Here is a 72,089-nt window from a genome sequence, read left to right as displayed (position 1 = left end):
CTCTTGCTGTCAGTCAGTCCCAAAGTGAGCAGAGCTGACAGATGTCGATTCTTTCAGATTTTCCCTTTCCTAAGGACCTTGACAGCTTCAGCTGCTGAACAACAAACTTACCCTTTTTTTTTTCCTCCTTACCTGTTTACTCCCACTGTAGCTGTCCTCTCTCTCATGAGGAGATGTAGATTCAGTTCACATCATGCAACATCAATACTTTGCACTCACTCTGCTGAAAAGGATCTAAGGACCAGTACAACAAACTACCTGTCCTTTTCTGTCTGCTGTTTATTGCAGTCACCATTGTCTGTGCTTTCATTTCAGAAGCAGTTAGGTATGACAGAAGCACTTTAGGACAGACACAGATACACAGTACTGTGCCAATCAAAAAAAAAAAAGCAGTTAAAAAAACCTGCAATATGCTTATCAGCAAAATAAAACAAATGGAAACAAAAAGTGTTGTAATTTCAGTAGTAATGAATAACCCAAATTGCAATATCTGTCTGCATCCTTGTTGCTACTACATTAACTGAAAGCAAAACAACAGTTGTATATCATGTTCTGTATGGTCACAGCTACTAATACACAGCTTTTTGAAGTGGGATTACACATTCTGGGTCAATATATGGAAAATATGGCATGTCTGGATAGTTCCAAAGTGTATGGGATTGGGAGCCAAGTAATTAAAACTCTTTGGTAATTTGATTTTGTACATGGGATCTCCCATAAAATAATATTGAGTTGTCTGTTATCTGCAGTCACTGAGGGTTAGTAGTTCACTAACTCACTGCCATTTTGTTTCTTCTTTCTGATTATTGTGTGGGTAAGAATTCTGCAGGTGAGCCTCTTTCTGTGTGACTTTTATGTATTTTTGTTTCAAATTCCATTCTAAAATCTGAGCAGGACAAGCAAAGATTTTTATTTTTTTAAATTAGACAAAAAGCTCTACTAGCTGACACCTTTTCCCAATTCTCAGAACTCCTTTTTTTTTTTTTACTGCAAATTGATAGATTTTAGTTCAAGTGTGTGATAAACAGCAGCAGAGCTCTTCCTGTAAAAGACAGTCCTGAGAAAATTAGTTTGCAGCCTGCTGTAATGAGGTAATTAATGGAGGGCCTGTCAGGAAAAGCAGCTTGCCATCTCTATGCCATTTTTGAACAATGTGTATTGTCTACTTTTTTTCCCTCCACTTTTTACAGAAATACTAAGCTTTCTCTGTATTACACTGAAGGATGGCAACAGAAATGGAGGGAAAAAAGAACTTTTCTTTTTAAACACAAACATTTTAATCAACCTGGGTAATGGATCCACCTCTCTGCTCCTGCTGCTGCTGATCCCCGTCCAGCTGGGTGCTTTGTAGCCTCCCTTGCACTGACATCGTGTGGCACCACTGGCTTTCCCAGCTGGTGGAGCAGCAGCAGAGCCCTACACAAGAGCACAGTGACTCACACTCCTGCCCCTCTGGGGGGAGTGCAAAGCCCAGTAATGCTGTCTGGTAGCAGAGGCTCCAGCAGTTAACCCAAAAGTCCATTGCAAACCCATCTATGCTACAATATTTTGTGCTAAATAAAACCTGAGAAAGTCAGGACTGGGGAGAAAACTGTTCATGATAGAAGAAGCCTGAATTTGTTGGGCACTGGTTTAAACCAGAGGAACTGTCTGGTTCAGCCTGATCTCTCCACTGTTAGGCCTTTTCCACAGCTATTTTCCAGCTCTTATTTCTTTAATATAGAATAAATGTTTTGTCTGTAATTACATTTAAGTTATTCCATGAGATTATAACATTCTGCTTGCCTGTCTGAGCAGTGTCTGCTCCATCTGAATTGCAAAATGGATATGAGATTGCAGTAGTTAGAGAAGGAAAAGCTGTATTAGACTGGAGTCCATCATACTGTAAGGGTGTGATATAACACTGTGACAGAGGCCATATCAGATATTAAACTGCTATAATACAGAAGTGTTTTACACTTTCTTAAATTATAATGAGAAAGAGCAGCCCAGGAGTGGATTTCTTATCAGTGCAAGAGCTGGGTTACCATAAGAGAAAGAGGCAATGTACAGACTATTAGAAGAAACAGTCTGCCAGGTTGGCTCACATGCTTAAACCTTCTCCAGCCTGAGCCCTGAACACTTGGGACCACAAGGCCCTGGGTGACCTGCTCTCATACTTCCAAGCAGAAGAGCCTGTTCTTGGCTCTTGAACTAAAACCTGTGAAAAGCCAGTGGGTCTTTGCCTGTTGGTTTGGAGCAAAGCAATTCCCTGCTCTGCACTTCCCAGAGACAAGAGGGACTCTGTGCCATGGTACATCCACTCTGTTCCAGGCAACCCTGTGCCCTCACAGGAGGTGCTGGGCAGCTGGAGGTGGTGGGTTTGTGCTTAGACACCTGAAGGCAACTTTGTCTTGCTGGGAGGATGAAAAATCCCATGCCATGTTTGCACAGGAAGAGATACAAACTTTTTGGCAAGCTGGCTGGTCCCAAAATTCAATGGCTCGATTCTGTTTGATTTCTCCTGCATTTTAATTGATGCAGCTGTAACTGGTGCCTTGTTTCACCCAGAGTGAAGCAGAATTTGAAATAGCACTTTAAATGTATGTACACTCCCCTCCACCCCCCCCCAAATGCCAAGTAAAACAGCCTTTTAACACATCTTGTTAACTGGTACTGCACATTAATGCAGTTGTGGAAACTGCCACTTTACAAATATCCTCTTTCATAACTATTTTCTGTATATTTCTTTTCAGCAGAGTATGAAATCATGAGATAGAAATGCTTTGATAGTTTTCTGCTTCTGGATGTATTATTGAGAAACAAGGAATATCTTTAGTGCAGAGCTTTAAACTCTCACAACAGGTTTTTTTTTTGTTGTTTTTTTTTCTCTCTCATAACACTTGTAACAGAAATACATTGAACCAGGTGCCCTGGTTTCATTTCTGCATGCTCCCTTCTCAGAGGTTTCACATAACTCAGAAATGGAAAGTCAAACTACACAGAGTGTATTTGCTGCTGATGGGCATATACACAGGGGCAGACTAATAAAAATACTGTATTTTTTCTCAACACAGTGTACATTTCCAGTGCTGAGTAAATACTAAATGCAATGGCTGAAAGATCCTGTTACTAAGGCAACCAACTCCCATGTTATCCTTAAATATATATACATAGTCTGTCTGTTACTAGCAAAGAAAGATTCTTGTCAAGATTTGCTGAACTGAATTCTTGATGAGGTTTTTCTTATAAGAGGCTAAATGTTGTGGGTGCCTCAGACTGGACTTTCAGGTTGATAATAAGAGCAAAAACAGAAGCTGATAGAGGGGATAATGATCCTCAAGTTGCAGAGTTATGACCAACTTGTACAAAATTGTGACAGAACAAAACTTTTCTAAGGCCTATGCATGCCAAAAGTGACTCCAGAGAATTAATGTGTGTAAATATTTCATAGCACCTTCTTCTGGGACAGCTCTTGTAACTTGCTGTGTTAGACACCCAATTTATTTCTATGGTAATTCCTGTAAGGAATGAGCCCAAGCAAAGCAATGCCCAGTGGCATGGAGGTGCTGTGCAGCCTGTACATTTTGCTGTTACTACTTATTTCCAAGTACAGATTTTTGATATTAGAGCACATCATATCCTACAGCTGGCAAGAGGTCATAATTCAGCACTGCTCCAAAAGACTGAAGAGTTTAGGTGAGGCACCACATGCACACTAGATCTTTCCCAGCTTTCTCAGCTATGAATGACTTTTTTTTTGCCATAAATGTTGATTTTGTGGGCCACTCAACTGTAGTTTTCACCCAATGTAAGAAAAAATAAAGAGTTCACTCACTGAAGGTTTAGTTCTTATGCAGGTGCAGTGTCAGTTTACTTCAGGACTGAAAATTAACACTGCAGCAACAGAGGAAGGCTGAAAGCCCAGAGCTTCATGACCTGACCTAAACCATCCTTGGAGGCAACCTTTGGTTTCATGGCAGGTGGCCTGTGGAGTACAAATATTTCAGTGGACCTTGGACAGGACAAGTTTGCAGCTTCTTGACCTCATCATGTTTTCAGTGAAGCACTACAGGTATTAATAAGTTCTGTATTCAGGCTTTAGGAGTTACCTTAAAAAAAAAATTAAATAGCTCTAGCTTAGTGCCTTATCCCAGTAGCTTGGGACACTAAATGAAGTTATCTATGATGGTGTTAATAACCCCATGTGTCTCTGAAGAGCAGATATTAAAGCAGATATAAAAGGGGTCACAGAATAAGCTTGAGGAATAGTGAAATGGTATGAGGTGAGATTTTCCACTCCTAGTGAAGCCTTAACCCCAGTCTGTCTCTCAGACAGAGACATAAGTAGTGAGGCAATTCAGAAATACTTTTTCCATATTCTGTGTTAAGTCTAAGAATTTTTGTCCAGAACAGGGGAAATTCACCTGTGGGGCACAAAGATCTCTCACTGCTTTGCTTTCCTTTTTTCAACACTGAGTGAAGTGTCTGTGCCTTCTCTCAAATCATGTAATAAGGCTAGGAGGTCCTTATCCATGTCCCTCAGCTGGGTTCCTCTCTCTCCGTGGCTTGAGTCCAAGTACTTTCAGCTCTTTTCAACATCTCAGAAGTGACACCATTCTGTTCCCATTTTTAGAAAATACCAGGGATACGCTGAGGCTGAGAAAAATCCTTGCTCCTAAATAAGCTGTTCTGGATAAAACTTTCCTTGTCTCGTTTCTGGGTCTATTTCAGAGGCTTCCCTCGTGTGGTCGTAAAGGCGGTGCTTGTAATTAGGGAAACTCATGGCTCTGAGCACAATTGGTACAGTGCTTTTGTCAGTTATCCCCCAATAGGGATAATGGTATTTTATCCTTAAATCCAGAGGTTAAACACGTTTTAACCAAAGTCCCTAAACCCGATGCTTAACTGCAACGTGTCTGAGCTCCGTCCCATACAGTCTTCCTGGCTCACCAGCAGATGCTCGAGGAATGCACCCCTCCCCTTGGAGACCTCCATCCATCTGGAGTTCCCAAGCAGCCCTTAGGCTGCACTTCTCCCTTTTCATCAACAATAAGCTCCTTGCTCTCAAAACCTTCAGGGAATGTGGATTACACAGGCATGGAAATGGGATTTTTAGTAACAAGTGACCAAATGTTCAGACATCTCCTCTAAAGACATTTGTGCTTCTAGTGAAAAAAAGAGCCTGATCCCAATAAGGAGTCTATTTCTAAATTAATAATATTTTTAAAACCCCCTCAAGTCTGAGATACATTAAAATACAAGGTGACATTTGAATATGTGCTGTGGGTCAGACTCTGATGCTCTAAGGCACGTTGAGTACTGTTTTACTTGCAAGTAGTTCCATTAATTTCAGTGACCCACTTATGGAGTAAGGCACCACTCAGCAAGAGAAGAGATGTTAAAAATCTGTCCACAATATTTGATGATAATTTGATTTCTCTGCTGCCTTCCAGACCCAGTTGCCCCATTCTGCTTTCACCATAGTGCAGCATCTCTTTCATAGATGCTGACATCTCTAGACGCCTGTCAGCCTTTGTGATGAAGAATATCAGAATAACATTGCAGCTGTGTCAATAAAGCAGATACGCATCCATTCATGAAGAGGATATTTTTGAGCAATCCTTGTAAAATTCCTTGGTTTTTTTCCTCTTCCAAGTTGATATTCAGGTTTCTGTGACTATGGTAACTTCTGTGCATTTGCATATTGTAGGCTGTGCAGCAGCAAAAGGAGATAATTGATTTTCTCCCCAAAGCAATTTGGTGCTCTTCACTTCAGAGATCATCCTTTGGATTATCGACTCCTTATTATTAGTCATTTGCAAAATTATTGCTATAGCTACGAGGTTCATAGCCCTGTTAGACTTTTGGCTTCTTTTCCTCTGGGTTTTCTTCCTGACCAGGAAGGTTTTAATCCTCTTGTACTTGAGAAAAAGAAAAAAAAAAAAAATAAAAAAGCCAGCCAGCTGTACTGGCACCTCCTCCCATAAGGCTGACATTTCAAATCAGTTCTTTATCAGCACATGCTTCTTGCTTGCCTTTACGATAGCCTCAAAAAAATGTTGCAAAGAGCTTGGTCAGTGGTGATAACCTCTCCAAAGCAGTGACCTACAGCAAGGAGAGCAGTGTTTCTGAGCAACCACGGTATAGTAGCAAATAAGCAGTTTGTACTTGGCTTCACTGTCACTCCTCTCAGGGTTCACATTTGGACTAACACTGTGCCGATGCCCACGTCTTTTTGGGGTTTTTTTCTGTTTCAAATATATTTATAAAAGTTCAGCATAAAGCCTCACTCCAGGTTAAATGGTACGTCAATATTAATCATATTATTTAGTCCAAAATTTTCAAAATTCTCAGATTAGATTTTGAAGACTCAGAATGGACCTAGTGTGGGAGTCTTTTTAGTTTGGGCTGGATATTCTTCTAATGACAAAAGGTGAAGTTAATGTTTTAGGGGAAAAAAAACCAAAGCAAAACAAATGTATTGATAGCGCAGTGCTTACTTGCAAAGTGTAATTTTCAAAGCATTTAGGACTTTACAGAAATGGTAGGGATAACATGAATTCAAGGTAATATTTGAGCTTCAGACACAGCAATTTCTCTGTTTGCACTCTATATTCATAGTGGCATTTCTCAGGCTTTGCACTGTTCTCAAACTGCAGGTAGCAGTGGGAGTGACTCAGTGCTTCCATTTCCATCTGTGGTTCCCCACCTGTGCCTTTGTTGATTTCTGGCTTGCAGTTAAGGTAACCATTGAGTACAAAGGGCCTGGTGTTGTGCAGTTGTATCTGAACTAGCACAGAGGTGGAATGATGGAGCTGTCACAGCAAGCCTCCATGGCACTGGCATGTTTGGCCATCCATGGCACTTGCACATTGTGTGTTTATTTTGGTTGTAAATCAAACTCTGTGAGCTTCCTGCCAAGATCACCATCCTGTGGGACAAATAATGTAGAACTGGAACCCAAATATGTATGTATGGTTTTACTGATGTCCCAGTCGTGACTTCCCTAGTGCTGGAGAAAGACTGATGTGGAGAGATGGTGTTTTGGGACAAAACATGGAATAACAATAAGGGCTGTGACTCCTGATAGCATTTCTTTTGTTGTACAGTGTTAATTACAGCAGTATTCATAAACACGTGCATTCATGTGCATATACACAAAGCCCTCATTTTCCTTCCTGTTTAGGAGCCATCCTTGTCTGCCTGTGAAGGGCTCAGGATCATCTCTGTGCAGTGGAGGAGAGCTCTGTATGTCCAATTCTTAGCCTAGCCCTGACAGACAGGTCTCTCATCTCAGCCTCATATTTCTCCAGTAAAGGTGATTCTGCAAACTTTACAGTAAACTTGTTCTATAACCTAACTTTTCCAATAGTTATAACATTTGCCTATTAGTTAATCTAAATTCCCCCTTGCTGCATCTTAAACCCATTGCTTCTTGTTCTGTTCTTGTTCTCTAATGAGAATAATTGGTCTATGTCATCTCTGGAACAGCCCTTTGCATATCTGCAGACAGTAATGCTTCCCCCCAGTCCTCTTTCCTCCAGACTGAGCAGCCCCTGCTCTCATAACCTTTTCTCAGAGGTCTTATTTACTAACTCTTAAATCATTTTTGTTGCTCTCATCTGAACTCTCTCCAGTGTCTCTGTCTGTTTTAAAATGCAGTGCCCCAAAATGAGCGTTGTTCTCCGAATGAGGCCTGGCTGGTGCTAAGTAGAGCAGAATAATTATCCTGCTTGTTTAACATGAGGTATTCCTCAGCATGGCTCTTGCCTCAGCTGCCAGGGCTCTGTCCCCTGGCCTCCCCACCCATTTGTTATCCTCTGCAACCCTGCAGAAAACAGGAGCTTTCTAAAGCAACGTTTTTAGGACAAAAATAAATTAATTAAATCCTGATGTCTTAATTATTCCCTGTTCCAAAGGGGAGGTGCTCCCCTCTTCATCTGCTCACAGCATGGAGGGGCTGGCAGTGTCTCTGCTGTCTCCCCACAGTTCCATGTTGGCTTTTGGATAAATCCAGCTGCAGGCCCTCACAGGGATGGCTCAGTGCTGCTGACCTGCAGGCACTGACTCAAAGCTCCCTTGCAGATAAATCTAAGAGGTTATTTCCAAATCTGTGCTGGCTCACACCTGTGGGGGCTGAGGTGCTGGTACTCTCAGAGGTACATCATCCAAGGAGAACATGGACAAACATGGGATATCACTCTCAATATCGGTCACCACCACTTTGTAGGAGCCTGTAGCAAAACTTGTGTCGCTTTATGTTACAATTTACACCCAAATCATAGGGACAGCGATACTTCCAATGAATGCTATGTGACAAAGTGTTTAACAGGCTTTGGAGCTGAATCCAGAGCCCTCTCTTTCAAACATCCCCTTTGACTTTGCAGAGCTTGGAGGTGACCCTAGAGACCCTCTGACTGGAAATGCTGCTGAAGATGATTACTTCTTTCAGAGAGCAAGACAACACCTGCTGACACATTGTTTTGCCTGCAAAGAATTAAAAACTCAGCGAGTGAATTCTGCATAAATGCTCCAGTCAGACTTCAAGAGAGAATGTGAGTGGTAAAAATACACCCACATCTCGGGCTCTGTGTTCAACAAAGGCGCTGGGCCAGGGCTTCAGCTTTGCTGAGTCCACGTTTGTTGAAGCAGAGTGAGGAGCTGGTTCTGACTTCCCAACTCTGTGTCTGGCTGCCAGCCCACACCAGGCGGGGGAAGCCGTGGATTTGCTCCTGTGTAGCATCTGACAGCTTGTCCAAGGCCTCAGTCCTGATGGATACAGATGGTATAACCTGGGCACATCCCCTTGCCCTTCCTTGTTTCTGCTGCCATGAGCCTTGGAGTGCAGGTGGCAAAGGAGCGGCAGCACAATTGAGGGAACATTTCAGTGCTGGCAATCCATCATGGATGCAGGTAGCACAGCTTTTCTCTTTTACCTCAGCCCCTCTCAGAGGATGCAGAGAATGTGCCCAGGATTTACGAGGCTGGTGCTCCATGCAGCCAGCATCACTGCCTGCTACATTTTTCCACCTCGGTGCACCAGTATGCTGCTTAATAGACCTCTGGCATAATGTGCAACAGTACCCAGCTCTGTACCTTAGAGCTAAAAATGAGGAGGCAGGAAGAGATGAACAGCATAGCTGTTTTTCATGCTGCACGAAGGGAAATTACACAGGAAGTAAGTCACCTCCTGAAGAGACTAGACACAAGAGGAGTTCTCTTTCTCTGTTAAATTAAAATGAATGATTAAATGCCAGATAGTTCAAGCACCTTGGGCAGATACTGCACAAGCACTTTTCTTGCTAAGAAAGTAACCACCTAAGTTACTGGCTGACTTTAAAACAACTGAGAAGCTGTACTTGTAAAAAATCACTATTGCTAATTTACCTTCTGGCAGGTGGAGGAACCAGTTTTGGCTCCGAGCAGCCCTTCATGCAGTACTGCAATGCTGCAGCTTGTGAAGAGTACCTGGACATGTGAGGAGGACATGGTGTCTGGGTTGCTCCAAGCTTGACTGCTGAACTTGAATGGCCCTCACAAAAGCATCACATATTGAGCAAAGAGCTGTGAAACCCAGCCCCAGCTGAGTGCATGGTCTGCTGTCTCTTTTGGCTCTGCTAAGGTATGCAACACTGGATTCACATGAACTGACTGAAGCTGGGGACACTGGAGCAAGGTATCCTCGGATCTCTTATCACATCCAGCATCTCTTTGGCATTTCTTGTTAGCTAGGTCAATACACCTGCCAGAGGAAATCCTTTTCTCCTGTTGTCTCAACACTAACCCTGTTCTGTCTCATTCACAGCAGGTGAACTAAACCAGGATGGTCCCTCCAAGGTGTCAGAGGGTTTTCAGCACAGACTACGTAGCAAAAATCTCCCTATCAAATCTTGTACCCAAGGAAACATTTTCTTTTTTTCATCTTTCTGTTTTTGTCCCTTTTACTTCTCACCAATGCACATTAGTCAAACTTAAAGGAAAAGTACAGTTCATTTTAAAGGCTGTCCTGTCCCAGTCTGTATAAAAACCTTCCCATTCATCTCAGCAGATGCTGGCAAGTTGTAAACCTGACTGCTAAAGGACAGACCCACAGGGAAAAGGATTCATCCCATCTCTAAGCTCTCTGATTCTGGGATTTAGCAATTTTCTTTTAGTGAAGATTTTTCTTTTAGTGAAGATTTGCCTCCACCAAGAAATATATGTAGCTGGGGTTTAATTGGAACTGATCTGTACAAAAACTTCCCCTAAAAGCCTAGTTTCCTCATAAAGAGGAAAGAATTGCTACAGCCGAATGAAATTGTCTGCACAGAGACCTGGCACAGTATTGCTACCCTACATTTGCCATTTCATGTTATCAAGATTTAGGTAACACCCACAGGCCTTTCAGCTCCCCAAGCAGCAGGAAAATTAGAGGAACTTCTCCTGCTCTTTCAGACTCCCAGCATCACCAAAAAAGTCTCTGAGTCAGTGGAATTGTAGTAAAGTAGTGGGGTGTGAACTTATCTCTCTGGTGTCCCAGGCTGGAGAGAGAAGTAGAAAAACTTTGTTATTCAGATCAGCTGCTTGTCTTGGGTTACTGCTCTGACTGCAGTCTGAGGGCAGTAGGGGAAGGAGAACAGCACAACCCATCATTTGCAGCTCTTATCAAAAGCTGACCACGTCAAAGAGGCCTCTTTCTCCCCCACTCTTATAAATGAGAGTGATAACTTTTATGGGATAGGATAGGAAGGGATCAAACTGTTGTTATTATACCTTGCTCCTTTGAAATATATACTTGTAGTTGCCCATATATACTTTGCTCCTCAGGTTCTAACAACATGATGGGCTATCTATAACCCTTTTTAAAAATAATCTTTGAAGCATGAGTGGGACAGAAAGCCCCCATATCTTTTAGAGACCAGCCCTAAAAGAAGATTCCTTCTAAATCCATCTATTCCAGTTAATAGGGCTTGGCACAGCCACTCTGTCTACTATTCCAGACCTTAAAAGATAATTTATAACAGAACTTTGAATGTTTCCTGGCTCAATGCATTTTTTAATATACTGGATCATTTGCATTAGTGTCTCTGTTCACCTTATATTTCATGAGTAAGTAAATTGTGAAAGGTTAACCTCTTCTATAAAAAAATAGGACTTTATGTGGAAGTCAATATTGGCACAGTCTGGAGAAGAACTCTGTCTCAGCTGTCAGGATGAATGTTTTGTCTGGTCTTCATTGCAATTCTTTTCGTTTTACTCAGTCTTTCTGTCATTTTACTTTTTATTTTTTTCCCCTAATGCTAAAAAAAGAAATTTAATAAACTAACATTAGGATCAAATTCTCTAAATTGCCAAGTCATACTCTGGCTAGCTTTCCCCCCATGCTGTGCACCACGGTGAACATTTATGCTTACACCACGTCCCCTCTTGAGTAATTTATAGCATTTAAAAGCTTAGTTGATCCTGTGGGCTGCTGGCTCCTTGGTGCCTAAGTGGACTCTTGGCTCTGAGGCAGCAGCTCCAGGTCTAGCAGGCAGCAGGGCCCCCTCAGTGTTTGATTGCTCCCCTACTCATCCAAGGACATAACTAGCAGCATGAAAGATTCCTCCCCAGACTGATGCACACAATTAACTGAATTACTTCAACAGAGTGTAGATAGGGGAGATTTAAAGTGGAACCTGTTACTGTGCCAGTGGCTGGATGAGGATCCTGCTGTGCCATCACAGGGAAGGAAAATCCTTCCCTGCCAGCTCTTGGTGAAAGAGTTCTTGCTGTGACAGCAGATCCAGCTCACACGCTTGATATAATGCCCTCAATTACCATATCTTTGTAATTATCATCCCTGTCTGATAAGTCTTGTGGAAACTATCAGATCTTGAGTAGAGGATCTAGGAGACTTGTAAGAATATAATGTCTTGAATTGATCTGTCTGTTTAATGTTTCATCACTCTGCCACCGATTGATCATTCTTTGAATAAAATGATAGCATAGCTGTATGCCAACACTTGTGATTCATTTTCACTTAGCTAATCAAAATGTTGTTTCACAAGACCCTGATGATGTTTAGGATGCCTTTTAGGAGGTATTACCTTACACCAAGCTGGCTGACTCAGATGGTCTTTTTCTTATACTGTTACTAGACCAGTCCCCATGATTTATGAGGCATGCTTTCCTCTAGCCAGTTCCTACAAGGGTGCCGAACAGTTTGATTTAAAAGTGTGTCAGCTAGAGAGAAATCATGGTAAATATGATTTTTTATTTTTTAGAGTTGAAGGAACTGCAACATCCCCACATATCCTGGATCAATAACTGAACATTTTCTATTTTTACATGAAACTTAAGGATTATCTGAAGCTTTCTGCCAGGTCTGTACAGATCACCCATTCATCTTTAGCTAGACAAGCCTAGCATCTGTTTTCAGTCTATCTCATGCTGAAACTGTACTGCTAAGATTCAGAAAGTAACTTGGTTTTAGGAGAGCTTCTTTTAGCAATGTGAAAAAATGCAAAGAAAACTTCTTGCTGCTTCTTTAGTCATGAACTGTGTTCATGTTTGTAGCTGAGCTTTGAAAGCCTGCACCCATCAGCCAGGGAAGTGATCTTACTTTTTTTATGAATGCTAGTTGTTCTTTTTACTGCTGTAATCCTGATGAGTTAAGCAGTGTAATGCAGTTTGATGTTTGCTGTAGCAATGGAGGGGTAAGTAAAAATCACCTCTAGCAAGAATTAAGCACTGAAGTAGAATGAAGCAGTGAGTCAGGATACTCTAAAGTAGTTAAGAGACTGTAGTTTTCAGACTACAATTGTAGGCAAGTATTGCATAGGCCTTAGGGACACAGGTGAATTTTACCCAGAAAACAAAGCCTTTTCCCACAGGTTTATGTCTGGTATAATTATGTCTTAAAGTTCTGCCTTTTTTTTTTTTAATATTCTGTGAGCCTCAGTAGCAGTAGCACTGGAAAAATTGCTCTGTAGCACTGAACACACTCTGCCTACAGCAAAGGCAAAGTTCATAAAGGACACAGAAAGCACAGAGCCCCTGTTAACCTACTGAGAAGGAAGGTGTGTTTGTGTGTGCCAAGAAAGCAATCTTTTTGTTGCCTTAGGTCTTTGTACAGTCTCCTATGATTTCCTTCTAAAGAGAGAAGACACCACTGTAGTCATTTTGTAGCTATCATCAGCTTTAAAAAGACTGTAGAAGCATCTGGAGGGGCCAGAACTGTGATTCATCATGCCAGCCACCACCTTGCCCATTATTTTTTAAGAATTGAGTTAAACAGCTTCTCAAACACTGACAGCTTGGATAGAAGCCTAACTCAATGGCTGGTGGCTGGAACAGCCACTGGACAATGTCCTGCAGAGTGATCAATAATCCAGAACAGTTTTTTGGGGTTTGGTTTGGGGTTTATTTTTGTGTGTGTTGTTTTTCAGGTTTGTTTGCTTTGGTGTTTTTTTTTGTTTTTTTGGGTTTTTTTTGTTTGTTTGTTTTTGGACTCACCTGCATTTTAATGCCTCTTTTACAGACCAATATGTCAGACTTCTAACCACTTGCCTTTGCTTTCTACAGCATTGATGGCCCTTTGAGTTAGTGATGCTTGTGCAATTCCAGATGAGAGCTCCCAGGCTCACGTGGTACCACTTCTTCCTGATTAAGCAGAACAAGTGAGCACCTGATTGACTTTTACCATAAATGCTGACATTCTGCAGCCAAAGGGGAGGGGTTGGGGGGAAAGAACCCTTTTGATAGTGTTTAAAGCACACAGGCCATTTTCAGCAAGGATTTCCATTTCAAGAGATTTGTTAGTGTAGTCTTGGATTAGTCTATGCATCGAAAGCTTTACTTAGGAAGATTTTCATCCTTTGAGGCACACACATACCAAAGCTCTTTGTTGTTCTGAATCCATGATTATGTGCTGAATAATGAATATTTTTAAAAGCCTTATGCAGCCACACTGTGATACCTTGACAATTTCAGCCAATCTCACTCTCTTTTTTTTTTTTTTTTGACATTTGCTAACAAAACTTTTTTGCAAAGACTTTTAGCAATTTAGAAGTTCTTCAGTGCCAGGCAACTGAATTGCTGAGATGCTGATTTAAAAAAAAATGAAAGGTATCTTATGTTGATTTTGTTTTAGAACAAGCTGACTAGCTGCAATTGAGGTTAATTGACCTTTATAATGGATACACAGGACAGTGCTAAAGCTGTACACATAAACTGCAAGTTTATTTGATAGCAAATTGTGTTAATTGACATTCATTGTGCATCTTTCTGTTGTTTATTGCTAGCTGCTCATGTGAATAGTTTGTTGATATTATAGATAGGACAAACATTTGTTTCAGATAAATAGGATTTTCAGTTGAATAGGTTTTAATTAAATGATCCCCTGTATTCAATTTTGAAACTATGAAGTACTGTACAGTATGTACCTAAACCTCTTATCTAGGATCTTATATTGTTGAATCATGTCTCACACAAATTTGTTTATTTTTTGTCAAATAATGCCTAATTTTTCTGCCACTTGGGCAAGATCTAGGTCTTATGCCAGAGGAAACAACAAAATTACAGTGTTGGAGAGACTGAATTTATGCAAGAATTATAGGTGACTGGTGTGCATAAACTCCTGTACAGCTCCTCTTTTGCTGGACACTCAGCCATTGTTTTCTGTTCACAGACCTCACTAAACAGCTGCAGTCTTTGTGCTTTTCACAACACACAAAGTTTCTCATACCTTAGCTATCTGTTAACTATATCTACAAATTCAGTCCAAACCAGTCAATTTTCCCAATGTTTTTTTCTAACAAAATGAAGCTGTGGCTGGCAGAGTCACTGGGCACACACCCCCTTCCAGGGATGAGGTTTTCCCTCCATGCTGCAAGCAAAATGAAAGAGCAGCCCCTCCAAAGCCTTTTCTAGGTCACAAAGCATGATTTTCTTGACCAGGTTAAAATAAGGAAAGACTGCTATTACATTTTGGCTGAAATCTGAAGCAGAACTAAGACAGGTAGATGTCCTGTGGGCATGTACATACAATTGAGTGGTGCACAGCTATTAGTTAGCTGTTATGATCTTTTAGCTCCTTCTGATACATCAGCACCCTCTTTAAATATCCTTGTAGCTCAAAACATCAATAAGGATGTATTTGCTGTATATTTTTACCAAAGATACATTTAAAGAGAAATAACTGTTCTTGAGTAAGTTACATTTTATTTTAATATGCTGGGGTAAATAATGATAGCCATTCACCTCTTATGTTGGAGATGAGAGCAAACTTAGGAGGCAAAGTAGTTAGGTAATAATGTACAGAGAGATTTCTTTAAAAGAGTGCAACTTCCTCGGGTTTGCTGTATTCATTTTTCTCTAAAGTGTTTTTTTCCCCACATGAGTGGCTTTCTATTTCCACTTCTTTTTCATTTGCACTCTCTAAAGTCTCAGGTTATTGCCAACAGTATTTTGAGAACTGCCTTCCCTGGAGGATTTTTTTTTTTTGATAGGCAGCAAGGGACTGCTCTCAAATACGATGGTGAACATTTTAGCAAGATTTGTGATATAATGTGCATCACAGGCATAAAGACCTTGTTTCTTTTCAAAGAAAAGTGGCAAAAGGCTGGGGCCTGATTTTCAGGCTCTGGCTGAGCTGCAGGAGCTGTCACTGAGACCTGCACTGGGTACTGGGTGTCAGAGCAAAGCAGGTCAGTGTCTGGATGAGCTGCTTCAGGAGATGGGAATAGCACAGGCTGCCTGTGCTGGTAGCAGAGGACACAATGCATGCAAACTCCACCCCAAATCACTGAGGAACCCTCAACACTTTTATGTCTGTTTGCATTCAGGGTATCTATTATTCACAGTTTGGTTCCTTCTGCAGCAAAGCTGAGGCTTGGGAATGATTCAGGTTGAAGCCCTCCCTCCCTCAGCCATATGGACATAACTGGTGGCCAAAGGGTGTCACCAGCTTGGCCACAGTCTGCCAAAATTCCCTGATAGCCCTGCACAGTCCTGACCTGTCTCCATGTCCTAATGCTGAGTTGCACAACATGGCTACACCTTTGATGTTCCATCCTAAAAACCTGTGTATGGCACACAGCACGAGAGGTCCTCCACAGAAATATTCTGGATTGGCATGGGGAAAGGGCCCTAGGATGTGAGGATGTGTGTGCTTTGCCCAAGAAACATGCACTCTGTGGGACACTGGCCAGGCTTAAATTAAGCAGCCAAGGTATGTGAACCGTTCAGGAGCACCACTTGCCCTCCAGCCCTCTTGTCCCTCATTTCTGTATGACTTCTTGGCACAGGCAGATTTTCTGTGCTCTTGCTACCAGCAGACAGTTCTCATGCCTAGCAGAGGTTTCTGAGCATGTCAGAGCTAATTCTGCCGAGCCACAAAAAATAAAAACGACCCTCTCAGACCCTCCAAGCCTATCATGGACCTCCTCCCACCTGTGTCCCCCTTCTAGAGAATACATATTTCCCTGAATACCTAGTTTATGCTCATTACAATCACTGCTGTTTCTACATACATGACACAACTCCATAGATTCAACAGCTCTGTGTGTTGTCATTATAATACAAGAGTTCTATTATCATTACATTGCAAGGGTTCCATATTGCTAGAGTTTCATACCTCCTTGATGTTTCTTGTAGGCATCTCCTCTAGGCTCTGACCCTTCCTTGTCCTCACAGCAGCCAGCTGACTCTGGTTCCCCTCAACCAAGCAATCCACTCTTTTATAGAACTCTTCTTATTGGCCATAGCTGTGGCCTGTTAAAGTCAGGCCTGCTCCTAATCTTTAATAATGAACCCAGCTGCAACTCTTTAGGGGGTAAGATTACTTTCTATACTACCTTTATTTACTTATGTTCTATCCCCCTACATGTGTGTCCCTGAATTTATTACTGTTCTCTAGCCCCTTTTGCCTATGTGTCTGTAGTGGCATTTCTTGGCCTTTCCTAGCCAGGAGAAAATAGAAGGTTTGAAACCACTTCTGTTGGTTTTGCAGTGAACAGACCAGCCCTTCCTCTAGGATCAGTTAATCATAGAATCACAGAATTATAGAGCCATAGAATTGCTCTATATCCAATTCTAATAATAGAATTATAGAGCTTTGAAAGTAACTTTACAGATCATGTGTTCCAAGCCCCTACCATGGGCAGGGAAACCTTTCAGAGGACCAGGTTTGTCAGAGCTCCATCCAACCTGGCTTTAAACACTTCCAGGGATAGGGCATCCTCAACTTCTCTGAGCAATCTGTTCCAGGGCCTCACCACCCTCACCGGCAAATAATTTTTTTTTCCTAATCTCTTATCTAAACCTGCTTTCTGTCAGTTTGAAGCCATTCACCCTTGCCCTGTCACTCCAGACCCTTGTAAATAGTCCCTCTCCATCTTTCCTGTGGGCTTCAGGTACTGAAAGGCCACAATTGGGTCACCCCAGAGCCTTCTCTTCTCTAGGCTGAAAATTCTCTCAGCCTTTCCCCATACCAGAGCTGCTCCATCCCTCTGATCATCTTGGTGCCTCTCTGGACTGGCTCCAGCAGGTCCTTCCTGTGCTGGGAACCCCAAAACTGGGTTCAGTTTAAGGGTTGTCAACCTGCAGCAAGGATTCCAGCCTGTGCCTGTAGCAAGGATTCCTGCCTGTGTCATTCCTGTGGCCAATCCTCAGGAAATCAGAGGCAGATGAGGAGCTGCAGGCTGGTGGGTTCATCAGGTAATGCTGGGTACAGACAAACTGAATGCTCCATACAGCCATATTATAGCCTGTTCCACGCTATCAGTTGTAGGCAAAAATCTGCTTATTGCCTCCCAGGAACTGGGGAACAGGGACACAGATGAACATCTCATGCAGGAACTCATAAACCAAAGGGATAAACTTGTGCCATCCTATGTCACCTGTTCCTGGACCAGCACAGAGTGTCATTGCACAAAGCAGTACCACAACATATGCAGCCAGCAGGCAGAGCATGATGCAAATAATGCATTCAAAAGCTAACATAGCCCAAAACCTCATCTGTGAGCTGTGAAAAAGGCAGAGCGTTTGCCATGCTGTTACTAGACATGTTGAGACTGCTTCTCCTGACTGACAAAAGGCTCAGGCATCTGTGACACTGTGACTCAGTTGCATGACTGCCATCAAATCTGTCTCAGGACAGATACCAAGGTGCCACTGTGACCCAAGGCACAGGGGCAGCCTGTGGCACATCTTCCCTTACGTGCTGCCCACAGATCTGTGCGTGTTTACGTGGGCAGAAAGAACTGTACTGGCCTTGACTTAATGGAAAAACTGATTTCCAGGCAAGGGGCAGGTTGTACTCATCCTGTGAACACTGTGACATCTACAAACTGGCCTGTCTGTTTCACAGCACCCATTTATTCTTTCAATATTGCCTTGTTATCTGTGCACCAGCCTTCTTTACAAATGGGTCTATCAGTGCGATGCAGCTCCATGGCAATGCCAGAAATTATTTCAATTGCCACTACGTGGGAGAAAGTGCTGTGGTACAAAGGGGCCCTTTCTATCACAGCTGATGAGCTGTGGGCTTCTGCACATCACAGACCAGACACTCAGGGGTAGAATTGGTGATCTGTGGGATGGAAAACTGAGTGGTAAGGTGGGTGGAAAATTGGCTGGGCCAATTGGCAGGGTTGTGTGAGTGCTGTGAAGTCCAGCTGGCAGCCTGCAGTTAGTCGAGTCCCTCAGAGATGAATCCTCTCCAGAATTTCCACAGAGCTGCCCAAATTCTTCTTTGCACTTCCTGTGCTCACGGGCACCTCAGCAAAATGAAAGCAAGCCCTTCCTTGCTGCTAGCCCCTAGGCTGCTGCACTCTGACTCTCAGAGGTGTGGTTACAGATCCTGGAGAGCAGGATGCTGCCTCCAGGGATCTGCAGGCTAGTCCACATGGATCATGCATGGCCTGGCACTCAGCTCCTCTTTTTGATGGCAGAGCAGCCCTCCTTTAATGTGATGCCAGCTGTGGATGGCAGTCACACGGGGCTGAGTACAGGGCAGCACTGTTAAACACTGCTAAATTTGACCAGAGATGTTTTGCTTTGGGAAGGAGGAGGCCTGCCACCACCTGAATTTTTGTGGGGGTCACCCAAATCTTTCTGAGTTGTGGCTTTCTGCTGTGGGCAGCAGCAGCAGCAGCAGCACATGTGTCAGTAGCCAGCTCTGGGGGAGTCTGCTGCACCTGCAGCACAGCCCTGGGCAGCCAGGAAATCCCCACTGCCTAAAGGCTGCAAGGGCTGCCCCTCATCAGCTTTGCCTCCGCTATTACTGACTGGCTTTGCATCTCTTTGTAACTGCAGGGAGCAGGTTCCAAATAAGAGACTTGCAAATGTGTTAGTCCTCCTTAAGTGTAGAGGAAGGTTGATAAAAACGAAAAGGGACATGACACTCTTGAGCAAGTGACAGAGAGGAACAAAACCTCTGCTGCTTTCTTCTCTTCCCTATCTCAGGGAAATTTTAAGAATTACTTGAAAGTCACTTAGATCTCCACCAGACTTTTTCCAAGAACTCTAGAATAAGATTTATTCAGATTACCCAGCACTTAAACCAGTTGGAGGAATGCTTCTGCTATTCCAAACATTTTAATCCATGATCAGCATGATCAATGAGACCACTAAGAGAGAAAAGCCAGTTGGGTCTGCTGCTTGTAGAAAACACAAATTTTTTTCTTTGTGGTACAAAATTTCCTCATTCTTTTTCTCAGAACAGTGTGAGAGAGCGGAAGTGTCTGAGTCTGAGATCTAATCTGCTCTGCCTTTGCAGGAAGCTACAAAAGTCTCAAACAAGCTTTCAGTTGATATCTTTTTCTAAATAAGAGGCCCTTTTGACAAAGCCTTGCTGATTGAAGATCAGAGCAGTTACAACTCGTGCCCTTCATTCCCAACTACTTCACCTTACACCTGTATCCCCTTGCCATCAGCCCAATAGGCAGAGTTTAATTCCTGTAAAATACAGCAGCTGTTGGGTATTTTGCTCTGTTGAAAGCTTTGCCTGTCTCACTGCAACTGTTTAGGGAGGCCTATTTTCATTTGCAAACCTGTGCAAATTAACATTTGTCAGAGTATTTGTATCAGGGCACAGCTCTGGTCTCTGTGGCTGGTAGTCCTTGACCCAGCTAACTTAACTGCTTCTTGACAGTCACAATCATATTTAAACTCACCTCAACATCCTTTTATAGGTTCAGCAATTTTGCAGATGTCCTCAGAACCTGAAGACTAAGTGCAATCTGCCACAAAAGCCACAAGATAAGTCCCTCTGAGAGAAATTCAAGCTGAATTTAGTCCTTCTCTAGAATGAGGAGATGATAGAAGCCAGTTCAAACCCATTATTTCAGAAGTTAAGTCATATTAAGTAATGTCAGTACTGCATGACACGATGCACTACTGGCTGGAAAAGCATTAAGAAACAAATACAGCTGCTTGATACAAGCTCTCAGATTCTGCATCCCACCAAGGTTTCTGCATCCCCTCCACACCTGGCAGTATGGGCTCATTGCTGCTAAATGATGACATTTGTTGCTGGTATCAAAAGTAAGTTAAAACCAGAAACAAATCATAGTAGTTGCCTTTCCAGTGTTTTGGTGGGGTTTTTTTGTTTGTTTGGTTGGGTTTTTTTTCCTAAACAGAGTTTATTTACTCCAAATCTTTGAAATCTTGTTAATGCAATTTTCTAAAATGGCAATTTTATACTACAGCCTTCAAAGCAGACTTGTGTGTCTGACAGCAGTAGTCTTTTGAGAAGTCATGAAAAGTACAGAAGACACTTGCATTGGGGAAAGGAAAAAGAAAGGGAGAAAAAGCTTTCCATTTGTTTATAGCTTCTTCAGAAGTACTCCTTTAGGGGTGGAACTTTTTGTGTTTCATCTCTTCTGAAGGTGATTTTCTTTCAAGCTGTCAGCAATATGTGGAAGCTCTTTAACATAAATGCAAAATTCCTTAAATTATGAAAATTTTGTGACTAATGACTGAGCAAAAAATCCCCCTATTGACTTGATACACAGATTCTTATGCATGCTAAAAATCCTCAGTGGAATTACTATTTACTGTGTTAGTCTTAGAAGAGAGCAGTCTTTGAAATGTAACGACCACATTAAAAACCAAGTATTTTTAAAGGGCTTAAACACATGGTTCTGTTTATTATTGAAAGAAGTACTCTAAAAGAAGACAGGCAGTTAAAATGTGTATTCGAGTGTGAAACATATTGGGAAAAGACAATAAAATCTCATATGAAAGACAGGTACAATAACCATGTTAGCTTCCAATTCTGTACACAAACACATACTCTATTAACAAACTTCACACCACACAAAAAAGGCAACACCTTCACAAAACATTATCATAAAAGCATAGCACTGATCCTGATGGCTTTTTGCTCTGAGTTTGAATTCTCTGTATAATGCTTGGGACAAATGAGAACAGGTGTGAAAAGAACCATAAAAAAATTGCCACTGCCATTTGCATGGCTCTGTTCTTCCACAACATAAGGACCACGGAGAACTGAATTCAGATTCACCCTACAGTTCTCTCATGCCTCCAGGAAAAAGTACAAGAAAAATGACAGTCTACTTTAGAGCTCATTTTGGAGAAAAGTGGTGTTAAACAGCTTCAATATTAGTGAGAATTGGCTTGGTACTTTTCAAAGTAGGGTGTGACTGTATCCACCTTTTTATTATGATGATATATCAATGAAAAGACATTCTGTATACAAATCAGCAAAACACAGCTGCAAATAGAGACAGTGTGATTAATCCATATATTTTTAAAATAAATATGTACAATATTTACATTTTGCACAGTTCCAGAAATTTACATCTCTGGATTATGAACCACTACCTAAAAAAAAATCTCTACTATTATAGAAAATGCATTTGCTGTACAAATATTTATAAATACTTTTGTATAAACTTTTTCAGGGAAAAACCTGTGGATTCACTGAAAAGAAAAACATGAGAAATTCTTATCATCAACTAATATTTAGCTATCAAGTGTCCACATATGAAACAGTTTAGAGCTGTTGAATCAGAAAAAGGTAGATTTTCAGTGTTGAGAATATTTTGTATTCTGCTTCTGTGCCACCATACTGACAAATGTGATTGTCTTTTCTGAGAATCTGCAGAAAAGCAGCAGGACCGAATCAGTTTGACTCACTGATTGTTATTGACTGCACCATGTCAGACAGGGCTTCTGGGTCTGCTTCTTCTTTACCATTATCTGAATTTTCTGATGAGATGTAACAGCCAGAATCTCTTGGACAGTCATTTAACTGTGATTTGTCAAAACTCTGGTGAGGGCTCAAGTTCTGCGTCTCCTGACCATCCTCACTTGTCTGCTGTTCTTCAACTAGAAAGAACAGAAAAAGAAAGAAAAAATTGTCAATACAAGTACCTTGGGAAAGAGCTGAGATAGCAGCATGACTGATCTTGAAGAACTCTGGAAACAGAGCTGGTAACCTACACATGACTACATCAATATATTTTGTCCATCAGAAGCAGAGAGAATTGAAAGTACGATTACACGAGTGTAGCAACACCTGAGTTGACAATGAGGTTGGTCTTTTTCCTTCTGGATCTTTCTCAGAGATGAATGCTGGGGGCTTTGGCCTGATCCTTTCTGCTGAGGTCCTTCAGGCAGTGCAGAGTGCAGCAGTCACTGTGTGTGGTCACCGTGCCCACAGCAGAGATGGAACCTTCCCTCTCCCGAGCTGGTGTATCACAGAGCGGGATACTGAATTAACGCCAGGGCCCACTGAGCCTTGTTTAAAACACATTTCTCCATATCTCTGTGTCTGTGGAGTGCAACCCCCACCACCTGATATGCTCTCTGCAGCAGAGAGAATGCACTGCCCTTCAGAAGTGCTTGGCACAAAGACGTGCCAACCAGCTTTTCTAAAGCACCCAGCTTTTCAGCAGGAGTGGGTGGCTGATGGAAACTTCCACCAAGCGCAGCTTGATATCCAGAAGGTTATTTTCCAAAACACAGAAACCTCAGAGGAAGCTAAGGTGCCTAATTTCTGCTGTATGGTTTTTGAACGCTGTTCCAAAACGAAGTAGAAGAAAATTATCTTGCAAATAATTTGCCCTTGTTTAGCTGCTGTACGACTGATCTGTTCAAATTCAAAAATCTGGAACTCACTGGCAGTATCAACAGAAAAGTTCAAGAGAGGACATACAAGTATCTAATGACTCTTATGTGTACTGGTTTTAAATTTCCTCTTTCTGTTCTCTAGCTGTGAAGTACATGTTTACTCACAGTAAATTTCTTAAGAAAATGAGCTATAAAATATAAATCTTTCCATTTCCTACTTTTTTTTTCTTGTGCTGTTACCAACCACCTGTAGCTGTAGTTTTACTTCAAACTGTATTTGGCTTTCTGAATAAAGTAAAGGAACACATCTCAGAGGAAACAGATGGTTTTGCTCCAGATTTTTATCCCCTCAGAAAAAAGGTACCTCTTTGCTTTTGCAAAGAAATTCCCTTCTTCCACTTGTTTTGTTACTCTTTGGTTAAACAGTCAGTTCTGATCTTAGTCATATCTAAACTGTCTCAATTCAAGTTCAGGCAGAATGGAAGTTCAAATATATGAAGGACTTAATGCTGTATCAAAATCTGTTTTAGTTCCTAGAATTTTAAAATTTCCACAAAGAGCATTCATATTGACTTTTATTTCAATTGTTTAAAATTTGGTAAAATGGGAAAGATTTTAAATTTGATTTTTTTTTCTATCTTGTATTGAATAACACAGAATAAATTAGAAATGAAAGACTGAAATTTTTCACTCCTTTACAGTGAAATGGAACAGTGGGAGAGTTTCTTTGGAGACCTTTTTCATTGTGTGAGATTTCAACAAGCTTCACAAAGCACTTGGATTTATTGAGAAGTATTTTGAGGTCTTGATGGAAGTTTTGTAGATATGTTTGGCCTGATTAAATTTGCTAAATATCCCCTAACTTCCAATTGCCTAATAAATTGAAAAACTTAGCTGATTTTTTTAAAGAATCCAAAGTCTCAACTAAGTTATTTTTTCAATAAAGTCCCAGGGTATAGGCATAAACATATGTATTTCAAAGAATAATGAAAAAAATTACTTTAAATATTTTTCAAGGAATAAAAGTGCCACCTTGTTCTCTAATAAATTAATTGTTAATTGCACTTGCATGCAAGAGCACACGTTGCAGCAGATTTAATTGATATCTGTAACTGTTTGATCTCCTTCTCACTTTACAGAGCACAGTTTGTCATGTCAAATGTTATCTCTCCCTTTGCAGGGAAAATATTTGATCATGTAGGGTCCGATTGATTTCTGATTGAAATCAGGAAGGAATCACAAAGGCATCGCACCGGTGAAGGTGTTCCCACTGCTGCTGGTAGCGATAGCACAAAATTCAGCACAAAAAGCAGCAATGCCCCAGCAAAGCCTGGTCCTGAGCGTGTCCCCAGCTCTCTGCAGCACCATCCCACCTTGGGGCACAGGGAACCAAGGCTTGTGCAGCACCAGGAGCCCTCCTGCCCTTTGCCTCCCCCTCATCTCCTCGGCCGCCTGACGCTGCTCACTGCCCTCTCATCTTCCCCTCCAGATCATCTGCTGCCATGGCAAGCACTGACCTGCAAAGTGTTAATCCTGTTTACATTGTCAAGGTCAGAGAGGAGCCCCCACCCACTTTGTTTGTTCTACAATGGGAAGAAGACTGAGTAGCCAGTGGATTAAAAGGAATATGTGGTCTTAGTCACTGTATTAGTGCCTTGTAACTAGTTGTCTATATAATCTAAGCAGTTCCCATGTGAACAACAGATCCTAATTTTTTTATCAATATCTCCCTAGTGTGTTTCAGGGAAAAATGCACAGACAAGCCTGGAACTGTGATTTCTTTCCTTTTTTTTTTTTTTTTAAATCTGAATTTAGGTCAATTAAGAAAATGAGAAATTTCTATTTAGAAAACATACATAAATGTAAAACTTTCTGTAAAATCAGTTGAATTTTCTTACATGAAAAACTGAAAACCAAAAATATTCAGGTGTTTGAGACACCTGAGTAAAAATATTCAGGTGTTTGAGACAGTAAAAATGTTATATTTTCTATTTTTCATTCTAAGCAGAAAAAGTTGGAAGAACACCCTTCCCCCTCCATTTTTATGAAGAAAAGACTGCAAGCAAACTTTGGTGCCTTTTTTTATCTTTGAAGCAGTCTTAAATATTATGCAGTAACTACTAAACCATTTGAACAGGATCCTGAGTATTATAAAAATACATATCATGCAATTTTAGAAGTTGCTTCATGAGAAGAGCAAAAGAACTTTTGCTCTTTTTCTTTTTTTTAAGCTTTTGGCTCTTCTATTCCATTCTACTTAAGTCCTTTCTCTAACGTGTACATGCTCAAGTTCTACACTAGGAAAGGTAGGTTTGCTGCCTTAATCTTTTGGACATCAGAAGAAAGCCACACTGCACAGAAAACAGGAATTGATAAAATTAAACTGCCGTTAGATGTTGCGGAATCATCAGAAATAACTATCTTATCAACAAATGGAAGTCCTATCATTTTTCTACAGTAAAGCAGTTTCACATAAGATAAATGGCTCTCAGTCACTGTTGTCTATGATATGGCCAGAAGAGCCCTAGATATGCATCATTTTGACACATATATTTCAGTACTCTTTTAGACAGTAGGATTATATTCAGACTTCTGAAAAAAAATGTGAGGCCTTTAGCCTTGGTGAGAGATGTGTGATGCATCCCTTATCTTCCTCACTACTTAGACCTTTAAAATGAGTTTTTGTTATTCAATGACTTAGATGTGCACGGACACGTGCAAGGGTAGATTTCTTTTTCCCTTCACCAGCGCTTTTCCCCTTTCTAATGAGGTTAAAGTCCTGATTAGGGAAGCACTTTAAGCTTGGCTTTAAGGGAATTCAACTCAAGAATGCACAGAGGTCACTCTGACTCCTGTGCAGTTATGTCAGTTTAACCCAGATGAGTGGCAGGAGGCTTGGATTTTGTCTTGGACAAAAAGAAGGTCACCAAAGAGCAAACCAAACTTCACAAGTGAGTTCTCTGAGAGTTTCCCTTTGTGAATTTTGTCAGCTGGGCTAGGAGCACTGGGCTCCTAAGTGCTTTAGGCTGAGTCACTCACCTGCCCTCCTGGGAGGTGCAGCAGTGCAGTACTGAGCAGCACCTTTCAGTAACTAAAGGCTCAAAATCACAGAATCACAGGATACTTGGAACAGACCTCTGGAGATCATCTGGTCCAACCTCCCTGCCAAGGCAGGGTCATCTGGAGCAGGTGACACAGGAATGTGTCCAAGCGGGTTTGGAGTGTCTCCAGAGAGGGAGACTCTGCTCCCTCTCTGGGCAGCTGCTCCAGTGCTCTGCCTCCCTCAGTGTAAAGTTCTTCATGTTGAGATGAAACTTCTTGTGCTTTAATTTATGGCCATTGCTCCTTGCCCTGTCACTGGGCCCCACTGAACAAAGTCAGTTTTGGAGGATGAAGCCAGATCTACGTATGTACAAGGCCATGTATCACCGGCACCTGTTAGACCATCTAAGTGTGAAAATGAAATGAGATCTCACAGTGCATCAAACTCTCAGAAAGGATCATTTGGGAGCAGTAAAGGGCAGTAATTCTTGGAAAAGATGCAGAGAAACCTGGAGTGGTTTGTGCAGTACTTTGGGCATTCAAAAGACTAAGTATTTTGTGGATATTTAGAGATACGCAACTTAAAATATTGCATCCACTGAAATCAGAGGCGCAGCTTTTGTGGAAGCAAAAAGTTATTGAACTGATGTGAGAACTTGTGGTGAAAACAGAAATGAGAAGCTTCCTTTTTTATTAAAATCTGGAAGCAAACAGATGTGCCTGAAAAAAAAAAAAAGTGAAAAATACTAATACTCATGCAAGGATGAACTTCCTTGGGAAATCTGGAAATATTATGTTCAGGCCAATGTGTTGTACCACAGTACAGAAGGGGAGATTGTCTTTGAGCACTATTTGACCTTGACAAGGTTCTGTATGATCCCATGTATTGAAAGGCACTGCCCAGTGTAAAATGGAATTCTTGGTCCCTGATTCTCACGTAAAGGATGTGACTGAGAACTGAAAGTCATGTCCTTATCTATCTCCTATCTTGCTGTCCAAGAACAATAAATAAAGAGTAAACCTTATTTGGTATTAGTAATGGAATTTAAAGTATGATCTGCACTTAAATATGAAAAGCAAGCTAAGGAAATGGATTTGGGGAGATAAATGTAAAATATTATCCCCCAAATTGCACATATTCACCTTTTGGGGTTTTTCCATAAAATTACCTGCATGCACATATCCAATGGAGTCTAATTTTTCTTTAGCTCAGAGTAGCTTTGGACTAGTGTAACCGAGTGGATTTCAGGGATGAACCTCTTGATTTAAATCATCTATGTGAGAAGAGAATCAAGCCTGTTTTGCACACACAGGAACGTGTGTCCTGGGAAGCGGTCAAGAAAAGAAGTTCCAAACTTCTTTTATTACTTTATTCATTAACAATCCAGCAACTGCTTCACTTTAAAAATAGCATCCTACAAAAGCACAGACATCCATCTCCTGTCTAGAAGCCATCTGGGAGAAGAATGGAAAGCTATTAAGAAATACTTTATGAAAAAGCTTTTTTTTTTTCTCCTCACAGCCTGAATTCATGGAAACCAAGACTTTTGCCCCAAATATATAGGTTTGACCAACTTATAGAAAATCTAAAAAAATGTCTGAGAAGGGGAGAAGGTCATGAGGAGCTTACAAATCCTTGCAGTTGTAGGATAGCCTTGCTACATGAAGTACTTCAAGATGATGAATTTGGGCCTGGACTCCCAGGAAAGGAAGAAAGAAGATAGTGCAGCAATAGAAAGAGAAATCTGCTTTAAAAATGCTGTGTGGTAGCAATTGCTAAATAAAACTTATTTTTAAAATTCATAGTATAAGATGGGTAAAATTTATTCTTTCAAACTCACTCACAGTCTAAATCAAATGTAAGTTTAAAAAAATGTGACTGCCAAAAATCCTGTATTTTGCATGGCTTTAAGTAGCATATGATGTAGAAACTACTGCTGCAGGTCTTTTGGTTAGCAAACTCAATAAATGTTTATTCTGCAAGATGAATTATACACCACGAGTATGTGTCCTGAAGAAATTATTTAGTCTAACATATAATAAATGTCAAGAAAAAGCCAAGGAATGACAAAGAAATTAAAAGCCTTGTAAAAACCTCTGGACATCTCACAAGATCAGATTTCACATTAAAGAAATATGAAACCTTGTTTAACTGCATTTCTAGGAGGGTCCAGTAAAATGAGGCTATGTTCCAGCACACTTGGTTGTTCTGAGTAATGGCAGTGTCACAAAAACTCAGAAACCCTTGTATTTCAACTCTGGGCCATACCTGCCTCTCCATCCATTAATCAAACATGGAAGCATGAATGGAATGCAGAGACATGGAAGTCTTCCAAGCTCTGTGAGAAAGATGGGCCTAGAACAGTAATTACAGTCCATGGCCTTAGCTTATGTTTTTATAAAGCTTATTTTTTAAAAGTGAACTTTTTACCTGGAAAGTGCTGAAATTCTATCTAGCATTCTCTTGGCCAATAAACAGATTACGTTGTAGCTGTGGGTAATTATGCAGCTCACTTCTAAGCAATGCACAAAATCAATTTTAATTAAAAAATCATTTATGCTGGACTGAGCCATACCCATTTAGGAAAAAAAAAATATTGACCCAGGAAAGTTCAGTCCAGATGCAGAATTCACTTTCAGAGTAGCACCCAGCTCTTTCAACCCAATTTTCCAATCTGATTGACAGAAGGACAAAGAGGTCAAATGATTCGTACAACGTCAGACTCATGTGGAGCTTATCCCCAAGATCATCTTGACACCCTGTCTTTTGTTATAACAACTTAACAGATAGCTACTCTCCATTTTGGTCTGTAGTATCCTCCTTTCTGGAACAGGTTGTTCAGTTCTGTCCCCACCAGTCATGTGACAAATGCTCTGATCCCTCTGAACCAGACTCGGTGAGGATTCAAGAATTAAACTAGGACAGTATTTACTCATGGCTTACCCTAAAATATACACGAATCTTGCCAAATTTAACTAGACTTAAATGAATGCTTATAGCTGGTATGACACAAAAGGATGTTGTGGTTCTAGTCCCTGTGAGCATTCATAAATTATGGGAAAATTATTTGATTGAATTTGAATACTGGAAAGATTTGCTGTACCTATCTAAAGTGCATGTGAAACAAATATTCATTTCATCTCTTGAAATAAGACTACAGTGTTGTCACTGATTCTGAAGCATGGACCCCTTTATAAGATTTAATGTTATTATTCCCAGAGCTGTTACAAGAATTTGAACTATTAAATCATGCAGATAACATCAGGGACACTGTTTTGCCTGGAGAAGTGACTAAATCCTATGCTGCCAACGTAGGAAGAACCCAATTTGGATAATAAGGGTGAATATATTCATTTTCAGAATATGGCAGACATAAGGACCTTGTTAGGTTTGGTTCTTGCACAGGTGCATGTGGAACATTAGGGGTTAAGACACATTCAGCATCGAAAGCTGCTTGCTCTGCTTTTTGTTACCCAGCAAATACAAATAGCAAACCATACTCTCACCACTACAGAGCAGTTCAGCACTCGTGTGGTCTGTTAGAAACCATTATTTTTCAGTTTGGCTTTCACACCTATGCAAAACTGCAAAATTACAATCTAGAATGTTTCTTTACTATTTTTCTGGTGTTAAATGTGGAAAAACATTCACAGTAATAGGTGCAGAAAGCACAGCAAGGCTGGCTCCCACAACAAACACACTATACTCAGCATGTACATTTTCAGTGCCTTCCTGGCAGATCCCTGCAATAAAACCTGTGCAAAATGTAACCCTTTTCTTTTCTGGATTCACTCTTTCAATCTTTGCTTCTACATAGACAGCCCTTCAAGAGTTCTTTTCGAACCTGTCATCTCACTGAGCTTTAGACCAGAAAGAACTTCTGAACCTGGAGGGCAAAGAAAACCTTTCTAATGGCACTCCAACATATTTGCAAGAGCCTTTAGCTGGAAGCTGAATAAGAACAGGAACAACTTAATGTACAAATGGGGTTCCAAAAAAAGCCCAAACATTCAGAAAAAAAAAATTGAAAGCTGTCTACATAGTGAGACAGATAATAAGTGGATGCCTGAAAAAATTGCTTTTAAACAATCCCAGGAAGACATTGTTTATCCTTCTCTCTCCTTTTTCTATGCATCTCAATTGGAAGTGGACGTTTGATGGCATGACTGCTCAGCATGGGGGGAGTATGCACAAATATTAATGAAGATGAAAACCCCTCCCTCCTGTTTTGGCTGAGTATCTAATTAAGTAGATGCTTAGGTGTAGTTTCTACAAAACTGACATAAATTATTTACAATTCAAAGTCAGACTGGAAATATCATTAAAATATCATAAGAAAAGTTTCCTGTTCCGTATCCTAGCTTTTCCACTCCCCACAAAAGGAACAAGTGAAGAAAACAACATGGTGATCACATGCATATACACACCCCATATGTTCAACTCTTGGAAACTCACCAGAAACAGAAGTTAGATTAATTTTGAGAGAAGAATGGAAACCAGCTATTATATATATATATATATATATATATATATGCTTGGTTGGTTGGTTGGGTTTTTTTGTTTTGTTTTGTTTTTTTTTTACAACACTTTCCTACCAAAAAAGCTAATTTGGATAAGGATTTAAGTGTGGGATGAAGTGAGGGAAGAAAAAAATTGTAATTATCTGCAGAATGTTGTTTAAAAAAATTAACAAAAATTCTTTATTGGAGCTATTTGACCTAAGCTCTCTTTTGCTTAAGATAGTAGTGCATATACTCTTGACAAATCTTAAACACTTACTGTCACAGTCCTGGAGATTTTCAATTGCTGATAACAATCTTGCCCTGTCTTCTGGGTTAGAAATATTTAATTCAATAAGGTGGCTTTCATGTAGATCCTTCAAGTCCTCTAGAGTTTCATAGCCATTCAGCAGGAGGGTTGAGGCATATTCCTACAAAAGGAAACAAGCAAATCCTCTCATGGAAACAAGCACTGTGTTTAGTAGAGGAATAGGCACGATTTCACTTTTTCTCTTTGGCCAGGTTGAAATGGACTCTGTTCTCCAGTCCAATTGACTTATCTTTGGTAGAGGTGAAGAACAAGAGGGAACAGAGGCAGAGATGCCTGGGAGCCCTCCTGGCCATGCCAGCATCTGTGCCTGAGCTCCCTAGCACAGCCCAGCAGCAAACAGCACCAGGGCAGAGCTCTGTCAGAAATTATTTAATTTGCTGAGGGTCTGGACTTTTGTGGATCACTCCATGAGTGTCCCCCATGCTGAGCCCAGGAGGGGCTCTGAGGTGAGGAGTGCTCTGCCTTTTCAGAGGAGGAACCCCTTAATCCAAGCAAGGGGAGAAGCAGAGGGAGCCCTGGGCCCTGCTGTGTCACACAAGGTCCCCCTTGAATTGTGTGTCAAGTCAGTACAAACCTCTGTGCATGCTCCAGGGAAAGGAGTGTTTGCATCAGCAGCAAAGCAATTACCCTTATTAAAAATGTTACTTGTAAATCACGACCTCATTACACTTTGACACTCAGTCAAGATCTAGGGTTGCAGAGAGGGAGAGAGGCACAACATGAGCCTGGTGCAAAAATACTATTGCTCCCTAAAGATGACAAGAAATGAGAAACACAAATTCTCAGTTTTGGCTCTGGAGTCAGACTGCAGCCCTGCCCCTGAAACATCCACAGCCACACATTTCCTGTACTTAAACACGCAGCTGCAGTCAGGCTGAGCTGACAAGTCACCAGTGTCCCTCTCTGAGTGAGACAGGGCTAAGAGTCTGTCTCTCCCAGCCCAGCCACACGATGAGGTAAAATGCAGTTCTATAAGCCACTCATGATGCCTTTCCTGGTCTTAAAAACTGAGAACCAAACACAGTTAAGGGATAAGGGGGTTTTACCTCAGTATTTAATAAGGATCCGTATTGGTGCACACTTCACCAGGGTGCAATGTGCTGCAATGCACACACACCATTGGTTGTGTAAATGATTTATAGACCTTATAAATCAGCATATCTAACAAGGATGCCTCAATGGGAGGCCTGGATGAATGGTGTGATATTCCTCCATCCATGGAATTCCCCCCTGGATGGGCCAAATCTCCAGTTTATAGGATATTTTCTAGAGAGCACCTTGGTTTCCCAAGACAGTGTCGGGTTTTCTGGCCTCCTACTATGAGGTCTTTAGGATGTTTGGTCTCCTGGCCTAACAAAATACTGGGGCTATGCTGTTATCAGACTTAAGGAATTACAAGTATGTATGCTAAGAATACTGAGGTTACATAGAAGTTATATAAGAGGTATATAAAGAAAAGGCAAAAAATCATCTTGGCATCACTCACATCAGATAAAAGACAGACACGAGTTTGCTTTGCTTTGCTGACATCAAAACTGCTGAAACCTGCCTTTCTCCTCCTGCCTGTAAATGACATTCAAACCCGAGCGCACAGAAAGGGAACGTTTCAAACAGAGCTGGGAAATGCCTTGGCTGACCTGCAGGTGGACACATTCCAGGAGCTCTTGCAATGTTTTAGGCTTGGTCCTTTTGCTTCCTCTGTGTGGGTTTATCTTTCTGGGTGCAGCTTCTTCTTCCAAGATAATATCCACATAAATGAACTTGAAATTTCCTACTTTGTTGTTCAGCATGCCTGTCCATATGCCCATGGGAGTTTTGCAGATGATATCTATGATGTCTCCTTTCTAGAACAATAAAAAAAGCACACCACAGCTTACACCTCTGGTTTGTTACATGGAGTTTTTCTCTATGGACCAAAACCAGCACTAGTCAGTGTGAAGTAACTTTTTTTAATTATCTAGATTTGGTGCCTTTGCTTTTATAAAATCCCAGGAAAATAATTACAGAAAGTGGAGCTAGTCCTTATCTCCAAACCTTTGTGAAGGAGAGGTGAGCACAAGCAGCCCCTCTCACTATTTTTGTTCTCCACTTGGTCCCTGAAAAGGGATAGGGTTACCTCAGCAATTAACTTTTGTCATGGGCAGTGGGCATAGTTTTGGCAAGAAGCAAGGGATGACTGTAATGTTATTTTCAAAATATGTGCCATAGCATTTACAGAACAATCTTATTATCTAGCCTCTCAAGGGTCTCCAAAAAAAGATAGCTGATCTATGTGAAAGGTGGACTCCTACCCATTTTACAGGAAAAAATCACTGTCTGCATTTCTCAAAGACAATAAAGAACATTTAACTCCCTTAACAAATATGAGTGCTTAAAAAGGTGACAACACAGCTATTTCAAGAAGGTTTTTTGGTGAAGGTGTTCACAGCCACACTGTGGGAACCAAGGTCTCAACTCAGGAAAACAGTCATTCTGAGTAATTCTCATAGTGAAAAGGCTCTTACAAAGTCATGCACCCTACACAATTTGCTTCCAAGGACCTCAAAAACAGGCCCTTTCTTCTTGGCATGTATCACAGAAAAAGGCTGAAAGCCTTTGAAGAATTATCCAACAAATGCCTGCTTCGTTTGGGATTCTGTTACAAAGTCAGACATCAAACTCAATTTGTTAAGATGTGTCCACAGGTCCAAGATTTACATCTTTTCTGGTCTGGTCAAGGAACAGCAAGTCAAGTGGTCACCCTAGTTTTTGTACAAACCCAAGTACAAAACTGACTGTGAGCTGGTGACCTGGTTTAGTTAGAACATGGGTCTCAGAGCTGTGAGAACATTTGAAATGGAAACTAAACAAACATTTATTTAAAGGCCTACAAGCACACGTTATTCTACAAACTCGTGCAGGCTCAGGAGCTTCAGATGTGGTTGCAGGTCAGGATTAGGCAGTGGCTCCAAGCCAAGCTGCAGATGTGTTTTGAGTTCAGATTCAGGGTACTGAAATTTTGTGTGATAAATACAGGGGATTTCAACCCTAAGTATCAGCTTATAATTCCAAAACACACCACCCTAATGAATAAAAAAAGAAACCTATATGAGCCAGCAGATATTTGCCATTTCATGACCAGTTAAATAGTTAAAATTGTTAAACTGTATTAAAAGAAATGCCCTAGATGTGGATGGAAGTGGAGGGCAAGTGCTGAAGACTGCAAGTACCAGCAGAGCAACAGCTCTCATGTAGGCCAGAGAGTAGGAGAGGGAGTCTGTGTGAGATACAGGATTTGACAAAATGAAGAAGCTGTGAAGAAGAAAAGAGTCTAAAGGGTTGGGCTTTTTAAGTAATGTTCAACTGGACCCCTGTTTGTTGCTCTTGTTCCTCACTCACACAACCCAGGCACCCCTTACCATGTCTGGACTGAAGAATGTTCACAGCTCAAACATAGGCTTAAAGAAAAGTTTAATGGAAAGGCAAACTGTTTTTATTAAAGGCAATGGGTGCCACTGAGCTTTGGATATATCCTAGTTGTGACTGGGAAAGCTTGGGGAGACAACTTCACATCCCATGAGACTTTACTCTTTCTTACTCCAGACCCTGCATCTGTGTTGTTGTATGCTTCCCACAGACAACATCCCAATTCTCCCGTTTTGTATGTGGGAAGCAACACATATTTTACTCTGAGGAAGGCTGGGGTAGGTAGGGAGATACCATGAAGGGGTTCCTGCCTGGAATTTGTGCCTTAAAAAGCCTTTAGCAGGACTTGGCTTTGCAGCCTGGTCTGAACTAAGTCCTTGTAGAAGCATTGTGAAACCAGACCAGCCTTGATTTTAGAGTGTTCCACATGCTTGGGCAGGTAAAAATTCATTATTAAATGTGTTATTTACATGTAAAATATGGTCCCCCTGGCATTGCTAGTGGGAGAGAAGGAGTCCTGGTGGCTGTCTTACCTTGATTTTCAGCGAGTCAGTGTCATAAGGGCTGGGTGTGAAGTCGGTGTGCACTTTGGCTCGGCCGCAGAAGGGGCCGTTGTAGGGCACCTCATCGTCCAAGCGGAGGCTGTCCCTGTTGCTGGTGCCATCCGAGCAGCTGGTCACCCCACCTGGGAGAGAGGCAGCTTGAGACACCCCTGCATGCACCAAATGCCCACACGTGCAACTCTGCACAGCAGCCCAAAGGAAGGGGGTCAATACCACAGAATCAGAGACAGAGCGTATCCTGTGTGGGTTTGACACCTTCCAGGATAACTACATTCAATAAAAATCATTCTACAAGAGACAGAACAAAATGGGTAGGAGATCTTTCATTAATATCTTCCCTAAAGTAATCTTTTTCTGGTGATGATACTATTAGACTACGCATTTTATTTACAGGCTTTTTGAAATATTACCTCTGCAGATTAATAAAATGTACCTTAAAAGTGCAATTTAAGGAATTAATTCTGCTGAACTTCTCCTGTTTATTCAGAGAAATGAAAACAAGTACTGTAGAAGTTATTTTATTTCATTCCAGAGCTAGCTGAAACATCAAAGGAAGCTGCATTGCAGAGGGAAATTTTAATCTTATCAACATTTCTGCCTGTCATTTTATCCAAGTTGAGCAATAAAATATCAGCAGAGTAATTCAAGCAAATTTGAGCAAGCTCTGCAATATCCCATCCAAATATGTTTTTAGATAAGAGCAGCAGTGTATTGGAAGTAAACTCCCATATACGATTTTCACAAATCACGTCACAGAAAATGATCATAAAAATGGTTTTGTTTGAGGTGATTGCTTAAGTGCACAGCTCCATCTCAGGGCCAGATAAACTCTAAGTGCAAATGGTCTGGACTGCAGCTCCAGTCTGCACTCAGGGCTCAGGCAGTGCCTGCAGGGTGCCACAGCAGTGTAACCAGGGACAGCTGTGGCCTGCCACCCAGCAAATATCCACAGCAGGGCAACACAGAGAGAGGTGGAGGCACATTTCTCATCAGAGACTCACCTGAGCAAGGCTACCCTGGTGGGGGAGGGTTTTCAGTGGGTTTCAGGTGGGCTGTGTCTCTCTGCATCATGTCCCAAAGCTGCCAGGTGAGACCCACATCCCCCACCATCTTGTGTGGCTGCATCCAGTGATTGCAAACCCAGCACTAAGGCAGTGATAACCCCACAAAAATTTATGGCATATATACCAGCCCTATGCCTTATAATTCCTGGGCTTGTTTTCTTCAGTAAGTATTTCCACTCTTAAAAAACACTCAACTTATTTCTGGATAGATGCATACCTACCCTAGCTGCTACCCATTTAACCAAATTACACTTTTGTCTGCCAGAATGAAGAGCTCTCTACCATCACATTTTTGATCACCAGCTCTGATTCCACAGACATAAGCAATAACTATATTGATCCAGTGACTGAATAAGAAGTATAGGTGTCTTGTACTTACTAGATGAGCTCTGGCCACTGTTCAGACTGTAGAGACTTTCCAAAGAGTCACTGGTTTTTAGGGAGACCTTCTCAGTGTGTGCTCCACCACCAGGATCACTGTCTTCTTTCCCCTCTTCATTCTTTAACACAAAAATAATCAAATGTTAACCCCCAAGAAATGTATTTTAGAGAATTTTTTGGTTGTTTGTTTTAAAGCATCATTGGAGATTAGCTCATCATTGCACTTTATTAATAATTCTTTTATGAGAGAAGGCATTTTTGAACTTGATGCCTGGTACTAACCATGCCCAGCAATCACCCCGAGTATTTTATGATCCAGGAGAAATTGCCGCTTGTTTCTGCCCCACTCACTTCATCCCCTCCCTGCTCAAACAGCTAAGTGAGGAAGACTGCAACACACCATAGCAGAGCTGAAAGCTTGGAATGGAAAATTTGTGGGCAGCCTGATAAGATTTTGTCTGCTTGTCTTGGAGAAGGAAATATAAAACTCAGCTCTCAAGGCAGGTGGTGAAGAGCTGGCTGGCACAGCTGTGTTTTACACTGAACTTGTGAAGATGGTGGTTGCTTGGTGGCAAGCTGGGGACAGCTTGCACACACCTGGGGCACTGGTGTGTTCTAGCACCGTGCTCACCACACTGCCCAACATTCACCGTGTCCTCGAAATCCAGGGCATTTCAGAATTAACAGGTACATGTTTCTCTCACAAAGTCTAATGGTGTATGAAATTGGCCCCTTGAGTTTATCCCAATAAATCACCTCAGGAATCACAGCCTGTTCAAAACAATAAGATCCATATTTCAGTCACAGTTAAGTTAGAGACGATGTAACAGATAAATTAAATAGACATGATCTTTTAAAAGGAAGGATTTTTCAGTAGACTTTATCATGTGGCATGTGATATCCTGATGCAACTGAAACTGCCTTCTGCACATTGTATTTGGGGAAAAATTAGTTATTCACCAGTTAGATGATGAAGCAAAGACAACAGTGCATGTGTGAAGTAGAGACACATAGAGATACATATCATGCAGAGAACTGAAATTAAGAACTGTACTGGTTTTCAACAAGAATTGTGCTTGTTACACCAGCCATCAGCATAACAGATTAATCAGGAGGCTGGTATTGATTGTCATCATCTCCTGCAGGAAGGAAGATCATGCTACATGTGTGTCCAACCAGATAATACATTGAATTTCTGTCATGGGAATTGTTGCTTTAAATGTGCAGAAAGGAAATATAAAAATATAATATAAAGATCATTGATTGCACTTTAGAAAAGAAAACTAAACTAATGAAATACAAATCCTTGTCTTGGTCCTCCAAAAGGCATTTAAAGGTATCCTGTGAAAAAATATTTTCTACTTGTGACATTCTTCATTGATTTTCCTTACTTACTTGTTATTGACACTTGAGATAGGATGCAGACTAGATAGATTTTTTTAGGATTGTTAAGTGTGACAAGCTTTTTTCCTTAAAATTTTGGAACTTACTGATATAAAATAGTGAGAAAACAGGGTTTTAAATTTTGGAACTTACTGACACAAAGTACTGAGAAAACAGGGTTTTCAGTATGTGCAAGATTATGTTTTTTATGTTTAATCAAGATAGTTTCACTAAGATTAGATAAGGTAAAAGGAGATAAGGCATATGAGTTGGAATTCTCTAGGATGCTGGCTGACCTTTACAAAGTGGACTTCAGAAATAATTCTAGTATTGGGAGATAAATTCTTCTAATGAAGCTTTTTGTACACACTGAGCATCAGACTGATGATGAGGTTCAACCAAAACTCCTTTGTGTCCACATGAGGAGGTTTTTTTTGTGCCCATACACACATGCTCATACAAGTGCTGCTTGATGAAAAAGCAAAATTAAATGAAGTAAAATTCTTATGACTCTCTTGGACCCTTGCTGTGTGATTTGTGTGTACACTAAAATGCACGTGGAAGAGCAGGTACATACCAAAAGCTGGCTTAATTCAATATGTGTTGTTACCTTGGTTTTATGGTTTGTCACAGCTGAGGACAGTTGAAACATGAACAGAAAAAAAAAATGCACAAAATATTTTTACTACTTCACATGTATTTCCAACAAACACAAGGCTCTTAGGCTGTATTTACCATCTCCTCAGAGAGTGCCTTGATGTATTTTTTACCCATCTTTTTCTTCATGGTAAGTGAAATGGCTCTCATCTTCTTACTCAGGCTTCCTCCATTGTTTGCTGCTTTGATTTGTACTGCTTCCCCAATGTCACTTATGGTCTCCAGCTCAGATATCTGTTTTGAAATCAAAAAGTAAGCAATAACTCACCACAAAAATAAAACACAGCAAGCTGAAGCAGAAATTACAGGAAAGATAAAGGACACTAATACAGTTAGCATGACAATATTCAGTCATGGCCATTTTCCTTGGAAACTGTGTATCTAACAGGTTTCCAGCACAATACTCTATGTATGAATGACAGAAAGAAAATCTATTTTATGGTAGGTAATATTGTTTCCATTATTTATTGTCCCCAATATCAATAAGAATTGAGGGAAGTTTTGCAGAGGTCCTGAAAACAAAAGTGAGACATCTGTGAGTTACTTGTAAAGTGCTGCTTACTTTGGGCATGCATCAATGCGAAGCACACTTTTTAAAAAAATTGTTTCTATTTTCACATCAAAGGGCCAAACTTTAGGTGTGATTCTCTTGGTTATTTTTTTTGTCAAGGCCTCAAGCACTGAAAAGATACTGGTATGCAAGTAAAGTTCTCAGCATTGCAGAATTTACACAAGAGCTTCCCAATGTCTTTGCATAACTGTCATGGGAAAGTGAACTGCAGAAATTCAGACTTTGTGTTCTACAGACCTCAGCTGAATCATCTGTCTTTGATATCGAGTGATGCCTGAAACGGTCAAAGCTCCCAAAGCTGCTCGTGCGCTGCAAAAGAAGAGAAGACAAACCTTGACTCACTGCTGCTGTTTTGCTTTGCTATTAAGACTTAAATAAAACTGTCAAGCCACCTGTTAGTGTTAAAAATCCCTCCCATATCAGTGGGCCATGAACTGCTGCATCCAGCTAGAAACAAAATATGAGGTGACTGTAGGGGAAAAAAATTATGACTGTACAGGCAGAGGTAGAAAAATAAGTAAGAGAAACAATACTGCTTCAAATACTAATTAGGTAATGGATATGATTATGAGTTCTTCTACATCTGTTTCACATTACTTATGTATGTAAATACCCATGCATTATTTGCAGGTAAGAAAGACTTGTTTATGAGTTTCAAAAAAAAAGGTGTCATCATAAATATGATACAAGCAATAGACTTGGTTGTGGTGGTGTAAATTGCGCCAATTTATACAATGTATTTTTCCAGCTGGGAAGACAATTTATGATTCTTTACCATCAGGAATGAGCAAGGACTGCTGAGGATTATGAATACATCTTGTCCAAAATGCACACATTGCAGAGGGAGTAAGTAACAGAATAATCTGGCAGGCCTCATGCTCTTCTTCCAAGTTTTCCAATTATAAATTCTGATTTTTAAACATAAATGGATACAATTTTCTGCCCTGCCAGCTTTACTTGGCTTACTTGGCTTAACAAAGCTGCATCACCTGAGGTGTGCATTAAGAGACAGTGAATGGATTGCTCTGCATTCCTTCCAGTTTTCACTCTTTCTGCATGTGGATAAATGGCATGGAAAGGAGGGAGGTGGCACAGCAGATTTTGAGGAGTGGGGTCATACAGAAATACCTGTCAGACATGCTCAGGCAGAGCTGCCTGACACTGCGCTGCCCATGGGGGCAAAATGCATAAAATCAGCATTGATGCCAACTCAGGAGTCCCTTTAAGTGTGGCCCTAGAAACAGCCAGAATTTGGACATCTACCCACTCTACAGTATCTTTAAGAGCTTGTTTTTATGTCTTCACCAATACTCACAGCTAGATCTAGCATGGCTTGTTTTTTTTTTTTAAGTACTTCCCTCTTCCATACTAAATGAAAATCTTTAATGCAGTATGAGAGTTCTTGAGCAGGGCTCTCTATTATACATGAGGCAATATAAACTCAGTCTATTTTTGAGTATTCAAAATCCCCTCTGGAGGAAAAAGACACTGAACAAAATAGTAAACCACAAAATAAATACATTCTGTCTGATTTAATAAGTGATTTCAGAGTATCTGGGCTACAGCTTTTCCTGTACTTATTCATCCTTTTGCCTTGCCCATGTGATTTCAGCCAAACTAGTTCCTTGTTCCATTGCTTCCTTCCCCCACCCCCAGCCACATGAGTCATATTTTCATCTCCCCCAGATTTCTAAAGCACCCACTGTGCACTCTTCACCTGGCATCTCCAGCTCCCTCCTTTTGCTGTCAATCCAGGAAATTCACAAAAGCCTTGTGAGCTCCCAGCTTTCCTATTACAATCTTAGTTCCTATTACAATCTAGTTCCAATCTTCTCCACCAGGCAAGAATGGTCATGAGGCAGCCTCAGGAGCAACAGAGGTAGAACATCCTTTGGGCAACCAAAGAGGAGGAGCAAAGGACTGGTTTGGGAGCACACTTAGTGCTGGCATGGACCTGCTTCCACAGAAGTTAAGGAGGAATCCCTCCTTGATGTATTTCCCTGTTTTCCCAAACTTATTTATTAACTGGTTCTGCCACCTCCCCCCCAAAAAATGAATGTGGACATAGCAGTGGGAGCCTGAGCAGAGCCAGATGGAAGAGAAAAGCCTACCCATATTTTGGCTCCATATTCTAAGCAGTGCAGCTTTAAAGAATAATAAGATCCTCTTTTTCCCCCCCTGCCCTATATTTCTGGGCACATCTAACCTGAAAAATATTTCCAGCCAAAGGTTATTTGAAGAAACTGACCCAGATTTGTGAATATTTTTGGACAATTATAATGACATTTACTATTCACTGAGGGGAAAATAAAAAATAAAAGACAAAAATTGCTCTTTATTGATTGTAAAGTCTCTGTTGTCTAAACACTGTGGCTTATGTGTTTTGTTTTGTTTTTTTACATTGTGGAACTGAAAATTACAATTTGAATTGTACATTTAATTCTTTCTAAAATTCCCATAAAGAGCTTTGCTATTAAGTAGATGAAGAACATCCTGTGACAAGGGGTTAGCTCAATAGTATGATATAAAAACACAGCCCTGAGGATTATGGTTCTATTAGACAGGATTAACACCTTTGACTAGCTTGTCAGCCCAGCCAAATGTGCCCTGCAGCACAGAGCAGGAGGGAGAAGGGAGCCTGGGATTCACAGCAACATTGGGAAAAGAAAGTATAAAATTGTCTCAGCAATCTCTAAACATACACTGACCTTTCTGTTGCATTCCAACACTTCAATATGTCTAGTAGGAATAAGTGTCTATTAAAGTGCAGATGTGCTGGAAATAGTTTAAAGGGAACAAGAAGGAAAACATTGTTTAGTGTTGGTCTTACCTATAAACACTTGAGCACAGTTACTCTCTTTTGACCCTCGAAACAACCTTATATCCTACACGTGCAGGAGCCTGGGGCTGCTTGCTAGTGTACTTCAATGTTGCTTCATCCTTATTAAATATTAATAAGGGTTACAGGATGATTTCCACTGTTCTAGATAATGGTGTTGCTGCACTGGAGAGCACTGAATAGGGCTGCTTCAGCAGTTCTCTACACTAACTTTTTCCATTAAGTAATCAATAGGCACCACCTTTTAAAAATGTATCCAACCCCATTATACTGATAAGGAAAAGCAGATTTAGGGGCTCCTGGCTGCAAAGGGAATGGGACTATTACTTTCAGTAGTGTCAGTCACTGCATTAGTGTCAGGGAACACCTACTTTGTGAAGATATGGGCATGCCTTATTTCCAGGTGAAGGGAAGCTTTTAAAGTAAATGCAAAGCTACTAAGAGAAAATACGCTATTGACTTTTGATACCAGGATTCAGCATCCTATAAAGTTAAGTGGTTTTTCTGGCTCAATTCATGCAAGAGCTACCCAGGGATATGTTAAGCAAATATGAATTTGCTCAGTAAAATCTAATAGAGGCATGGGCAGAGGGAGAGACAACTGTGTTTTCCTGTACAAGGACTGAGCAAATAATTTCTATAAATCAACACATTAACTTTCATCTCTTCCCGCTCAGTATTCCAAACTAACATAATAGAAAATATCAAAGACACTTTTCAGTATTTGAAAACCTTCTTCCTTCTCCTATATCATTTATTCCCTGAAATCCAGGAATTTTAAATGATCCTTTTAAAGGGATAAGTGCTATGTAATTGTTGTTTATTTTAATTTGGACAGTCTGCAGTTGATTGTCTGGCTTGACTGTAAATAGCCTATCATTTTCCCTAGAAAATAATATGGTATGGTATGCAAATAGTAGGACAACAACAGGTTCTGCAATCCGTGTCTTTCTGTTACGAAACATCCTTCCCTTGTAGGACATATCACAGGAGAAGTAAGTTGTCTGTGACAAACTAGTTAGAGATTGTCTGTGTCTAAAAACAACCTTTGAGCCAAAACTGACTGCAGTTGTCCTGATAAATAATCATTATGGGAGATATTCATCCCATATTTTTCTTTGGACAATTCACACTGCTCAGCAATGTGGTTGCCTGCTGTCATAAATTCTGGCCCATTATATTTTGCTTCAAGTCCTATTCAAAATATCTTTTAAATCCTGCATATGTCAAAGGCTTTGTACTGACCCTCTCACACAAGTAAATCTCTTCAAATTCCTCCATGCATTTTAATTTTTAGCTTCCATTCATCCTTAGACTACCCAAACCATGTCAGCTGTACTCGGGCAAATGTGGACACTGGAAGTAAGAAAAAGGGAGCTCAGCATGTTGCTCAATTTCCTTGCCTGCCACAGACACTTGTCTTCTTCCCTCTTTTTGAGAGCAGATACAGCAGCCCTCAAGAGAACAGCCTGTTCTTGCTACTCTGATTGATGGAGATAAGTGGAGATCAGGATTTGATTCATTTATTCTATTCCCTAATGGTTCTAGTCCCTTCAGAAGGAGGAGACCACTCTGAGAATAAAAGAGTTACCAAGTAGGGATGAATATTTCCACTCTGCTAGCTTATCTTCTTGCATAGATAATCAAAAGAATTGTCTCCTACTTTCCCAGATGGCAAGACAGCAATTTATAGCTTTTTGGATGTTCTGTGGGAAAAAAAGCCACAAACCAAACACCACCAAAAAAATCCTCACTTCTGTATAAAGAATGAGAATTTGCATGAAAGATTAAGTGACTCTCCAAAGGGTAAGGGAAGCAACAAAAGAGAAAACATCATGACCTTTGTACCACAGGGAATTTTTCCTATTTACACATTAGTTACACATACAGAACTTCTGACCACTAACCAACACATTAATATAACTTTATAGCCCACATGAAACACGGCCTAAACCTTGCACTTCACCAGTCAAAAGCAATAAAAAAGATACAGCTTGTTCCTGCTAACTCAAATAGAGCAATCTACTGAAATGGCATTTTTAACTGGCTTAAAAATGACTCTATAAAAGACTGGTTGTTATCATGGCCTGGTGTTCAGTAGCTGCGTGGAGGTGGGGGAGAGAGGGGAGCAAAGTGGACCTTGAACAGAACTGCCACCACCAAGCCTCAGATCAAACACCCTAATTTTAACAGTGGAAAAGCACTGGAAAAGCAAAGCTGAATTTAAAAAATGAGTTAATCATAACTAACAGCCCTCCAGGTGAACAAACTGCGCTCTCCAAAGTAAACACTGAGCAGCTGTTTTATCAGTGCCTCCAAGTGGTACCAGCCTCAGTCTCTCAGCCCTAACTCCCTGCTGACACCAGGCACAGAGTTCCCAATAACCCAGTCAGAGTCACCACTAGAAACCAGTCTCCAGTGCTTTCCAGGGGCCCCTTGCCCTGGGCAGGCACTGGGGCAGCTGAGAGAAGGGCAGAGCTGCTGTGGAATTTTTTGCAAAGTCTTCCCCTGGAAGGAGCAGCCATGTAGGACATCTGAGCAAAGAGGCAGTTTGGTCTGGCAAAAAGAAAAAAAAAAAAGTGCTGTGTTGATTAAACATCTTTGTGAGGGGCTAAATAAGGAAGCAACTTAGGAAAAGCCAGTCTTAACACTTGGACAGTTTTGTGCAAGTGAGTATTGCAAAATGTGCAAGGGGGGGGAGGGACCTGACTCCACTTTCTTTAAATGCATGTTGACCCTGAGTTTTGAGCACCATTGTTCCTGCCCAGCTGCTGCAGAGCACTCTCAGTTCCCAATGAGGAAAGTCACTCCAAGTGCTCTTCTGGCAGTCTGTCCAATTCTGGGAGTGTGCACACAGGTATTTGCAATAATTATGTAATTAAGACTTTATTATTTATATGACGTTTAATTAAAAGTGACTTTCAGTGGCACACAAAACCATGAAAAGAAAATGACTTTAAAAGAAGGTTAAGGATGTGTGACAAACTCAGAGGAGCTATGAAAATGACAGTTAAGGATTTGGAATGATGTGCGCTTCCACCTCCCTGCTATCCTTTTTCTACCCTTCATTTACACATGGGCAGAAACACCGAGGGATGAGCCTTGAAATCCACCCTCCACAAAACCATCACTGCAGTAGAGGGGAGCACTGCCTGAGTAAAGGCTGGTTAAACACTACATAAGCATTGCAGGCTTTGATCTTTAATCCCTTAAATACCAACATCTTTCCTCTCCTGAAACTTCCTCCTCTTCAAACCCGCTGAATTCACAGACGAGTTCTCACATTTTAAAACCAAATCACCTAGCAGCTTCAATTAAAGTCATTTCCCTGCTTACTTAAACAGCATGATTTTAATAATGTTGTGTGTTATCTAGGTCCTGACCTTGCAGGGTTTTGCTGGATTTCCTGTGTGAGAGAAATTACTCACAAGCATGTTTGCCTCAAGAGAAGACAAAAACACATTTGCCTGAAGAGGGGCTGAGAAGAATCCAGCCCCAAAGGTTCAATTTTACAGGGACCCCCAGGCTTGGCCGGCACACCGCAAGTGGGGCAACCAGCATGCACTGGCAGAGGAGGTGGGAACGTGGCTGTTCAGTGGAAGGTGTTCCTTCAAACGACCTTCCAGATGAAAACAAGATTAAAAAAATAACCTCTAAGCCACGGTCAAGTCTGACCGTCCCAAAAGCTCGTTTGTTCTTTTTCTGAAGAGTAAGCAAACTTCAGAAAGCCCTTACACGAGTTTCACTGCCCTACTGCAGCCTTGCCCTTGACAACAGGTAATGACCAACAATAAGCTAATTCTAAGAAACTTGGGGGAGGGGGCCAGAAAGAGAGTTAGTTTTTATTACTTTTAAATGAGTGTTTGATACATCATCTTGGTTCCCCTGATTAATGTTCGCAGCAAACTCAGCCATTGGAGTTGTAATGTTTCTGCAAGCTTCCCTACAGCAAAGCCCAGCCATTAATTCAGTGGCATATGTCAGCTCAGCAGAGCAAGGTCACTCTTCTCTTTCAAGGGGAACCTTTTTAGAAATAATAAAACTGACAGAAAGTTCTTTTTTGCATGCTTTATGTCACCTGAGGTTGAGTGCTGCAGTTAATATCACAGAGCTTATAAACATTCCCATCTTCAGCAGTCTCCAAACCCACTGGGCTCTTAGAACCTCAACTTTTTCTTTTTTTTTTAAAGTAATATAGTGACAGCTTTATGTGGGGCAGATATACAGTATGTAATCCTAAATGAGTAAAAAGTAAGTAAAAAATGAACAAATCTTTTCTTGGGCATTTTAGAGGAGAAATTTTGGAAGACACTAAGAACTGCTGATACTGGAGGACATTAGTGCTTAGAGAAAAAGATGTGGGATTAGGGACTTTATCTCTGTGGATGCTTGCATCTTTGGATAAAGGGAGGAAATTTTAAAATACACCAGTCCACCTTGTTCCCATTTCACTGCTAACTGATACTGTATAGGCATGTGATGTAAAGAGAGCCCAAATTTAATTGATCTATTATGGAATGATTTTGCATTTGTAAGTAAAGGTGTCCCAGTCATCTGCTATGATAACTAATTGCAACTGGAACTTATTTATCAGGGTACAAATATTATGGGACGTGATAAACAAAATAACTAGCTGAAAAATAAGATCCAAACAATAGGCCATTTTTCCCCTTCATTATCTCCCTTCAGACATCCTGACTACACTTGATTAATGAATCCATAGTGAGATTAGCTGAAATTGCCTTAATGGAGATGCACTACAGTAGAGAAGCAAAATTCAGTGCAGTATCTATCATCAGTCACTGTGAATTTGAGTGCTTCATCAGATCTATCTGTCCATTTATTTAAATAATTTTTATATCAGAAAACAAAGCAAAAAAACCCAACAAAGAAATAAAATACTAGGTTCATTAGAGTGGGTTAGCTTTTGACTCCTTTGAAATGTAGACTAGGGTCACCATTTTTGCTCTTTCTTGTGTCTTCCCTTGTCTAATGGCTGTGTTCCAATGTTGGCTTGTTGTCATCCACAGGCCAAAGTTATCCTTATTGTCCAGTTGAAGAAAGCAGCCATGGCACTTCATTGCAGCTTCTCAGGCTTCAAAAACTGGACATGCTTGCACAATTTATGCCTGGGAATCCTAAATATGCTCCTGGGACCTTTGAACTTGTAAGTTCAGCAAGCTTTTGGTTTTGTATGGAAGCTGAAAGAAGGTTGGCAGCTTAGTGTTTCCATATGATTTGGGAGTGTGTAAGAATCCTTCTTAGTGCACAAGTTATAATGTATTAAATTCCATGTTTGCTTTGTAGTGCAAGCTCTATAATTGCAATCTTAGGGAAAAAAAAAAATCTAAGAATCTGAAGATATCATTCTGATTCTGTTCAGGTCATTCCAGAAAAGGAATTAATACAATCAACAGCTCAGTAAGGGCACATGCATTCCCCTCTCTCCATTTGATCATCTCTGTGGCATGAGTTGTTGTGATCACAGCTCAGTGGAAAACTACAGCTTCATTTCATGAAAAACAAGTGTACCAGGTGCCTGAAGTGTGTTTTCATTCTGACACATGAGAAGAGTGAGACTGAGCATTTTCCCCTTCCCCTGGCTCCAGCAGCTTCCACGAGAACCACATGCAGTGGAGAGATGCTCACCAGTGAGGTGCTGCTCCTGAGGCAGTGACACCAGTTAGGGCTTTGAGGTGTTCTTTGAACCCCAGATTTAAGGACATACCCCAAATCCTACTGAAATCAGCCCTATCACTGCAAAGGCAACTCTATCAACTACATTATTTTAAGCTGTCTTGAAGGGGTAGGAAGATGTTGCCTCTTCCCATTCCTTCCGATACTGGCTAATATCACAAACACAAAGACATTTTCAGACATTGTACCACAATTACCAAGATATATTAGTCAAGCAAATGCAAACTCCATTACAGAGACAGGAAGAAAATAAGGTAAACATGCCAGTAATCAACATCAGAAGAGCCCTGCCACATGCTTGTGCTAGAGCTGGATGGCTGCTCTACCACCATCAGTCATTTCATGCAACCTCTCCACAGGTTCTGAGCTGCTTAACCATCAGTGAACCACGGTCCCCTTTTCAGCTTTTTGAAGTGGCTTTTGAACATTACATCTGATCTTAAAGAAGGAGGCAGAGAGACAGAAATGTAAGAGCAAAACAGCACAGCTGTGGCCAGTGAAACCATTCAGGAGCAGCAGAGCTGAGCATCCCCTTTGCACAGGTGCAGGCAGCAGAGAAGCCACGTGAGCTCGCTCAGCTGGCTCGGCCACTGTGTTGTCCCCTCCTCACACATCTGCTTTGGGCTGTGCTGTCACTAAGTGAGGCTGATTTCTTTGTCTCATGGCTGCAGCCTGTCAGCGACACATCTCCATCTCTGTCTCAAACAAAATGGTAGAGGGAAGACATGGAACTCCATGTTTGCTGGTGGAGCAGAACTCCTCTGGTGTTTATCCTCTCCCTGAAGTAACTATGAGGAGCACTGCAGAAAAACCCTAAAGCCAAGTACTCAATTGTTCAGGGACTCATGTCTCACTTGTCCTTCAACATACCTGGAAGAACAGCAAACCTACCAAACCTACCACATCAGGTCAGCATGGACAAGTAGGGGAACTCTCACTTCTTACAGTTCTCAAGGTGGTGACCATTCAGCACCTCATGGAAATCAAGCTCAGCAGTGTTAGGTTACATGGCTGTTCTTGTGAAGATGGTAAAAGAGATGAAGACATAGAAGGGTAGGAAAAGGACTAGAACTCCTCCCAGAAGACATAATGGTGCAAACCAGCAGGTCACTAGAGCTTGTTGCCAGAGAACACTTGTCAGCTCCAGTGCTGGGTGATGAGATAGAAAACCCTTTGCTCTTGAATTTCAGCTTTCCAAAAAGGAGCCAGAAGATTTTATGACTGGCAATAAAGCAGCCTGAAGACTCTGTACAGGTGAAGTCGTTATCCAGATTTCTGTGTATCCATGGAATAAACTAAAGAAAGTATGGAGAGGAAAAGTAGCAGAAAGGTGTATATTGTGCATAGACAAAGAAGCAGCTTCCCTGAAGAAGTCTCCAAACTTTTCCACAGGCTGGAATTGCACTCTCAGGTTTAAGAAGAAAAAAATAGTAAGAGCATGCTCTTGGGTGCACTGCAAGTGGAATAAAACTTTTAAAAAAGCTACAAGAGTTAGAGTAAGCATGAATACAGAAGAGATTTCGCTTACAAAAAAAAGATAAGTGATCTTTCATGTTCCTGTGGAATAACAACAGGCATACAACACATCTCTAAATCCATGAAACAAAGTTTTCCATTAAGATGGCTTCAAGGATATATGATATGCTAAATATTCAGAGCATTTATTGTAGCCTGGTGCCAAGTAGCAAATGTTGAGCAAAACCACTGACACTGCCAATTTGTGGAACAGAGTAGAACTGTTTCTAACAACTGGAGCAACTCTGCTGTCTTTGTTGCAGCCTTTTTAGAAGAGAAAGCTGAAGAGATATTGTGATTACAGAGACCCAGAAGACTTTTTTTTTCCCCTTCTCAGGAGTGGGTATTCCCAGCAGGTTCTACCCACATTGCAAGGGATTGATTCTTCTAGCTGAAGTGTTTGTGGCCACCCAGAAAGTGCCTTTACAGCTGCCAAGTGATGGCTATATATGAATTTATGCTGTGACATAGATTACTAGATGAAAATAGAAGTACAGGAAACTGTAAGCCACATCCTCCGCCAGTCCTGCCCATACATTTTTACTGCTTTTTCCCCAGCAATGACAGGTATCCAAACCAATGTTTACTTTGGGGTATTTAGGCTTTCCTAGAAACACAGTAAGTAAGTCAACTGCTCTTAAACAATTCTTAAAGAATTAGGAGGCAGATAATGCTGATTTGTGTCACCTTGGTAGCTGTGTTACGTTATTTATCAGAGAGCAGTTATAAATGCTGTGGCTGATAGTCTGGTTTCTAAAAATGCCTGGCTAAGGTGGTTCAGGCAGACTTTTTGAAATGTTCCTACTTGCTTAAGAAAACAAACAAAACCCTGGATTTGTTACTGTAAGCAAAATGAATATTAATGTGTAAATATTCCCTTCAGAAGGTTGCTCTCTGTTTTAAAATATTCTGCTCTTATAGACTTAAGCCTGGCTAATGAAGGAAACCAAGACAGGAGGAAAAGAGAAATTAAATGAGTATTGTGCAAAGTTGACAAAAAAGTCAAAAGATGCTTTAATCAAGGGAACACACAAAATAAATCAGTACTGGAACAGGCCACAGTTATAATTTTTCCATTGTAACAAAAGCTAGCCAAGAGTTGTGAGACTATGTCTTGATGTGAGCATAAAATGGGGAGTCTGGTAACCCTAATCAGCCTCCTGCCAAGGGCCAGGTCAGAGATGACTGTTCTTTCCCCACAAACACTCTGGACCTTTACTTCCTGCTGAGAAAACAAAATTCCTCAAATTTCAATAGCTCTCTAGAAGAAATATGTTAGCATACATGTTAAAACACAACTTTCTGAAGCTGCTCATGAAAATAAAGAATTATTAGCTGATGACTGTGAAGTATGATGATAATACAAATAAAGAAAAAATAGCAGAAGTCAGAGAAGCAGTAATATGATTGTAGGACCACCCACTCACACAAGGAAAATAACCCAAGATTCACTCTAACCTTGTTCCAGTATTTTATGAAGCCTAGGGGAGACAGAAAACACCTCCTGAAAGTGTCACCTGCAATCCCTCTTTTCCCCATCTACACACACATGGTTTTTACAAGTATCATTATTTTTCTCTGAACCCCCCCTCTAAAGGCCCACAGGTATTTACAGCATAAACCAGGTTCTTAAAAATACTTCCCAGATGTTGTCATCTGTTCCTGCTTATTTACCAGAGTTCAAATGGATTTTGACAAACAGTCTTTGCTCAAGAGGCAATGCACTAAAGCCCTTTAATGACAGAACTATGTGTCATCTTTGCCTATAAGCATAAATTTGCACAGCGGGCAGTACGGTGAAAACAGCTTATCATCAACTCATCACCTCTCATCATTGTTAGAATGAAATGCAAATGGAAACCAACATCACTTCAGTCATGGTTGTGAAAATTAGCATCTGTGACATTAGCACTGGCTCATTTATTATACACTCGAAATTTCAGGGGGAAAGAAAAGAACGTAAAACTTCATAACTCTACCAGTCTTTACCTTTGAAATAAAATTAAAACCTTCAGCTTTCCCCACTCAAGGATAAATCCTAGTTAATATTCATTAACACCAAGCAATCTCTTCACTGCAGATCTTGTCCTACAGAAGTTCTAATTATGTCTCAAATTATTTTTGGTGTTTAGGTTTTCTGTACCTATTTTCTATTTTCTATTCTTTAATAAATATTCCCCATTGGAAAGGCACAAGCCACCATCTGAGACAAAAGCAGCACCAAAAAACTTGCTTATAGCATCTGTCTGCATTACAGGCTCCAAACTCCTAGGCAAGCAATAAACTTTACTCAGATAATCTTGCTGAAATCAATGGGATCACAGCTAATTTATTCATTTAACTCAGAATCAGGCCTTCTGTAAAGAAAATGTAAAAAGGTGAAATTCTGGGCTCGAGAATATGGCAAAAATGTGCATTGATTTCTGCAATGTCAGGGTTTCATTTTAAGCTTATAAAAGGTAAAATTACTGGTAAGAAATTGTACTAGGGAACAAATTTGCATATTAAAATGTTTCCTCCCATTGGATTTGCCATTCTTCTCTCATAACCCTGAAAACAAATAATGGTTTATCACCTAAGTAAGCAAATATTGATTTAATTAGAAGATTGGGCATCTTTTTGCCTAAACGAAATGCAGAGGCATTGACCCTGAATTGTCTTACACACCAGAAGCAAGCTGAGTTTAAAGCACCAAGTGCATTTGGAAGCAGAATAAGGAAACAAAAACGTCTCAAACCTTTAGCATAAACATAGATCAACTGTCATGTAGAATAATGACACAAGACTTTCTTCAGTCAAGCCAGAAAAAATGGCACAAAGTCGTCTTTGCTTCATGTTGAAGTAAAGCCAAGAATCATCAGGCAGTTCTCAAGTTTGCTGTGTCCAGAGGAAAGGGGAAGAGAGAGAGAAAGGAGTAGGTTCTGCCCAGCACATTACATGTGCTGGCAAGTGGGCGAGACAATGCAGGGATGTTTTACAGATTATTTGCACCTGTGCAAATGTGTAAAACAGTGTGAAGTGGAATGCAGAATAGATGTGAAGTGCTTTAATGGGGTTTTATGTGTATGGTGCTGCCTGAAGGGTGTACAAAAGAGAAGACTAGAACCTGTATAATTTGTTAGAGTGTTTTTTTTCTTACCATCATTCTAAATCTGCTTCATTCCACTCCCCAGATGCACTGACATCTGTAACATCATAAGGCTCAGAGAGGCTGAAATCCAGGTGATTTCAGGACTCGTTCCTTCATCCTCCAAGTCAACTGCTCTCCTCCTCCCCAGCTCCCTGGGGGGTGGTGGGACAGACTGCACAGACCCATAGCTGAAGCACATCTAGGACACATCTAGTGTCCTTTCCCACTTGCCTTCCTGCTCTGCCAGGCTCCAGGAATGCAGGAGCCACAGTGAGCCACTCCAGCCATCAGCGTGACCATGGACCTCAGGGCTTTGTGCAAGACCTACTTTGGCTGACCTCACCTGCCCACACATAATTCTGCAGCTCTGAGCAGCTACACGGTGTAAACCAAGCTGTGTCTCATCTGGCAGAAATGAAAGGAGGGCAGGTAAGGACTCCCTGAAGGGAGGGATGGGAGATGCACACATTCTGTGTGTCTTATATGACTTTCTAAAAGTCATTTAAGGTCCTGGATAGACAGATAGGTTACATCAGATAGGCTTGGAATAGAGAGCTTCAACCCTTCACTTGTTTGAATTTCTTCAGCATTAAGCAGGGTATTTTTAACCCTTAAGACTTTTCCTTTATATTTCAGCTTCCTAAGCTGTTATACAAGGTATAAATGTGCACTAGGAAGAACAGCTACAATGATAAACATTTGCAAAGGATCAGAATCCTTCCAGTATCTCTTTTGAATGCATTTCTGTCTCATTTCTCTCCCAGTTTTCTCTGAAATTACACCTGGTTTAGATGTCTTTTTGCCTAACAATGAATGTTTATTTATATAAATGCATTCACTAGTTATATGCATATCCACGAATACACAAGAGCTGCAAGACATTGAAAGAAGTTATTAGCATGGCTGCAGCACTACTGAAATCTTGCTGAATGACAAAAAAAAACCTCCAAAACTATTTTTTTGTGGAATAGATTAACTTTTTCATAGTGTACACTGAGAGTGTTAAAATAGATTTTTGTCTATGCAGCATCTAACACATCTGCAGAGGTCCCTTAAGCACCACAATAATAAATAAGGCAACTGCATTGCACCTTGTGAACAGTGAGATATTGAACCTGAATTACTCTTGCATTGGCCATTGAATTTTCCACCTCCGTGAGGGGTTTTACACAGGGACAGCAAGTTGCCTTGAGAAAGGCTTTAACACCAGCCTTCTGTGACATTCATTCATCTTTATCAAAAGGCATCAATTCATGCCAGTATTCTTCACATTAGAAAGTAACAAAACCAAAAGGATTAAAAAGAAAATATTGGTGAAACACTCTAATTAACACACAGAAATTTGTACAGTTGTGATAAAGAGAAGTGGTCACCATGGTTAAGATTCAACTACCTAAAAAGATCTTTTTGGTGTCCCCTTTGAGGGTCTAAGGCTGTAAACCTGATTTTCACTTAAAATGAAAACCAGGCCTTATGGCTCTCTCACAGGTCTGTGTGGATGTGCTGGAGACACTGGGATGTCTAAGTGGCCTAAAGGCAAGGTGAGGTAGCCCAGGACCTGCCCAGTGGCAATGGTATCGTGCTGTGTGAGCATGAGGAGGTACCAAATGTGGCCAGCACAGAGCAGGGCCAGCCAGGACATGACCTACAGAGGTCACTTGTGAAATCCTGTAACTTCTCCAAGAGGTGAGGACTTGTGTCCCATCTTACCCAACTCAGCATTAAGCAACTTGAGTATTTACGTTGCTTCCCTGGGACGAGTTTTGAAACGTGCTACAAGAAGCCAAGATTCCTGTTCTATGCAACGTGGGGCTGTCTGCTCCCCTGCCCTGATTGTGAGCAGCACATCCAGCAAAGGCATTCCCCTCGTGGAAAGTTTATATAGTTCTGTACAAAAGTGGCCATTTAAAAATAAAAATCAGGTTATTGTTAAGAAGTGCCTTATTTTGGAAGAGGAGAGTGGCCAAAACTCTTCCTCAAAACTCTGGAATGGGCTTTGTTTCTCTCTCATTAAAATTTTGAAAATTTTAAAGAGAGGGAAACAAAGCCCATTCCCAGAATCTTTCATGGTCCTTTCTTGTTTAATCGATAATGTAATTACATATTAATTAAAATTGTTCCCTGCTATTAAAACATAGTGTTATGAATAAGCAGAAAAAAATGCATACCAGGCTAACCAGTGCAGTGCTTAAAAAAATTTTAAAATGTGGGGGAAATAGTATCAAAATCACTTCAAATCCATGGAAAAAGCCATTCCTTTTAACTGTTAATGAGTCATGGTCTAAAATTGCTTGCACAGTCAGCAAAAGTCAATGCTGTGTGAAACCAGAAGACCTCCTTGCTGAAACAGTGTCTGCAGTAATCTCTTAGGACACAGAAAGCACTAAGGGTGGTCTATTCCCAAACAATGAGAAGGTGGGTCTGTAAATTGGGAAACAACCATTGTTGATAGCAGAGAAATACGAAAAGGCTTTTCTAATCTCTTTGGTAAATTTTCATCACTGATAAATGAGGCAGAAATGGAGGCTGAAGTACTCAGTCTGAGCAGTAGCTGTTGCACTGCAGCCTTGCAATACTCTACAATACTTGTACAATACAATGCACTGAGGTCATTTTACACTCAATGCAGGGCAGGGACTGAAAATAAATTTCCAGCATTGGACATATCCTTATGCATCTTGCAAAACTCTCACTTCCTTTCTTACAATTCCAGAATGTGGAAAGTGTCCAGTGTACCACATAGTCACTTTGCTTAGAGTATTTCTTTCAGGCTGATATTTTAATGATTCCCAAAGAAATTAGGATGACAAGCACTGATTGCCAAGTACCCTCTTCTCCTGTGGTTATGATGATGCAAAAGCAAATTTATTAAAATAAGGAAAAAAAATTAATAGATTTTCTAATTCTTCACTGATTCTTCACTAATTCTTACACTCCTTTCTGGGACATCGTTGGTTTATCATAGATCAAAGGGAGAGAGGGGATTTTGGGTGCCCATCTGCTCAAAGACCAACGCAGAACTTTACAACTACAGACAAAGTCCAGCATCAGAATTCTTTAGCACAGCTGTAGCAGTCTCCCAACGATGATTCCTTGAATTGGCTCTTTACTATTATAAAGAGAGTATATGCAGACAGATTCCTGAGACTGTAGCACTGAGGTACTTGCAAGCACATAAGAAGATCCTGAAGCTAGGACTTAAGAGGAAACCCTCACATTAAAAATTGTTAAGAATTCCTGTTATAATTATTAATTGGCGACAAAAACAAGACATCCTTACCTTTGGCTTTTGACTTTTCTCTTTCTCAGATGCATTAGATGGTTTTCTCTTCAGCATGTTTAACTCAGTTAATCCACTGGACGTGCAACTACTATGAATTTGTGACCAAAGTGAGTGCAAGGGAGGGCACTCCGGGTGTATGCATGGGTTATGCAGTTCCTTATTCTACCAGGATGTGACTTCACTCGGCTGCCTTGTGGCATGGGGCAGCAAACTGAGTCCTTCCTTTGGGGAGGGGGTGAGGAAGGAAGGGAGGAAGTGACGGGGACAAGAAAGAGAGAGGTGCACCAGGACATGAGTTGAAAATTAGGGCAGGGGTCAAAGTAGAAATGCTTTAAAACTTATCTGCTGCTGTGTCACCATCAGCCCTTAGCAAGATTTTGGACAACTTCAAGAAAATCATTCTTTTTTCCTCTCTCAATTTTTCTCTCCCTAGCTTTATGGCACTAAGTGCACCTTTATTTCCACCAGTGCTGGGACTTGTGTGTGAAGAAGGTGTGCTGATATTCAGAGGACCAAGAACTATTAGTGATACCAGATGTGAGCTACACTGTGGGTGCAATTGGCCCCTAACTCCTCCATTCCTCTCTTGGCTCTCCAGCAATTCAATAAAAGAAATGAGATTAAAGGTTGCTGTTTGGTAGAGAAGGGAATTATCTAAAGCCATCTTTTTCTTTTGCATGGTGGAATAATTTTTTTTGCCATTCATCACAGAATTGGAACTCCCTGAAACAGCACTTTTCAGTCCTCCATTTTCCTTGATTTGCTGAAAAAGTCACTGGGAGAAAAGGCAAGTCTTACAGACTTTAAACAAAGAGGCTGAGGGAAATGGCAGAGGTACTCTACAACATCTTGAAAAACAGCCCAAAAGCTAAAAGAAAGTGAAGCTATTAAAAGAGCTGAAATTCCTGCTTCATTTTGCTTGAAAATTTTATCTTAGAGAAAATCAAAAGTCTTGAGCATCCTTAGTAAAACTTATTTGCTGTGAGTCATAGGCCACAAACCTTGAAACAAAGAAATATTCCCAACATTTTTCTGAGCAACGGAGGCAAATTCTCAGTTTCAAACCCCAAATTTTTGGGCTCCTCACAGAGCTTCAATTAAAAGAATGATCTTAGTAAGTTGAAAGGAAAAGGTTCAAGAGTAACTGTCAAGAAAAAAACTTTGGTATTTTTTTTTTCAAAATTTTGTTATTTTTTCAAAATTATCTTTTTCTAAGCAGCCTTAACTCATAATTTTGGCATAAATGAAAGTTCTTTTTAAAATAGTCTTCTATTTTTTCTACCATATGAATATTCCAAGAGAGATAAGACATGCTCATCAGATGAATTCCCATTTTGACTTGCTATTTATACTTCTCTTTAAATGTTTAAAAGAAGTGTTGGAGGGTTTTTTGGTTCTAAAGGATGGGCAGCTGGATGGACTGAGACTGACTGATGAAGGAATAATTGTTATACACTAATGGTATTATAAGGTTTTTCTTCCCAGGCTTTCTAAAATGGGCGTTGGTAAGAAGGGGAGGAGGAACTGGGGTTAAGGTACTGAAATTTTGTCAAATACAGGCCCAAAAATCTCTGGGTTAGTGGGCTGCAGTGGGCTACGTTTTGAACCTCAGCCCATGAAGCTTCACTTTACATTTTAATAAGAACAATACTAATTTAAACCAAAGTTGAATGTGAGGGTTCTATTATTGAAAATAACATATCCATTAGAGTTCCTAATTATTGAGATTATTAATAATTAACTTCTTTATCATAATGGTGAACTCACAGATATTTTTCCCTATATTTGAAAAAAACACCTCAAATATCAGTTTAAGTTTCTAAGAAGAGGGAGGTTTTACCATGGATATTTAATCAGCCTCAGTAATTCAGCAGGGCCATAAGTTGTTACAAAAGCTGCATGTATGTTTAATAGTAATTAAACTTGATTATTATCTCCATAGATTTACATTGCTGTATATTGGTTTTCTTTTTAATCTGATCCAAACGTGAGGATTAAATCAGACTCCGCTGATCATTACACTGTGATTTCCTGTCTCAGGCCACTGTTAAAATCTTCATGATTAATAAAATGGGAACTCAGCTGAAGAGTAATATATGAGCTTCCTTTCTGTAGAATATTTATTGTTAAACAGGAAGAAAGAGGCTATTTCAAGAGATATAGTACCCACCCATATCTATTTCCTTTCCTCATCCACATATCAGAAAAATTATAGCAGCTTGAAGGCTGACCTGATTATGTTCTTGCCCTTGGAAGGCTGACCCAACAGTTTTAAAAAGTAACAAAGTGAAGAAAATCAAACATATATAACATTAAGTTCATTTAAATTAGTTAACCATTAGGTTTCAAAAGGAGTCCTTTTGAATTAAAAATTGATAATAAGCTTAGTGCTTATATCCTCTGTATTTGAAGCTAATTTTTCAAAGGGGAATGAGTACCTGTGTAATATTTAAAGAAAAATTCTTATACTTAGTATTCTGTTTGACATGACTGCTTGTAACTTATTCCATTTCCTTGCTGGACTTTGAATCTGATCCAAATCCCAGTGAAATCAATAGGAGTTTTTCAGGTAATTTTTATGGGGCTTAGACTGACTCCTCTATCCTGAAACAACCAGGCAATGTCACTCTTTTATCAGGAAAGTCTTACAGGCAGAAAGGCTATCCACTTAAAAATAATTAAGATGACCCCATGAGAATGATTCTCACTGTCATTATATTTATAAAAGGCAACATCCCTTATAGCCTATTATGATCATTACTCACTTTTAATGAATGGACCGTGATGAATGGTCCTGGATGTTCAAGTGCTTTATGTGCCTCCCTCCCACATGGTATCATATTCCCTCAGGGGCTCCATCCAGTTACCTTCCCTGAGACTAGAGATCACTTCCAGACTAAACTGCAAGAGTAAACTCATCCTTTCAATACTTGATTATTCTGATAAAACCAGAAAGTAGGGCGTGAAGTAGGTTGAAGGGTTTAGCACTCTGGCCACCTGTCAAAAAGCAAATGAAATGAGATTTTCTCTGTGTTAGCAACTCGTTTTTCATTGTCTGTCAGACAAAACTGGCCCAAGTTTAACTGGAGGCTCAAAGATACCTTGAGGCTCTACATTGTTTTCCCTAATACTAAACAAGCCCAGAGTGTCTTAGTCTGTTTATTTTAATTAAAAGAAGACATATTTTGAACAAGAAAGGAATCCTGCCTTCAGCCTGTGATTTTTATGGCCGTGCATCTCCCTGTGCCATCTAACTCGCTTAGATATTGCAGAAATCTCAGAATAGTAAGTGAAGCTGAGTGAATAATTTGCAGTGAATAATTTACTCAACAAATTTAATCTTTATTTCCTCAAGGAATGTTCGTGAGCAGAACACAATTTCCTCAAATGTATTAATTATGGGCCAGAATTTAGCTAGATACTTCCCTCTCCTGGTCTGGTTTGAGCCAGCCACAGCTACAGTCACTGATAATCCTCAGCAGAGCTCTCTCCATAAACTACCACAGCAAAGACTCTTCAGAAACTAAAAGGAAAAAGTGTGAAAAGTGAAATCAAGCCCTCTCTCCACTGACAACCTATGAAAGAAGACAGAGGTTGAGGCCTGGGCTGTAACTATTCAAACAACATACTCTCTTTAATTTTAATGCCAAAGATCAAGGCTTTGATTTTCCACTGGATTGCTGGGGAATAGAACTGGATGCTTAAAGTCCCATCTTTAAGACTCCCACGTGCTCTGAAAACTCCTCATCCAGAACTTAGTATTGAAAATTGGTCCAAAATATTTAGGGACTTCACACAACAAGGCACATGATTTCCTACTGAATAGGCTCCCATGTGCTTTCTCATCAGGAATAGAAAATGGAGATGCTTCAGAACCTCAGAGTCTTAGAGAGACAGGACATAATTAAAGAATATTTTAAGCTCACAGTTTTGATTTGTGGCTGTGTTGACCCTATATCAAGAAGACTCCTACCCCCTACAAAGTATAATACTTATCAAACCTTCATGCAGCCAAGGGAATAACTAAGACCTAAATTCGAAAACTTAATTTTTGCTTCAAAACCAAAAATTTTTGCTTCAAAACTTAATTTTTGGTAAATCATTTACATTGGGTGGACTTTTAATGACATACATAAAATGAAAAGGCACAAGACACCACAAAGAGTGGGAGTCAAAGCTTGTTTAAGCAACCACCAGGGTGCAGAACAGCAGGAATACTCTCATTGTTCCAGGTCATAGGAAATGGGATTTTGGCCTCTCAGACTATTGGGCTTCCTTCTCTTCCTGAAAAAAATGTTACTGTGATTCTTCCTTCTTTTATGCTAATCCTTTGCCTTTAAGGTCAATGGAGTCATGAAGAATTATGGCAGGGACAGGCTATAGAACACCACTACCAGAGTTTAAAGAGGTGTCTGGTCCAAAAGAGTGGTTGATGCTCTGTGAGTAAGAAAAAGTGTCTCATTGCCAGGCCCTCAGACTGTGTCCTTGGCATGTTCCCAACACCACCTGGCCTAAAGGGAAATTGAAGTACCAGGAACTTATCTCAAGCTTTGATCCCAACACATTCCCTTGCATTAGCAGTAGATGAACAGATCAGTCATAGCTACACTATGTCAGGTTAGCCCTAGCACTAATAAAAATCTATACTACTGTGACATAAGGATTCTCAAGGAGATTGGCTTTCACCTATTGAACAAATCCCTTTCTTATTAGCTTGAAGAGTAAAAGCCAAAGTTGTGTCTATATCTTCTAGGTGTTCCTATTGAGAAAACCAGAAGTCAGCAAGGTTGATGTGTGGTAAAGCAGAAGCCACAGATTTATCAAACATCTCTGTAAAGTCTGCTGCAGAAATGCGCGTCACTGGTGGTTTTCCTGTACAATTCCTGTACTCTGCAAGCACAGTGCACTTTCCAGTTTGTGATGAACAGCAGAAAGCAATGGGCAGGATGCTGCTGCTGTGAGTTCAGACGTGCAGGGGAGCAGCCACACTGTTTCAGAGTGAATGTTAAAATCAATGCTAAAATATACTGCAGTGTTCATACCTAGAACATCTCAGTGGATTCTGTTGGTGAATGCTGTGATTACTAATCAGCTACAAGGGCATTCTATCCCATGGAATTTGCAGGTTTGGATGACTTGCTTTATAGTCATCCAGCTGAAGCTCAGCCTCCCAGAGATGCATTTACACATAAATAGTGACGATTGCCTCGTACATCTGTTTAAAAAGCTCAGATATGAGATTTTCAATAAAGGAAACTGATATAAAAATAAATTTAGGCTCTCTGTTTTAATCTCATACACAAAACATGACATGCTTCATTTGGTATTTAGAAGACCAGCTTAACACAGGAGCACTGACAGTGCAGCAGGGGATTTTTTCAAGGTATGTACATGACGTCTGCCAGCCTATCTCTGATTAGAATCAAGATCAACAGAAGTAAATTCTGATTAACTCTAATGCCAGCCTGCTGTCAGAACACTCTGCAGTTGAAACCATCTTTTCCCAGTAAACATCTCCTGCTGAATTTCTTCACTGGTGTCAGAGTGTCACATTGCTGTGCCATCATGGTGTTAGGACTGCTATGCAAAGGCTAACAGGAAAAGGAATAACACAGCACACTGCACATCCCTTACAGAGCTTAGATTTCATTCTGATTCTAGTGGAAAATGTTGTTCTCCCTTTCTCCTTTAACATGATTTAAAGTGAGTGAAAATCCTAATTTGGACAGAGAGGGACAAGACACTTTTACTTGTAATTTGTTTTAAAAATCTACGTCTACCTATTTAAATGATGTGATACCTGACTGATAGCCAGCAGAGACATAAAGTCTTCATCATTGAGAAAAGGTGATCGTTTGCTACCTTCATCATCCCTTCCCTCCTCTCCTCCTCACGCTCTGTACCAGAGCTGTGGGCTTCTATAGCAAATCTTATTTCGGGTGCTAACATTAATGGCAATACCTTCAAAATCTGGCAGGAAGTGGTTTAGAATAGCTCCATCAGCAGACCTGCCAAATCACACACACTGGGAATGAGACTTGAGAGGCTGATTTTCTCTTACTTCCAGGTGTGAACCTCAGTGTAGGGCAGCCTGGCTCATGCTCTGTGCTGGTCTGGCAGGTGTAGGTTACCTGGATCCCTCAGCTGCTTGCTCCAGGGCAGGAGTGAGGGAGGGTAGGAAAGCTACAGCCATGCTGGGCTCCCTGACAAAGGAGAGGAGATGCTTTTCCTGCTGGATTTTGGCACTGAGGACTGGCAAGGTGATTGCTGATGTGCTGGTCATGGCCACTGCTCCTTTTGCCCCACTCAGGATTTCATGGGATGCTTCAGGCTGTGGCTGCATGGTCACAGCTGACTAAGCTGCCCCAGGTCAGCTGAGCCTCACTAGCATGGTGGGGGCTTGCTCTTAGCCCATCCACCAGATGAAGTGAAGCACAGTCACATAAATTTATTTCATCAAGGGTTTTAGATAACATGCTTTATCTCGGGCTGTAGGCTAAAGGCACTCACAGGGACAGTCACAGTGCTCAGTATGTTTAAGGTAATTACTTATGTGTCAGTAACTTGTCTTTGGGGAGACAAGGGAATGGAAATGGAAAGCTGTCTCCAAAGCTGTGCTTTGTAGAAAGAGCGTAATGCTTTGCCTCTTCACAAACTTCTCTCTTTTCTTCCCTATTCCTCCCACCAATCTTTACCTTTTTCCATTCTATTATCCAACTCTTTCCCCTCTCACTTCCCACAGTTTTTGTCTCACTTTGCATACCTCTTCTCTAGAGAACATTTTTTTCCATTTATTCTCATTTATGTGATAGTTGTTTTCTTCTATCACATATATTATTTTGTGTGGTTTTCTTTGCAGCCTTACTGCTGCTACAGAAAGCAGAAGCTGATGAAAAGGCAGCAAAACCTTTCCTGCAAACAGCTCCATAATCTGCTAAATGTTCTACTGAGCTACAGACAGCAAACTGGAGAGAATTCTCACTCCAGGAGGAAACTCTGAAAGCTGGATTTAGGCCTTCTAGCTTACAAGTTTTTGGGGTTTTTTTATTATATGTAGAGACTGGTGGAGAGAAACATTGATATTATTCTCCTCTGGCTTGTGAGGAGAAAGTTCACAAGAACCTTTGAAATATCTTTGTGTTCAGACACCCCTAGAGGTAGAAATAATACCTAAACCCCTAAAAATCAGCACCTTTATGTACAATACACACCCAAAGCCATTAGAGGAAGAAAACAAACTTTTCTTTCTGCCAAGGAAGGGCAGAATTATTGCTATCTGTGATACCTGATTCTCACCCCTACATGTGTGTTTCATAGTGTAGTTTTAATAAGACAGCTTTAACATTTACCACCTTTTCTCTACTGAATGTCTGTCTAATTTAGTGCAAACTATGAATCTGAATGACAGTGTCAGGCCCTGCAAATAAAGTGTTTGAACTGCTGCCCTTCTAGGGCACAGGCTGGAATATGTATTCTTGCTCGTACACAGCCAGCTGATGTGTACAGGAACACACCATCCTCATTTTGCAAATGAAGCCTGAGGCAGACAAGTGAAGAGATTTGTCTAATTTCACACAAGAGGTCTGTAGTAGTGCAGGGAGTTGAATCTGCATTATCTACATCCTTAATCACTGGATCATGATTCATTAGTTTAAATAACCTATGCTGCTATAAGGAAGTGGAGTAAGAATTTATTTTGGCCTTCTAGTTCAGGGGAGCACTAAGAAATTGTGTTAAAAGTTATTTACTTTGCAATTGATCATTGACTGCATGTAATTCTCAGGGTGTGACCCTGGGATTAGTTGTGCAGAAAATTTGAGCAAATATAGATGCAAGAAAAGTTTGGGGAGTTTGATTTCAGTCTTTCAGACTGGAAAATCTGAATACTATCATGCCATAATTCTTAGGGGAATTATGTTGAAGCATAAATGTGAAGCAGGAAATCTAGGTATTAAAACACTTACACAATCTAGAACTAAATATAGAAACCCTCAAGATAGCTGCAAGAGTTTCTGTCTCATGATCTTAAACTATCTGAACTCCTGATTTTCCTACTTCCCACACACTGTTTGTCATCATTTCTTGTGCTATGCTATCAAAGGTAAGCTGTAAGTAGAAGTGAAAAAGAAGTTTCACGTCATTTAACCTAATTAATTTGGTTCTTCTGCAAAAATTATTCAGCCAGATTTTTTCAAATGGATTGGAGTGTAAGCACTTCCAGTAAGAATTATGTTATGCTCAAGTTTCCAATTTGCTTTCCTTATGTATTAAGGAAGGTGAACTTCTGCAATCAATTAAACGTCTACAGAAAAATGGTCCAGAAATTTCATTACCAGAGGTGAATTCCTTTCAAAATAAAAGTGAATACTCAGATACAAATCACTGCCCATTTTTTTCTGAAAAGCCTTGGTCTTTGTCTTCCAATGATTGTCCATATATCTGAGAGTACTTAAATAGCAGAATTACAGGTGTGTCCACTCTGTGTTCATTGTTTCATTTCCAGTCTTATTTTTCAGGGCCTACTCTTGTTCATTTCACCCACAAGTATTTTTTCCAAGCTGGATGAACACACAGTTTTCACATTAAAATTTCAGTTTCTAAAAACAAGTTTGGAATTATGCAAGACATGCCCTGCTTTTGGAGAATGTCACAACAGAAGGGCTTCTTTTAAAGGGCTTTGAAACACATTCATTATAATAATGCTGCAGCCCTGGAAACCTTGGTACCTTTCTGGCACTGAAAATCCTCACTCTTCCATTTGTGCCATTGCTGAGCACTGATATCATGTGACTTTCCCTTCACTTCTGTGTGAGGGAGATGTAAACAGAACTAATTTCTTCTGATTTATGAAAAGCTTATTTCACAAATAGGCTTTAGGGAGCACTTTAAATGATACAAAAGTGACTTACCAAAGAGAATACAAACTTAATCTAAACTCACAAAAGAAGCAAGAAAACATAACCAGGTTCTGAGCCATCTCAGAAGTTCCAGAAAATTGATGTCCCCAAAAGAAGAGCCATTTGAGTCAGCTAGAGGAGAGGACAAGGAGTATCAGGCATTGTGGTGTGCACTGCCAGCCACCACTTAACTATTCCTGTAACTTAAGGTCAGTGAGGATCCTTGAGTCATCTTCAGCCATGGCTTCCTTACCAAAGTCTCAAAATCCTTACCTAATTAGCACGCTAATTTTAATTTCATTAGGGATTCTGAGGAAATCTGAAGCAAAGTTTCCTTGTTCTCCTGCATGAAGATGAGCACACTCAGAGTGCACTGAGCTACTGCAAGCACAGTGAAGATTAAACATTTTGGCTACAAATGGGAAGCTTGTCACCAACTCAACAAGCACAAGATCTAGAAAATATTTATGTTTCAAAAGTGAATCTACACAGAAGTAAAGCTGCATTACTTTGTGTGAGGAGATAAACTGCACTGTAAAAGTTGTAAAAGTTGCCTGATGGTTTCATTGGTCAAGGTATCCCTGCTAGCACCAGGAGCTAATACATTAGCACAACACAGCATGAAAACACAGCCTGGAGTAGCTGATTCATTGAGCAGGAGCACTGATCAAGCAGAGTAATGTGTATTTTTCTTTTTTTTTTTTTCCTTTGCTTTGTATGGTGCATGGGAAGAAATGATAGCCTTAAAAACATTTTTTTAAAATAAAAAACAACAAGAAGAATGTCCTTTATACTGGACTGATAGCAGATCCACATAAGGATGAAATTGTCACAGACAAGGTAAATGAAGCAGCAGACAGGCAATGCAATCTATTTCCTTCAGTATGGAAAAGTGCATCATTTTGGCAATTCTAAAGTAGGCTAGCCGGAAGTCATCCTTTCACTAGACAGCTTGTTACCAACAACTTCACTTAGCTTAATTATATTTTGACTCTTAATCATGTTTCATGAAGCAGGTAACACTTTTTCTATTGAGAAGTCGTATGCCATTTACAAAGAGTAAGTCTAGGAAATGCACAGGTTTCCCTGCTATTTCAATGATCACATTGCCTTTCATACTACATTCATGACAGTAATCCAAAATCTTTCATTTCTCTCTCCAGCTGTAGCTCTGCAGGACCTAGCAGCTATGTCAGAAGCAAACCCATGAAATCTGCTGAGGTGAATAACAATGTTCTTCTGCAGTTATCTGCAACAATATTAAAAATATTGTGGTACTTTAAAATATCTTTTAGTGCAAATAAATTCACTTCATTATCATTCTGCCTCATATATACTAGCAAGTACTAGCAATCCAACTTCACTAAACAACCCAGAAGTTTGTGGCACAAAAATTTTGAGAAGCTTTTTGGTAGAGTTAGGTATACATGCCGATTAATGGAAAGTATGATATCATTCCCTATAGAGCTATGAAAATTCTAGTCAGGTATTAAAAATAAAAAATAGGGCAAGAGTTACCATAGTGAAGAACAACAGCATCAGATTTTTCACATTTTTTAAAACCTGTTTTAAGACTGCATGGTCAAAGTCATCACAGATGAGGACACCAAATTTTTCACATTACTATGCAAGAAATAGCAAAAATCACTGTGGGAAGTGGAATGGTGCTGACAGATATTTGCAATCAGCACAGTGCAATGGTGCATCTTTAGAGAGGCTGGACACCCTCCCAGTTTCCTGTCTTCCCAGAACAAAGCTTGTGAGAAGCCTTGCACTTTAAGAGGTGATTTTCTCTCACTTTTTGTATTTAACTGAAGCAGGCCCTGTAATGTTTACCAACTTGTTGCTCTAACTGTTTCTTGAATAAAGGTTCTTGTGACAGTGGAAAAAGTAAAACTCTACATACTCCAAAGCATGAAGAGTGGTCTTTAGTTCACTAGTATTTGTGTCTTTTTTTTTTCTGAATCCATATTTTTCTTCATCTTTCCAGGAAAAGTAAACACTGAAACTTTAGTTGTGGCTCTTGTCTTTTCATCAGTTTAAAAAACAAAGCCATTCAAATGTCACCAGCACTTTACTACAATAGATTTGCATAAATCACAATCCCTACCCACTCACAAATCTTAAAATTCAAAATAAGTTTTCACAAGGTTCTGGAACAGGGTTTGAACAGGGGAAAGATGAGTGCCTTTGTAGCACTGTTTCTTTTTGTCTATCTCATGTCTGCAGTCTGGGGGTGTTTCTAGCTGTCTCTTACCTTGCAAGAGAGGTGCTGAATGCAGAAGGAGAAGGGCTGAGCTGGTGGAACAGTGGGGAGAGCACCAAAATTAGCCAGAATGTTATAAAAAGCAACAGGAAACCTGTTGAGGGCCTTGTAAATGAAGACATGACAAGATGAAAGAGAAGCAGCTGGGGACAGTTTCATATCTTAGGAAACAAATCCTGTTTTCGTGTCTTAGCCACAGCTTGTCACCTGAACATGCATATCATAGTCTTGATTGGTTTTGTTTACTGCCTCTTTCCAGCTGCCCTTTATCTCTTCTCTGGGCAAAGACTTTGGGCCTCAGCTTGGCTACAGCTGAGCAGGACTCTCTAACACCCATAGAAAATAGATTTATACTTGGTGAGGATATGGCTTCCTACCTTGTCACTGAAATAGGAACAAGAGCCATAGCTTTTAAAAGGACCACTTATTAGTGACAGTAAAGCAGCCAGAGTGACCAGAGCAGCTGAAAATTGGTGTCTCAGAAAAGCAATTTGGGGCTTTCCAGGCATTCTTTTTAGTGCTATATTTGTGCCAAATGAGGATTCAAAATGCAATTGAGAAAGCTCTTCTAAGGCATGTTCAGGTGTCTCTCAACAGAAAGACATTAGCTGAAGAAAGGAAAAACTGCAGAAAACAGTCAAATTGCTTAAGAAAATTGAGCAGTCAGAAAGTCCATTAAAGCCCACAGCATTCTGGTGTGCAGCAGAAACTGCCAGCTGAAATGGAGCAGAAATCTTCCCACAGCAATTCTCTGGGCAGTGCAAATACAACTTTGAGCTATGGAGCACATTTTACTGGAGAAGAGCACTCTGCCCTGTCTGTTCATTACCAGCTGTCCATACCCTTCCTCCCCTCTCCAACCAGTCTAGGGAGCAGAGATCAGTCCCTGGTATCACAGACACCCCACACCTGCATAAACCTCCAGGCAATATGCAGCATGTTTTTGAGAACCAAAATGATCAGAGGAAGTGCAGAGGGCAGGGTAAGAGCAACCACAGCAAGGAAGCAAGGCTGTGATGGGGCATCCAGCAGCCAGAACACATGCACAACGTGTCAGGAAAAGTTGGAGTAAGGAAATGTACAAAACCAGCATTGACAATTAGAGTGTTTCTTCATCAAAAAAATGAGTGTCAAAGTAGCCATGTCTCCTAAGGGTGAAAGGGAGATGCTGGGAAATGGCTTGTCTGACTAGGAAGCAAGCCAGACCAGGAGGAAAGGAAAAAGCCAGGAGGTCACTGAAATGGCAGAGAACCTTGGCCAGTAACAGCAGGGCAAACATAATCCTGATCAGATCACAACACTTTCCTGAGAGGAACATGGAGAAAATGAACACAGGAATTGTCATAAAGTCTCTTGCAGTTTCCCCAAACTTATTGTTCAATTCCACCACAATGCAACGCATTCATATCAGAGAGAAGTCAATCAAAGATTTCTAATCTCCTCTAAACCTGAAAATAGGAGAGAAAATGTATCTTCCTCTGCAGTACCTTTACACTTTTTTTTCCTTTCTCCTCATCAAAATGCCAGGTCTTTTTAGTCTTGGGGAATGTCCCTCATACTTCATTCTCACTGAATGCCACACACAGGTTGCACCAAAAAAACATTCTTATGGTATCAATGACTAAATCCTTCTTCTGTAAAACTTAACCATGCTGCTAAGAGGTGTGAAGAAGAGAAACCCACTTCCAGTAACTCACTGCTGATTTGCCTCCAACAGAGGATGTTGTCTCCTCTCCTTTTCCTGTAAAGGAGGCCTGTGTGATTCTACAAATGCATCTTCCATATTTCACAGATATTGGGAGAGCGGATGGGTCAGCCAGTGATGTAGAAAAGGACTCATCTGCTTTTCTTCTCTGTGTCTCAGACTGTCCAGGATAGTCTGGGAACCCTTTTGTGAAGAGGACCTCAGCTGTGACCTCACTGTGCTCCACTGTGCCTTTCAGGTCCATTCAAGCCTAGCAAGCTCTTGTAGTTTACAGCCTTCTGACTGTAGATTTTTCCTGCCTCATGAGGTTGCAAAAGTCTTATGCAATTGCACAGATTGAGAAAAAGCAACAGAAGGCTGAAAGAGCTTCTATAAAAGTCATATGGACATGGCACTTCTAAGTATACTACTTTCTTGGGGTACTGAGTATCTTAGCATACAAATGACAGAAGGGCAGCTTTTAGTAAACACACACACAAAAAAAGAAAAAACTAGTCTGAGACAGACAGCTTAACTGTTTTCTGCAGGGCTAAGCCTGAGGAATAAAAAGAAGTATAAAAATCCAATAACCTTTCCCATTAGGGTCAAGTGGTTGTTAAAGTGGTGTCTGGACCATCTTTTCTTCCATCCTCTGCCTGCTTTTAAGATGATTCATAACATCACAAACATCAGCCCAGATATCCCCAATATACTTTGTGATAATAGAAAAATATGCAGCATAGTAGTTACTTTATCCAAACATGCAAGAATATTTTTCTTTTTTTTCCCTCAAGTACACTGTATTTTTTTAAATGTACTCTTCCACTTTCTTAGGAAGAAGTATTTATAAATTACATGTCACTGGAAAGAATACCAGTAACAATAATTTCACATGGCAAGCTTGACACACCAAAAAAAGCAATGCTTTATGTTGCCCCTAGCAAAATTTTGGCCAACCACTAATTATATTTTAAAAAAGCTGAATGATAACATATATATATATATATATATACACACACACACACATATATATATATGTATATATAAATATATATATATATAGATATATATACACACACATATATATATATGTATGAGACCAGTGGTTAAGTTAACTCTGCACAAAGAATCTAATGGGTGCACCATGGCAGGATGGGTGAAATGTGGATGGTCTGCAATATCCCTGTGCCAGAGGCTGTCCAGCTAATGCAGGTGGTTACTGAGGGCTTAATTGGGGTGGCTGGAGAAGAGTGGCTGGAGGAGCCTGATGGAGCTGAAGATGGATATAGTTTTTGGAGTCTGTTCTCACAGTCCTTACCTAGCTGACCTCTGGCAAAATGAAGCATCACAAGGGAAGCTGTGAAAAGTGCTGGGGCAGAAGAAAGGAAGGAGTCAAGGAAGAAAGGTATCAAGGGAAGAAATTGGAGGAAGGGAATTAGGATAACTCATATTTTGTCTCTCTAAACAGCAATCTGCCATGGAGAGATCCAGGTCTTTCCTTGTGATTACAGGAGAGCAGTGCTTAATTCACTATCTGCCATTCAAGCTATACTAAAGGCCAGGCCTGATCAGCTTTGCATGCATTGCTGAGACACATCTGCATAATATTTGTCTGATCTAGATATTTGTCTGTCCCCCAAGCCAGATCAGCAGCAGTTTGCTGAAGGAATAGCAGAGTCTTGCATCTACCAGTATAGTCTCAATTTGAGACATACCAACAAGCATTTTGATAGCTCATCTCCAGCTATCTCCTGCACAACTTGCTGAAGCAGACACAACAGAGGAGTTACCAAGTCAAGAAAATGAAACCATACCTTCTTTCTCACAGAACAGGGAAGAGTATTATGGAATATATTGCTTTTACTCTAATAAGTAAATCAACATCAGAAAGAACATCTGCACCACCCCCTCTGTCTGATCCTCTCATAGCAAAACCACCAGTGTCCGCTTTTTGATCCTTAAACAGCAAAACTGAAAATCCAGCCTTTGTAATCTTCAGCTGAGCCAGTTGGTAGAATGCAGAGGCAAAGAATGAGATGTCTTGCCATTGGCTGTAACCTAAATCTAAAGGCACTAAGCCCACAGAGATACATTAAAGTCAGAGAGCCCGTCAGGACGGCAGATGGCAAAATAAACAACTCAGGAAAAAAAAGCACTAAACCCCTTGCTGGCACTTAATAGTAACATGGGTAGGACAAATCTCACCAGGGTAGGGAACATTAACAGCCTGTTTGTGACAAAATGAAATAAAATTATTTGGACTGACACTTATGTTCTCATAAATCTGACCAACACCCCTATTACTGTTTTTACCTGGGACTTCAGCCTTTATTTGGGATGCTGACAGCTGCTTGCATAAAGGAGCCAGGCAGATGATGGAGGCCAGCATCCCTGACACAATTCACTCTCTGCAGAGACTCCTGTTTCCTGGCATGCAGGGGGACTCCTCTGACAGACCACAGCCTTTGTTCACAGCTCCCAGCCCATTTCTGCCAACTTTCTGTCCCACAGATCTGTCTGCAGATGCTCTCCCTGGGAGTGTGCAGGGCTGGGGCTGTCCAGGGTTTCTTTGATGCATCTCCCTCAGCTTTTTTTAGGGTAGTTGCCTTCCTTTCTTTTTCTAATTATCCACCAGTCAAAGTTTCAGACTCTGTTTTGTAGGAAAATCTACAGCTGGATAAATCCCACATTTCAGGTATGTCAGCTACTGTGTCATTGGAAAGGAGCTGAATTATCTCCTCCATGAATTCAGAAATATGTCTGCTGTACAGACCCCCATCTATTACCTCTCTAATGCTATATGGGCACTCTGAGATCTTGCTGCTCTCAGCAGGATACTCTCTCATCTCTGGCTGTGGTTGCTCAGCCCTACATTTGACCACTCAGCTGGCTCAGGTTTCAGCAGGTGTCTCACCTCCTGTGGTTTGGCTGTACTTTCCTGGGAGCTGGTCTTATTCCACAGTGAGAGACAGCTCTGTCCCTGGAGCACTGTAGAGGGAACAGGCAGAAAGGGAAAAGTGGCTGCTTTTTACTGCTTCCCTAAAGTATTTGATTCTACCAGTCACCTTCCATGTGTTCACCACTATGTGGAGTGCCAGAAGACCTGATGTGCCCAGTGAGGAGAGGGAGAAAATCTTTGTTGTAGTGTCTGTATTTTGTATATATCACCAAAAAGAGTTTCACTTGGTTTTGCTCTTCTAGTTTTGAATATCCCTTTTTAAAAAAGCCTGCAATTAAACCACAAAAACCTCCTCAAGAGATCTGCCCAGGAAGATAATTTCAGAACAAGGTTAAACTCTGCTTCTTTGTTTCTGTCTCTAGAATCTTCTTGCTGCCACATGGGTAATTGCAAAAATAGGCTCCACCAGCTAAGCTGACCAAGAAGATAGCAACACAGACACCTCTGCAACCTCTGACATTTGCCTAAATAACTCCAGTGTCCTTTACTAGTATTGCAGTGACCTCTAGGAGCCTGCTCCAAGTCCATTGGCTTCATTGTCTCTTACTGACTTAGCCCAGACTTCCAGAAAGTTTTCTAAGCCTGAGAGGATGAGTATAGTACAGATGAAAAAACCAAAAAACATGACTGTGCTGATGAGAAACAGAATAGCCTAGAGCCTTCCATCTCTAAGCTGCTGATGTCTGCATCGTTAAAAATGAACTACCCAGGGCTATATGAAGCCCTGCTGTTAGCCTGAACAATGCATTCACATCCATTTACCTGAAATCTAAATTTGGTTTATAGCATTTCATAACCACATGGAAGATGACAGTATCTCTTTAATGCTGAATCAGAGCAAAAAGTTTCCAATTTTTATGCATATCAGCACAAAAGAAA

The 72,089-nt window shown here is 40.6% G+C and overlaps 1 protein-coding gene across 1 annotated transcript; it reads right to left on the bottom strand.

The window, feature by feature from the left end:
• Window positions 1-21,075: 21,075 nt before the first annotated feature.
• On the bottom strand, window positions 21,076-55,516 carry SAMSN1 (SAM domain, SH3 domain and nuclear localization signals 1). Its single transcript, XM_036383850.2, has 8 exons — window positions 55,402-55,516; window positions 39,178-39,249; window positions 38,448-38,603; window positions 36,328-36,448; window positions 34,855-35,006; window positions 32,554-32,760; window positions 30,866-31,016; window positions 21,076-22,299 (listed from the first exon to the last, which is right to left on the bottom strand). Exons 1-8 carry the CDS (start codon window positions 55,456-55,458, stop codon window positions 22,094-22,096), a joined length of 1,122 nt encoding a protein of 373 aa, XP_036239743.1. The 5' UTR covers window positions 55,459-55,516; the 3' UTR covers window positions 21,076-22,093.
• Between the last annotated feature and the right edge of the window lie 16,573 nt (window positions 55,517-72,089).

Source organism: Molothrus ater, chromosome 2 (assembly GCF_012460135.2).
Source record: "Molothrus ater isolate BHLD 08-10-18 breed brown headed cowbird chromosome 2, BPBGC_Mater_1.1, whole genome shotgun sequence".
NCBI classification, from domain to species: Eukaryota; Metazoa; Chordata; class Aves; order Passeriformes; family Icteridae; genus Molothrus; species Molothrus ater.
The sequence above is the reverse complement of the archived record's forward strand: the minus strand, read 5'-3'. Positions and strand labels throughout refer to the sequence as shown.

Coding starts and splice junctions, on each gene's coding strand:
- SAMSN1 (XM_036383850.2), bottom strand. CDS start 55,458: ATGCTGAAGAGAAAACCATCTAATGCATCTGAGAAAGAGAAAAGTCAA. Junction 39,250..55,401: donor AGAAAAGTCAAAAGCCAAAG/GTAAGGATGTCT, acceptor CTTCTTTTGCAG/CGCACGAGCAGCTTTGGGAG. Junction 32,761..34,854: donor CTGACTCGCTGAAAATCAAG/GTAAGACAGCCA, acceptor TTATTGTTCTAG/AAAGGAGACATCATAGATAT.